Source organism: Nelumbo lutea, chromosome 3 (assembly GCF_056320005.1).
Source record: "Nelumbo lutea isolate HS-2025 chromosome 3, American lotus-T2T, whole genome shotgun sequence".
Taxonomy (NCBI): Eukaryota; Viridiplantae; Streptophyta; class Magnoliopsida; order Proteales; family Nelumbonaceae; genus Nelumbo; species Nelumbo lutea.
The window spans coordinates 19666960-19718955 of NC_142686.1; the positions used below are offsets into that span (position 1 = coordinate 19666960).

General features: G+C 39.6%; 1 protein-coding gene across 1 annotated transcript; it reads right to left on the reverse strand.

Moving 5' to 3' along the window:
- Positions 1–12609: 12609 nt before the first annotated feature.
- LOC148863397 (O-fucosyltransferase family protein) lies at positions 12610–50869 on the reverse strand. Its single transcript, XM_088980555.1, has 10 exons — positions 50428–50869; positions 49901–49985; positions 27086–27156; positions 26913–27001; positions 26534–26777; positions 16486–16598; positions 16311–16401; positions 16088–16216; positions 15084–15634; positions 12610–13480 (listed from the first exon to the last, which is right to left on the reverse strand). Exons 1-10 carry the CDS (start codon positions 50623–50625, stop codon positions 13015–13017), a joined length of 2037 nt encoding a protein of 678 aa, XP_088836681.1. The 5' UTR covers positions 50626–50869; the 3' UTR covers positions 12610–13014.
- Between the last annotated feature and the right edge of the window lie 1127 nt (positions 50870–51996).

Consider the following 51996-nt stretch of genomic DNA (forward strand, 5'->3'; position numbering starts at 1 on the left):
TTGATGGTGTCACCGGGAAAGAATACAACTTGATCTTTGCAAAGGATCCTAACTCGGAACGGGTTTACTTTGGGAACCTACAACTTGATCTCTACAAAGGATCCCAAGTCGGAACGGGTTTACTTTGGGAACCAATCGGAGTAGGTCGACCCCGACCCTGCTCACTCGTTTTAGGCAATTTACAAGCAGGTTTTTGGTGTTCCATGGGAACTGTAGTCATCATCGGTTAATAAAGGCGGCGTTGGGACGACATGAACGGATTCACACAGCAGGCAGAGAGCGTAGAGAAGGGGTTGTCAAAGACAATGATGAATGGGTTTAGGCCGGAAGTAATATCGGTATACAAGGAGTTGGTGTCGCAGTTTGCAGTGTGTGATAGGTGGTTCGCGTCGCTTCCCGGTTTAACGCAGCCAAACCGGTTATTCGTGCACTCTGCAACGTCGCACGGATATATCAGTCACGATACTATGAAGCTGATTCAAGGGTTCTCACAGAAGACCATATTCGATTCTTTGGATGATGCTGGTTTATCTTTCGGGATATATTATGCCAACCTTCCTTCCACGCTTCTCTACAGGTAAGCAAGCTTTCCACTGTGCCAAGGCCCAGGAAGGTCTTCTGTGGAGGAAGTATGGTTGCCCACCCATTACAGCATGCTTCCTCCTGTAACGAACCAGAAAACAGATTACCGCCGTGATTGGATGTTGTTCACCCATTAAAGAAGAGGGAAGGTTGGAGGGGGAATGCACCGCGTGAGGAAGAAGATGAACAGTGTTCGACGTATTATGGAATTGTCGAGATAAAACTATTTTAGTAAAAACATCATCTCTTTTAACGTTTTCAAAAATAGAGAAGTTTTTGTTAAGTAAAAGTGTAGGTGAGGTTTTTATGATTATCAGAAATTTTAGGGGGAGGTTTTTATATGTTATCCATCTAAGATACTGGATAGGTATGATATTGGGAAGGTTTTGATTCTTACTTGTATGATATTGATTAATTGGATGTAAGTTTTTTTCATATCATATCTTTCCGTCATCATAGTCAAATCCCGGTGCAAAAAAAACACTCTAAAGTTGATAAATGCAAAAGAGAAAGGCATTGACCAACTTTCTACCTCTTATTACTGATAAATAAACAAGGCCTAAATATATAAAAGATATTCCTAATGTGTATATGGATGGACGCCAATGCTTTCAGGGTGCCTACAATATTATTTTTGTAGGGAGTAGATCTCATATCCTTACAACTGGGTTCATGGAAAATATGTGGGTAAATTACATATTGCCACCTCTATTTTGAGGGTAGTGATGTTTAACCCTTGAACTTTCATTTGTAACAAATGGGTGTACTCTTTGATTTCATTACTTACGCTACTTTGTCCCTTTTGTTACCATTCGATTGATTAACTTCAAAAAAGATTCTCACGTCATTGTCAAGTGCATGTTTAAATATAAGAAATACAACAAAAAATGAAGAAAAGAGAAAAATAAAGCAAAGTAAAAAATAGTAATTTGCAGCAAATATAACAAGAGAAAAGAGGAAAGTGCATAAAACACAAAAAACAAAAACAAAAATACAACAAATATAAAATTGAGAAAATACAACAAAAATATAGAAAAATGCATACAAATAAAAGGGGAGAGTACAAATAAAGAATATAAAAATACAAAATATGGAACTTTGAATGGGCAATTTCAAAATTTTATCTTTAGCATCAAGCACATTAATGGTGCAAGGGCCAAAGTGCTCACATTTGAAAGTTCAGAGTGGGTCTTTGTTAGAAATAAAAGTTCAAGAGGCTAAGTATCAATAGCCCAAAGTACAAAGGCGATAATCTATAATTTACCCAAAAGATTATAGTTAGAAAAGACATTACCATGTGCAAAATAAACTCTATTTTAAGAATAATCTATTAGTATATATAAAAACAAAGATAACCACTCAAATGGCCTCTCATTTCTCCTTTACCCCAACGAGTATTCCTAGTCTCGCTTATAGCCTTCCTTGCTCTCTCAAAAAGCCACTTCAGCGGTCCCCTTTCCATGCGAAGCCATTTAATTGTCTTCTAGATTATAACCCCCACAAATTTCTCTCAATTATGTCTCTATTAAATTATAATAGATTTATTTCCTTTGTTTTATCTCAGTGCCTCTTTTTTTTGTGTGTTTATCTCAGCCTTCCTTCCCTCTATTGCTCTGTTCAAAGAAACCCAAAGGATCAAGTGAGCAGAGAAAACCAAAACAATAATGCAATGGGTCTTATGTCTGTTTTCTGTGCTTTGATCAGGATCTAAAGAGACTCTGTTATCATGGCCATTACTATTGTTCTTCGGTTCTACTTTGATGAGAAATGAAGCTATCGAAGAAAGAAATACCAAGGAGTTGTTCTTCTACCTCATCCACTTCTCCTTTCATGAGGAATTCGTCGCAAAGTTGTTCTTTTACCAGGAAGTGTGCAAGCTTGGTGAAGGAACAGAGGGTCAGGATGTTTTCTCCAGCCTCCCCTTTGGTCTCTCTCTCTCTCTCTCTGTATGCCTATTTGTGTTTGGGTTTAAAAGCTGTATCCTTATTGCTTTACCAATAATTCGCCCCAAACAGAGGAGCAGTCTTTGGTGGCAAAAGCTATATCAAGACAGCTGATGGGACATTTTTTTTCTCAGTTTGAGTTTTGTTTAACCCGATTTTCTCTTTCGGGTGAAGAGGACTTTTTTGAGTGAAGCTAGCTTTAGTAGCTTCTTCAAAGTGACTCAGTCAATTAAATGCATTCATGAAAAGATCTCCCAAATGGGCACTAAAACCATATAGAAGACGTAGACATTCAAAATGTGTGGCGTTTGACACATTCCCAATCAAAATATACCATGTATAGGTATTGCATTCCTCACAGTATTGGGTAATAAGGTTCGGATATTATAAATCTTGTCACGTGGCCACAAAATATTAGGTATGGGGTTCATTGTTGGTAATCTATGCATAACATGGGTTATGTAAATATTGATGTTTTTAAATATTAGAAAAATTATTAAATTATATGACCCAAAAATAATGCATGTGCTAGACCGGGTATGGCTTGGCCTAACTGAGAATATCATAAGACTCCTGCCATAATTTTCTTGACAATGCATCTGCATTACATGAGTAAAAGAACACCTTTGTGACAAATAACCTTAATTAACTTATTTGACCTACATATTGTAATAAACCTTATTTGACTTAACTATCTTTAATAAACCTAATCAATTAACAATTATTAATTTCTATTGAAACAGTAAAATACATTTTTAATATTAATTTATTGTTATTTTACAATATTTGAATTGTTTTAATGCTGTTATTCACTTATATTAATTAATTATTAATTTTTACAATGTCTAAATTATTTCTGCCATCATATTGAACATTGGCTTTTCCCTGTGGCACTGGTTTTTTATATTATCAAATTAAAAATATGGATTACTATCATGCATTGGCCAAAACTGAAATGCAAGATTGGGTCTTTGATAATGGTTAATAAAATTTAGGGGGTGTTTCTTTTTTAGATTTTGAGAGGGGGAAAAGAAATTCTTTTTTCATATTTGTGTGGGGATCAATGGGGGTAAATAACCTTTCCACCTGGGGAAGTTGTCAATACTTGGATGGGACAAAAATGCCCCTTTTAATAATAGACTTTTATGGCTAAAATGATCATTGTCTTATTTACAAAAACAAAAAAAGAACATGGATAAATACACTTGCCTAAGTAAAATTTACCAAAAAGTGAACAGGGCCTTAAGGTGTCGGCCCCTTCACTTGGATTAAACTTTGGAGCTAAAAAAAGTGTCTAATATAGTAAATTCCTTTTGATTTGCCACATGATCTCTCAACCTAGCATGGCAGAAAATAATGAGGTTATTAGAGAAAGCCCCCTACTTGACCCATTTATAAAACCTTTTTAACCGTGTCTGGGTTGGGATATAAGGCTATATTTGGTTTGAAGGAAAAGATAGGAAAAGGAAAGGAAACACAAAGAAACTTATATAAGATTTGTAAAGATATCCTTACTTTTCCCTTCATTTTCTTACTTTTTCCTTCAAACCAAACACAAATTAAATGGTAAAAGTGGACTAAAAAGCAATTAGTGAATCCATTACTTTTCGTATTTAACCATTCAGCTTCAAAAGTGAGCGCATTTCTTGCTAGTAAGTAGCAGATTTTATGAAGCTTTTCTCTGTCGCTTTGATGGAAAATGGAATGATCAGCGCTCAGCGGGATTGTCATTGCGTTATGCATAAGCGAATTCCATGCTACTGTTCCAATTTTGGTCCCACAATCCAAACAAACCTTCGAATTTTGATGTAAGAATTGTGAAAAACTTCAATAGAAAAAAGGAAAATCTATAATGCAGAAAAGATATAATATGGAAAGAGTTTTCACCCATCAAAACTCACTCATGAATTTATACATGCATTAAAGTTAAAAGGACATTGCGTGATGGTAATTGACATATGTAAAATCTATTTGTCTAATTATTCATCATCACCATCTAAGCTTTGTTCCTATTCTATAGGGAAGGGGGGGTTTCCAAGCATCCTGTTTGGCCAATTGATACAGTATTTTAAGATCCAGGGCGGAGAAGAGTTTTTGGCAAAAGTTTTTAATGTGTTATTGGTTTATCCAATTCATCCAAATTGATTTTTATTTAGATTTGGCACCCATATTGAGAATACATTTGCTTGACTTCGTTACCTTTTGTTACGTGAATTGGTGAACATTTATGGACTCAGGCTCTGCTAGAAGAGGTCATTTATTAAGAAGCTTTAATTAACTTCCCTGCTTGGCAATTTGAACAATGTGGAGGTTTGCTCTAATGTAGCTTTTCAGCTTTCATGAATTTTGAGGCATGCCGCATGCATGGAAAGCTGAAAAGCAGTGTTTTGATAAAATAAAACATGTTTCGACCAAAAAAATAAAAAACATGAAGTGCCAAAGGTAGATACGTCCTTCATCGCCCTTCAAGGTTATTAGTTTTCATGTTTTCCCTTTTAATACATTTCATATGACAGACATGTCCACTTCGCAACGACAAAAGTACCCCAAGTTCTTACCAGTGGTTGTTTGGCTCTTTCTAGTTGTTACTCCTTGATTAGCCCCTTTTGTTAAGCAGGTCAATATATAAGCTTAAGCCTCCCAAATGGGCCCCAAATTGATTTTTCATGGTTGTTTATCCAGGAAAATAGTTATGACTAAGTCCATATCGACCTTTAACTTATTTTTGTTTTTTTTTTTTTTAGATTTATTTGTTTTATTAGGCTGGCTATTGGTACCCCGAATTTGCACACAATTTCTAGGAAGCAAGGTCCACTGTTGTCCTTTGTTTGGAAGGGCTATCCCATCGCACCTTTTAGCTTTCACAAATATATATTTTTTCCAGGAAAAAGATAAGGCACTACTCCTTTATATATTAGGATAGCAAAAGCAAATGCACTCATCTAAGCCTAAACCACGGTGCTGATTTTAATTAACTACTGTTTGGCTCCTCGGATGATGCATATTATATATGCCAGTCTGTGAGCAGTGCTATTTTGGCCCTATTTATATATACACTGCTTCTGGTTAGCTTATCTGCTTGCCAAAAAATATTCTAAAAAATGCTTGTTCCGTCCATGAGCCTTGTGGAATCTTCCTAACCAAATCTAGGTCTATTGCCCATAATTCAACATTTGGTTTCCATAGGCCTTGCGGTCTTGTCATGCTCCCAATAAATTAGGTCGTGTTTTAGATGAATTGGAATCACCTGTCAATAAAACAAGTTCTAATACCCTATCAACTTAATCTGACACCATACATCTCTTTATAAAACTGGGGCTCACCATAAAAGTGGGACCTGTCATGTATGAGATGTGTGATGTCATTTGTTATTGGTAGGGTGTTGGAATGTATTTTATTAACAGGTGATTCAGACTCGTTTTGAATAAACTTAAGGTTTGTGATTTTAAAACCTAAAAAGCACAAGTACCAACTTTAGGCTTTTGTTTTGGGCCCAAGTGTTTTGGCTTTAAATTGTTATTTTTCAAAATTAACTTTTGCTGGGTACTCGATCAAAATGCTTTTTGGCTTTTTTTTTTTTTTTTTTACACACAGCTCTATAGACAGAGCTACATTGTCATGAGGGTGAGCAATTGAAACAGTTTGGCTTCTAAAATCCTTAAATGGTTATTCACAATTTATATTAAATTTATTTTTTTTTCAAAATTAATCCCATTCGAATAAAAAGTGTAGGATCAATTTAAATACATAAAGATTTCACCCACTAAAATAAAGATGCCAAACTTTATTAATAGCATAAAGCATGGGATGCCTCTTATAATTTTGGGAAAATTCTCTATTAGTAACCTATATTTTGGACCTAGTGCCATATTGGTCCCCAAACTTTAAAACATGACAATTCAGTACCCAAACTTTCAAAATGTGCCAATCTAGTACCTGTCGTTAACTAGCTATTAAGTGGCATTTGAAAAGACATAAATGTCCTTCAAGTGCCATCTAATCCTCCTTATCAACCATCCAAACATTGACAAAAAAAAAACAATCTCAAATCCTTGCCTCTTTTATTCAATAAAGTTGGGGTCACGTCTCAATGGGCATTCTGGTGAGTGGTGATTCCAGCTTTCTTAAATAAAAGAGGGCCAAGAGGCATGGATTTGAGACTATTCATTTTTTATCAACTTTTGGATGGTTGATAAAGAGAATTAGATGACACTCAAAGGGCATTTTCATCCTTTTCAAATGCCATTTAACGACTGATTAATGGATTGATAAAGAGAATTAGTTTGGCATTGATAAATTTACCTTCTTATCAAATAGACTTTTATCCGTAATGGAATCAAATATGAATTCCAGTAAAGCATTTTTTTTATCAAAAGCCCACTTGAATGCAAATTTACCTTTTTTTTTATTGATGTACTTTTACATCATATAATCAATGTAAATATGCATTGGTATGTCATTTGTCAATGCATAAATGTATTGTTGCCAAATATAGGCAAAAGTGAACCAGAGTGCAAATTTACCAACTAAATAGAGATTGTTTTAGACTCTATTTGTCAATGCAAATATGCATAAATGTAGTGTTGCCAAATACGGGCAAAAGTGAACCAGATTTACACTCTATTTGCATCTTTTCCAAATGCGGAGAAAATTTTCCAACTAAATAGAGATTGTTTTAGAAAGGATTTAACTGTGATCTCTACCCATTTTGGGGAGAAACAAAAGATGTAGATCATAAAGAGGAAGTTATAAAAGTTAGCATGGTTTTACAGGTATAAGGTTGGATAACTGTGGCTGAAATGAGAGTTGTTCTGAAAGCCCACAAAATAGCAAGACATCTTCAGATTAACGACATAATTATTGATGGCGATTTAGAGAGCAGCCACTGAAGCATTACAAGAGAAAAGAGTCCCACCACCTGGAGATGCAGTAACATGAAGGAAGAATGCAATCAAATTGTTCAAGAACCCACCAAGACAAGAGTTCCGCCACTGCAAGGTCTCTCGGCTCATGTTGAGGATTTCACAAATATTCCTTTGGAGTTAAGATACATTCTCCTTGATGACGGCTGCAGCTGTCCCTACGCTAGGATGTCCTAGCTGTTGTTTGTTTCCATTGTACCAAAAAAGAAAGGTGCAGAGAGTGTACCACTCTCATCCTTCTTGCAGGAAGTAGTTCTTCGTTAGTCAATGGGGCAATTGGTGAAAAGGAAACAAGGGATTAATCTTGAATAAAGAAACTCCAAACGCTCCTCAAATGAACTCCCGCTTTGGATTGGATCACCTTTGGGAAGAAAGTAAAGAGAACAGTAGTTAGTGTCCTTTTCTGCAATGAATTTACGAAAAGGGCTCCTCAAAGTGTGCAACCATGCATTTCAGACTTCGGCTTCCTTGGAGAACGGATAACGGCCGTTTCCCCAATTATTGATCATGGTCCATTGATGACCTGATTTTATTTAAAGCTTCCGGGAAGGTTTCTTGCTGCTATTAGCCTATTAGTTGAGAGAAAGTCTATCAAAGTTTGCATAAATAAAACCACTAAGTGCCCGTTTGGAAAAGCTTTTGAGAAGCGGCTTATAGCATTATATGATCTGAAAAATCAACTTTTCAATGAAACTATTTTGGGTTTTTTTTTTTTTTTTTTTTTTTTTTTGGTTTAGTCAATACAGCTCAATCAATGTTAAAGCTCTCCCAAATGAGGCCTCAGGTAAGATGGTTTAGCTGCTTTAATGTGTCCTGGATAAACTATCTAAAAGAGACCTCCCAAATGGGCCCATTTCAAACATAGTTCATAAGCTATCCATATGGGGCCCATTTCAAAATGCCAGAAGCCGCTGCAATTCAGACCTCCCAAATGGGCATTAAACCTACCCAGTCAGAGCTGATTGCAAGTGAATCCATGCATTGCATGGGGTTAAATATAAATTTATCAAGAGACTTGCAAAATTAACAATTGTTTAATAGTATTAGGTCATTATAATATATGAGAAGTAAAATAAATGACCATACATATACATAATTAATGTTTATATTAAAAATAAATAAAAAACTCAACAAAGCATTATTCCTCACAAATAAAAACATAAAAGACTAAGAAACTTGAACCACCCATCCAAGCTTGACCAAACCACAATGTTAATTCTCTGCAAACAAAAATTCTACACACTTTGCAAGCATGGCAATCTAGTCACACGTTGGAAACATTTCCTCATGAATATATATAGACGGGAGATGTCCTCAGTGTGCAGTTGGGTACTATGTGCAATTGTTTATAGAGTTTTTGTTTGCAGGAGATTCATGCTCAACTAAACTCATCTAATCCCATCTTAAGTTGCGTTGGTTTAGCTTATGTGGGATTTGGGTTGGCAAGCTTGTGCTTTAACCTTGGGGTCTAGTTCTGGGCCTTAGATCCATGTTTAGGGTTGGCACTGGATTGCCCTTATTCCGAAATTTAATAGTGATTTCTTATATTTTAATAAATTGGTTTAAAAATAAATAACTATATGTGTGAGAAATGAGGGAAGAAAGTGCACGTGGGCATATAGGTATGCTCACAGTCACAGAGACAGTAGAGGCGTTGAGTTCATGGCAATTTCAGAATTAAAATCTAAATTCATGTCCAAAATAATAAAGGTTTATGTATATAAGTTTTATTTTGTCAAAATGTTGGGTTGTTCTTATACTGAGAATAACAGTTGCCCCCTATTAGAAATTTGAATGGGGTTATACATGTAAAGACAGCAAGACACACAACTACTGTACGAGTTTAAGTCACACAAGCACATGCATGCACTATATGTAAATTATGTTAAGTTTTGTGCTGGGTTAGGTTTTCCGGGCTTACGGTGTTCTACACTCATCCCATACAAAGTGTGGGTTTCATGCAGGTTCAACCCAGACTGGGCTTGGATGAAAAACCCAAGTGCAGGTGGGATGAATCCTTAGGTGGTGTTTGGTATTAATGCCATTTCTCCAAAAAATGGTGATATATCAGTGTCATATTGGAAAAATTAGTGCTTCAGAAAATGATAGCATGTTTGAAATCATTTTTCCATTAAAAATGGTGTTCCAAATTATACCTTGTACTTCGAAAAGGCTAGTCTTCTTAATTTATAGTTCATTATTACCAATGAAGATATGATGTGGCAGTGACGTGGACTTTTTATAATGGGTACCAATGTTGAAAATAGATATGGAGCACTGGTACCAAACAAAAGGTGGTGTTGTTGCCCTAGGAAATGTCCTACCTGGTAGGAACGTTTTCAAACAAAAAAAAAAAAAAGACACCGTAGTGTTGTATATGCAGCATCGATGCCAAATATATAATTAGCCCACCTTAGAATTCTTAGCCCCACTGTACAGGTGGGATAAATGCTAACCATGGATTGATGCCAAATCCACAGGCAAGATGCAGTTTATAGGGGGGCTACTAATAAATTATGGGGGGCTGTAATTTCAAAATTCTGCAGTGGATTGCAGTATATTTCTCCGAAAATAACATACAAGTACTAAAGATATTCTCAATGCACAATGTATAAGGTTGTGAGAACAGTGTAAGCACTTAAACCGATCTCCGGACAGGTTGGGCAATATGGGTAAAGTAACAATAAGCATATGTAAATATGGTTTTTTTATTCCAAATCCTGTCCTGAAGAATATTTTGTTCCAGTAATTCATCAGAATTAATTTTCTGAAAGCATGTCAGAACTCAGATGCAGCCTATGTTAACCATTTTGCTTACAGTGTTCCTTGTCTTGATGGGGATTAAATAGTAACTTAATAGATAGAAAAACTAATAACCACTGGAAAAGGTGATAAGGATGTTAGGCTCCAAAAAGCACTTCTCTCTCTTGATCATAGGATGTAGCCCATGCAACGTAAAGAGTAATTCTAGCTCTGAACTTCTGATGATGCTTGGGCATGGAATTAGAGCCAAGAGCACTCTGGAATAACTGGTCCGCATGCGTAGGGGTGTCAATTGGACTGGATTTGGTCCAATCCGATCCAATTCAATGTGAATCGATTATAAATGGACTAGGTTCAATTCAATCCAATGAATTTTTTGAATCAATTTAGACTGGTTCAATTCAGTGTCTAGACCATCTAATCCAATGAATTTTTTGAATCAATTTGGACTGGTCCAATTCAATGTCTGGACCATCCAATCTGTTCAAATTCATTTTAATTTAGATTGGTTTCAACCCGAACTCAGTCCATTAACACATAGATTGGATATTGACTTATCTAACCCAATTTAATATAAATTTATTACCGGCGGACCAGGTCCAATCCAATTTAATAAATATTTTGGACATCCAATCCAATATGTCTTGTTGGTCCGTCCAATCTGTCCAAATTGATTTTGGATTGGATGGACTCCAATTCAAAACCGGTCCATTGACACCCTTACACGTGCATGATGAATAAGTGTTAACGGTGGTGAGGATGTGAATGTGATCGCCCCCTTTTCCAGTAAACCAATAAATGACACAGATTCTATCCACTCAGTTAAGCAGATTACTCATCCATATTAGACGTGTAAATCTGGTCCAAGACCATAAAGGGAATTCGATTAAGCTAAAACAATGGCTTATTGCTTTCTGTCGACACTAATTTTCAGACAAAAGCCCAAACTTGAACCATTACTTAGTATATACAAGAACGAAGAACAATGGGAAGGACAGAAATTTTAGTATCCTTAGCAGGAGGGAAAAAGACTAGCCTAATCGCACTTTATGGGCGGTAGAGAAATGTTTAGCCGCGGCTATCATGATCGCCTCCGGATCAGAAGGCGATGGCGTTTTCAGCCCCTTCGCATTATTGTCATAGCTTCTGTATCTGTAGAAAAATGAAGACAATGATCTTAACAATGGCGAGTACCACCTCGCCTTCTTATCTTTGCTCATCTTCCTTGTTTATTATCACCCTTGTAATGAAAAGATCAACACCAAATCTCTCAGCACACTTTGTCAACGTTTCGATTGCAAAGAATGAAATTGAATGATCAATCTTCAAAGTTTCTAGTGCTATCAGTTTAGTCGTTCAGCTCTTATTTATATTCACGAATTTTCTTGGGTATCAAGATACGGGGATCCTGGGTTTGATTTTTCAAAAGAGAAGATACACGCAGCAGTCTTCATTTTGACCATGATCACAGGAAACTTTTCTCTAACCCACCATTTCTATACAGACGCAGTGTTGAAGCAGTATTTTCCTGAAAATTATTAATCTGCCAAAATACCGTCAACATCTAAAATGTCACGCTAATTACGAGGCATCGATGAACCTTCCAATATTTTCATGTTCGAGCTTTACTGGTCTTTCGATCAAAGTGTTTTCTTGGTAAGTATTCTTTTGACCATCTTCATCCCTAAAATGCAATTATTAGATTTACCCAACAGTTTTGTTAATACAAATATCCATAAAAAAATCAATTTACCGTAAGACCCATAGTTAATCGAAAAAGAACTTTGAATTAATCACTTTCCTATTTTCCAATTGACCAACTCTGTCGCCGCCATCTACCAACAAATGAGCGTCCAGAAAGTGGAAACCCCATAAGCTACATCTCCCAAAGGTGGATTAATTTTAATTCGTAGCAAGTGGTGGTAGATTTAGTTAGTTAATCATAAATGATTAGATCGAGACTACTTAATTAATTCTTTTACTGTGGAGGTTTACAAGATTGAAAACAAGATTCACCCAACCTTATCTCTGATCTGGAGTGAAACCCAAAGTATCAATGATGATACCATGTCATCTTCAACAAACACAAAAAATAAATTGTACAAGTGTTGAGACTTTATTTATATATTACATGATGGCACCCCAACATGACTGTTTTTAATCCATGATGCAAGGAAACCTACCTAAATAAAAGCAACCGCTCATGAAATAAAAAAGTAACCCTCGCCTCTTGGTTATTGGTTATGATTTTATGTAGCAGTTAAAGCTTGGTCTATTCCAGAAAGAATCTTGACTATTCATCAGTTCTTTTAGATCTTGTCCATGTTTACTTAAAAAAAGAAAAAGAAAAAAAAATCATAGAAGTTACACCTTCTAGCTTCTACGTGGGAACTGGGAAGTAGAGGTTAAAATTTGTGTTTTCCATTAAAGGCATTTAAGCTTACAACAAAATTGATTATGGAAAATTCAACAAAACTTTCTTAGGCCACAGAAATTTTGACTAAGTTACAGAGCCCAATACTAATGAAGAGAGCTTTTATATCTATCTGACCTGACTTGGCAGAGCAGACTTGGGCAAATGCTATGCGCCGCAGCCCAGTCACTGAATGGTTGGCCTAAAGTTAGACCCAGCTTTCTCTAACCTGCTGTAATCAAAAACCCAGACGATCTCCAACCTTCCCAGGCTCTTGATCCAGGAAATGAAATCGATCCATATGTACATGGCTGCAAACAAAGCCTAACACTATAGGAACTTACTTTTTTTTTTTTTTTTTATGGACACTTTGAGAAACCCATTTAAGATATTATCTTTCTCCACCATCAAGTTCTTCTTGATCCTCCATTTGGGTTTCTTCTTTGTTATTTGTTTCTCCCCCACCAATTCCATGGTCACCATTGCCATGCCGAAAAAACATTCCCGACACAATATCTTCATCAAGGTCCTCCTCAGTTGCCTTGTCCTTTGGTGACAATGAAACCACTTTGTTGTCCATCCAAGAAGGGCAACGATATTCTATTCCCAGGGCAACCTGAAGTTGGTGAATTGAAAGATCTCCACCATGAGTTGATTCTTCTAAATTATCATGCCTCCAGCATGAACATTCTGGGACTGGATGTGAGAGAAAAGAGAGTGGTTTCAATTTTGTGGATGCCTCGGTTAGTCCGTCAAATAAGGTTTTGTTGAGATGCTTGCGTATTGATGTCAACCAGGTTTGGTTTGCCTGATATAGATGGTCCCGGTTTTCATCTAAAAGCTTGGCAACTTCTTTTCTGTGTTCACAAAAGCAGTGGAGCAAAATAGTTACCTGATATTAGCCAACAGTAATTGAATAAATGATTTGGGCATGTATTCTATCAAAGAACATAATAATTGGCTGACCAGAAGTTACATATAGATATTATTAGTTTATTACAGAATGATATATGCAATGCAGTGAAGTCCACAGTCCCAGCCTACTGTTAAAATGGAAACAGCAAGAGTATGGCTTAGAGGATCAACTGCCACAACTAAGCCAATTTTGAGAGTATATTTGGACCAAATTAAGAGCTTACCCAGTAGATCAAGAAATCTTAAATTCACTATGACCGCATGATCCTAACCTTGCGGTCAAATTAGTCATTCAAAAATGGTAAAAAACAAGGTCAATATATCCACAGAGAACCAAAAAAAGGACGGACCAAACCATCTAGTAGGATGGTCCCGCATCCGATATCATGTGACAAACTCCCAGAAAGAAAAAATTGGATGTCCCGATGGAGTAATGCATATCACAATGCAATAATGGATTTGCAGAAAAAGAAAGAGGAAGTAAAGGACTTTGACATGGACCTAAATTCCATTTTTTGGAAGGATAAATTTCACTTGTGTTTTTCTAGTTAAATTTTACATTACCTTTTAATTGTTTTATCCAAGGTTTAAAATTCGTAACGTATCAGGCCATATTGGCCAATACATATTGCTTCTGTGGGAGCCTGATACGTGGAATGCAGCAAAACCAAGAGTTCCGTTTCTTTTTGTCTGTATCAGCCTGATACAGGCCCATATTGGGTCGTTTTGGATCTGTATCGGCTGATACAAACCTGATGGAGGCTGATACTATGTATGTATCAGCTGATTCATTCCAATTTTTATTATGGTACTCCCGCTCTCTTAATAACTCCTATTAAATGCTGTATTCCTTAAACTAACTCCTTTATTCAATGCTACATTTAACAATATTCAAATTCAAAGTTGAATTTATCTATGCCATTAAGCTAGCAATAAAAGCTACATGTGGGAGGAATAAGGTATTCAGTCATCTCGTGTTGAGTGTGGCTATCTTCCAATACATCTTTTAAAATTGCTTTACCGATACATCTTGTGTTTCCAATACTATGAATCTTGGTTTTATCATAGTGGAGTGTGTCTATCCTTCCACAATGTATTCAATCATCTCGTGGTCATTTGTCCTATTGGTTCCCAAGGAATAGGGTTATGGATTATGATTCTTTAGTGATCTGCTCAGTTTGGAAGGAGAGGAATCACAGAATTTTTTATAGTGTTGAAAGGCCCTTCACACTTGTGTGCAATTTTTCTAATGCATTGGGAATTGATGTTGAATGAGTTAAACTTGTTTAAAAGGAAGGGTTTGTTTTCAATTAGTAAGCTGTTTTGGGTGTAGGGGGTGGCTCTTTGTAAAGCTTTTCAGGGCTAAGGCTAATGCATGGCCCTTTTTTTGTAAGTTTAACAAAAGCATACATTAATAGTTTTGTTGAATAATTCAAAAAAATAAATAATTGTTTTGTTGTATTTCTTTCATCAGTTCCTAATTTTGCCATCGACATTATTCAAAACTATCATCTGAAACTAGTGAAGATCTAGAAGAGCACTTACCTGTCAGGTCTGTATGTTTTAGATGCAGCTGACTGATAGAGCCTGTGACCTGTTACCAAGCTTGCAAAATTTGGACGTCCCCTGCCATCCCGATTAAATCCAGGGATGAAAACATCAGCTTCAATACAAATCAAATAATCAACTGCTTCCCATAGTAGTTTATGAGCATTGATTCTCAACTCCATAATTGTACTTTCAGGCTCATTATCACTCTCAGCTACCCAACCCCACCAGCCTTCAATGTTGTATGGATATTTAGGCCTGGCTGGAGGTGGTGGCAGTGGCCGAGGACGAGGACCTGAGGTTTTCCATGCTTCAAGTTTTGTTTCTTCTTCAATAGGTGGGGCAGGCTGAGAAGTGCTAACCAGGTTAACCTCATGCCCATAAATTCTATTTAATTCACTGATGGTACTTAGGGATGTTCTGTCAACAACATTTTCAAACATGGCATGAAGAGGAATCAATACCCTCTGGCCACCAAATACTTCTCCCCCAGAGACATATATAATTGTGTCTGATGAATACCCATATGCACGAAGAAGAATGCCAACCTGTGGGAAGCAAAAACTTATTATAGTTTACATGCCAACCTGTGAGTACCCATATGATACATGAAGCTCTCTGCAAAAAAGAAAAGAAAAATGATGCTAACTGAACCACTATAACATAAAACATGGCCCAGCAACCGTGGTTTGGATGGTTAAACCAGGAATCCACCATTTTGGTGGTGCGTAGCCCAGAAAACAAGTAATAAAAAGCATCTGACCACCTAAACTATGGACCCCATTGCCTTATCCTGACTATCACCTTCTGTTTCCAGGAGACAAAAGTCATAGCTTTAAGGGGTCATAGTTGACTGGTTGAATTTTTGGACAATGGCCTATTCAAGCAATGTGAACCAATATGTACAAACTTGATGAACCGACTGGACATGCATAGAGTTTAGGCTATAAGGCTCATCTTCAACACTCAAATTACGTTGTCAGGAGTCCAGAGCAGCTTACCTCTTCCGGCATCAGTGGACATAAGCCATCAAGACGTTGTTTGGCAGAATCAATGGAAAGGTTCCCCTTGACAATCCCACGTTTAATCATCCATGACCTTCTATGCTGAATGAGTTCAGTAAGGACGTCCTGTTGGAGATGAGACAATTTACACAAAACAGAAACTAATAAGCTTTGCAGATCTGGGAACTCCCATTATATCATGAAAGACCAGACTACGTACCTGGAAGAGCTCAGAACAACCATGATATGCTAGGGCATCTCTAGTAATCCCAGGATAAAAGGCTATATATGGTCGTCCAGAAAATCGTATCCTGAAAAATCATAGATATGAAATAAGGTACAAAGTTAATTGAATAAGAGGATAGTTAGTAAGAAGGTAATGTGTATCTTATAACCTATTTAGAATTTTAGTTGCAAGTTCTTGGACCTCATGTCGAAACCTAAGAGCATGAAAAGCAACTCTACATCTCAGCCTCTGGTGCTCTTCAAGATGGGGTGGAAGAATGGCCTGATCATATTCAATAAAAGAATTCATCACTTTTTTTTATCAATAACATCAACTTCATTAAATTAAGAGAAGAGAGGGAAAAGAATACAAAGGGAGATAAAATAACTTAGCTCCCCAAAAACAGAAAACATAGGGAATGCAAAGAAAATTAAAAACTAGCCCAAAAAGCAGCCTCCCTAGTCACTCCTTGCTTGGCCAACCCATCCGCAAATGAGTTGGCACTCCTCTTCACCCAGCTGTACTGAATCACAATATCCCTGCCCAGCCATAAGAACTGTTTTTTCTCATTGTTAAATTTCCACAAACCACTGTCCTTTGTCTTCAACCAATTAACCACCACCTTCGAGTCACCTTCCAGAATCAAACGGCTAATATTTAAATATTTTGCTCTTCGAATTCCTTCAAGCGCTGCAAGGATCTCAGCCCTAAGAGAGTCACCTTCTCCAATAGGGCCAGAGAATAAAGCAGTAACAATCCCTTCCTCATTCCTGAAGACTCCTCCAATCCCAGAGGGCCCTGGATTCCTTACACTGCTGCCATCAAAATTCAGCTTTATAAAGCCCGAGGGGGGAGGGGACCAAAACGGACAAAGAGTCGTCTTGCATCTAGCAGTGGAAGCAATTTCTTTCCAATTTCTTAGCAAGTCATCCATAGGACAATCTGAAAACAAATCCAAAGATTTTAGCCAGTGGACCGCTCTTAAAAGGATTCGATCTAACAAATCTTCCAATGTTTTTTCCTTGTCAGAAAATATGCGAGAGTTTCTTTCTTCCCACAAAGACCAGCAAACCGCTGCCCTAATACACCTCCACATAGTCTTCCCTCGCTTCTTAGGCCAACTGAAAAAAGAAGGAGAAAACAAACCTTGGACAGTCTCCGGAGGATACCAAGAACACCCAAAACGGGAGAAAACCCACTCCCAAACAGTTTTAGCAACCTTACAAGAGACCATGAGGTGGTAGCCAGATTCCCCATCAGCTTTATAAAGAGCACATCTATTAGGAAGTAGACAATAGTTGGGTCTCTTTCTTTGGAGTAAGTCTAAAGTGTTGATTCTTTCCAGGAAATTTTCCCAACAAAAAAACCCCACCCGAGGAGGAATAGGTCTGCTCCAAATTTCCTTAACTGGAAAGGACAACCCCAGGGGGGTAGGAGGCTGAGTTTAGGTTTCAAAGAAAAAAGCACAAGAAAAGGTACCAAAACTAGAAAGGGTCCAAAATCTGGTGTTTTCCTTAGCAGGGTTTAGGAAGACACCCTCAAGGGAGGCTAGCAGAGCTACCAAGCTATCCAAGTCTGTATCCCTAATTGCCCTACACAGACCAAGGTTCCAACCAAAGCCCGAAGTGGAAGCTGAAGGGACTAAGAAAGAAGAAATGGGTTCATTTTTCAAGTTTGAAAGAGCATACAAGGAAGGAAACTTGTCTTTCAGAGGAAAATCCCCGACCCAAAGATGTTCCCAAGAATTTTATTCGGTTACCAGAGTTTAGACCATACCTGATCCAAGGGGAGAAAACTGGAAGCAGATTGTGGATGGATTTCCAAGGAGAAGCAGCTGAAGCCCTTGCCAAGATTCCAGGATCCCAGCCATTGTCTTCTAGCCCATGAATGCTAGCCACAATCTTAGTCCACAATTTATCCCTTTCCAAAGAGAACCTCCACAAGCACTTCCCCAGAAGAGCCATGCTCCTTTTCTTGAAATTACCAATCCCAATACCTCCTAGTTTTTTACACCTAGAGACGACCTCCCAACTCACCCTATGATCTCTCTTCTCTCTAGGCTCCCAGAGAAAGTTCCTTATTAATTTTTCCAAAAGATTTGAAACCCTTGAGGGGATCTTAAACATTGACAGAAAGTAAACAGGAAGGTTAGCTAGGGTAGATCTAATGAGAGATACTCTTCCACCTAAAGAAAGATAACTCCTCTTTCAGGCCGCTAGCCTCTTCTCAAACCTCTCAACTACCGGAGCCCAAAAGCTAACACTCTTAGGATTATCTCCTAAAGGGAGGCCCAAATAAGTCAAGGGCCAATCCGTAATAGCACAACCTAGCTCATCTGCAGATTCCCTTAGGTCTCTTTCGTTCACATTCACTCCCGCCACACAACTCTTGTCAAAGTTTACCTTGAAGTTAGATATCTGCTCAAAAAGTTGTATTGTCAACTTTAGATTCCGGATCCAACTGAGGTTCCCTCCTTCACAGAAAAGGATAGTATCATCTGCAAACTATAGAAGAGTTAAAGGAACCTCCTCCCTTCCTACTCTCCACCCTATTATCAGATTCCTCGAGACTGTTCTATGGATCAATCGCCCAAACACATCAACAATAAGGGTGAAAAGAAAAGGGGAAAGAGGATCTCCTTGTCTTAGACCTCTCAACGCCGGAAAGAAGTCAACCACAGTCTCGTTCACCAGGATAGAATAATGGAAAGTCCTAACACAGCCTCAGATCCACTTGCACCACCTGTCACCAAAACCAAAACTCCTCAACACCTCCATCAAGAACGACCAATCAACCAAGTCGAAAGCCTTCTCCAAATCCAATTTGCAAACCACTCCCTTCTTCTTTGACTTTCTAAAGCTCTCCAAGCTCTCATTTGCAATGAGAATCTGATCGGTGATCTGTCTTCCCTCCACAAAAGCACTTTGGTTGGGTGCAATAATAGAGGGGAGCACCTTCTTTATCCTGAGAGACAGCACCTTTGCAATGATTTTGTACAAGCTAGTCACCAGACTAATAGGTCTAAAATCTTTTGGTTGAGAAGCATCTTTCTTCTTTGGGACTAAGGCAATGAAAGTTGAGTTCAAGCCCGGGTTTATTACACCCCTCCTGTGGAACTCCTCAAAAACCGATGAAAGATCATTCTCCAAAATATCCCAACAATCCTGGTAAAAGGCCATTGTGAACCCATCTGGACCCGAAGCTTTTGTCCTATCCATAGAGAAAACTGCTTCCTTTACCTCCTCCATATCGAACCTTTTTTCTAACCACTCTCTCTTCTTTGCACTTAGAGTCGGCCTATCCAAACCCTCCAACCACACTCTCTCATTCATAGGCCTTCTAAAAATAGATTTGAAGTGGTTTACTAGGGCCTCTGCAATTTCAACCGGGTGAGATAAAACTGCTCCATCAACTTCCAAATTAGAGATGTAATTCTTCTTTCTCCTTCCATTTGCCACTGAATGGAAAAACCTTGTGTTTCTGTCTCCCTCCTTTAGCCACTTACACCTAGATTTTTGCCTCCAAATGATTTCCTCCTTAATCAGGATGTCCTCCATCTACCTCCTTAAAACCCATCTCAACTTCCTTTCTTCCTCTCCAAAGGGGCCTCTCTCTTCCTTCAGGTCCAAGTCCTCGATTTGCTCCACCAGAACTTGCTTTCTCTCTTCTAATCTTCCAAACTCCAGCCTATTCCACTCCTTTAATTGAGATTTTAAGTATTGGAGTTTTTTGTGGAACCTCATTCCCTCCCAATCAACTACCAGATTAGCTTGCTCCCACCACTCTCTGATTTTCTCAGTGAAACCCGGATGAGTCAACCACATATTTTCAAACTTGAAAGGGGTAGGCCCTACTCCTCTTATTTCCTCCTTGACCAAAACTATTGGCCAGTGGTCTGAAGTAAGTCTAGGAAGAGCCCTAGAAGTAATATTGCCCCAATGTTCCTCCCAATCTGTTGAGAACAAAAATCTATCCAACTTAGAGCAAATTGGTCGTGATTGAAGGTTGGACCAAGTGAAGTTATTATTTAGGAAATGAAGTTCTTTGAGATTAAAAGAGTCCACAAATTGGTTGAACTTCCTCATACTTGTTGTCACTCTCTGTCTGGGGTTGTTGGTTTCCTCCATAAATCTCACTACATTAAAATCCCCTCCCACACACCAGGGTCCATCCTAGAGGCCTCTAGTGTCACTCAATTCTTCCCATAATTTCTCCCTCTGCCTATAGTCATTGGAGCCATACACATTTGTTGGTACCTGTTCATATCCATCGGCCACCTGTTTGAACTTTAGGAAGATAGGGTGATCTCCAATTAGCTCCTTCACACCTAAGAGAATCTCTTCTTTCCACAGGGTCATAATCCCTCCCGAGGAACCCCACGAAGGAGCAGCCACCCACTTAATACCTATAGAACTCCATACACTCCTTGCCCATTTGCAATCAAAGTCCATTCTTTTGGACTCCTGAAGCATAACCACATCCGGATTAAATTTCTTAATTACCTCTTTGATTGTTTCTCTCTTCCTAATGCTGCCCAACCCCCTCACATTCCAACTTAGGATTCTCATTGAGAACTATAAGCCTTAACTCTAACTCCTCCAAGATCTATTTAGACCCTTTTCTTCTAATCCCTTTCACTTCAAACTTCTTGTCCCCCTCAATATCTTTTTTTAACCTCCCCACTTCACTCAGCTTTCTAAACTTCATCCTGCTGTCCTCTTTACTTTGCATGTAGGCTTTTAGATCATTCGGGTTCTTCAGCTTGCACCCCAACTTTTTCACAAACTCTGCAATTGACTCTTCCCCATTAGTTTCCTCTTTTTCTAAAGAAGCACTCTCCTCACTCCTAAGCAGCTTCTTGTTCCTTCTCACATTACCTCCAACTACAGCCCTGTCTGTCCCCTCAGGCTCCCTCTCTGCAAATCCTTCCTTTCCACTTCACTCAAGAGGCTTTCTAAGATTTCCCAAATAATTGTCTCTCTGCAAGTTTCCTCACCCACTTCCCCCCCTTGTAGACTCACTGTGGCTTTCAGACCAAGGGCTTCCGACTCTTGGTTGGGAAGAGAATCTGGAACAAGAGATACAGAGCGCTCATCAGTATCCAAAACTGTATTGATAGAGTTGAGGGATTTACCTAAGGTAGAGAAGTGAGGAGAGAGAAAAGGCGAAGGAGAGGTAGTCACTTTCTTTTTTGAGAAATTAGAGCACATCGTCTCCCAGAGATGAGGGAGGAAAATCCCTGTCGCTGTATCAACACAATGACCCCTTTCTGTACCCAAGTATGTACCTCTCTGTGAGGTACCCTTGTTCCACTCTGAGAAAACTCGAGCTACCTCCTTTTCGGCCTCTTGCAAAGCACTAGAACTAGGGGGGGCTCAGCTAGAATTGGGTTAAGATCAAACACCCGCTCCTCCCCCTCCTCCTTTCCTTCCCCCACCGAATCCCCTAAGAACAAGCAGTCCAGGCTAAAAGTATCCCTGTTCTGACCTTTAGATAAAGCTTCATCTGTTGCACTGCCTAAACTCCCACAGGCTTCTAAACTTTCATCATAATCAAAATCTGAACCGCAGCTTAACCAAACTTGATCAGCCTCTTCCTTCTCTTTTGGTCTGCCTCTCGAATAGCGCGGGTTCGGGCGATCAGGAATGCTAAGAATTTGCGCGTCGTCGGCTGCCCGTCGGACCCAGCACAGAGGCCGGCGTCCTTCTACCTTGCTCACTGACTTCGCCCCTCCACAGTCGAGAGGGCGAGACTTAGATGATGATAGATAAAAGTTGCCATCTATCATCGCCCCAAGCCTGCCCCGCCCCACACGATGACTTAAGTTGTCACGTGGGCTTTTAAAACCGAGTGTAGGCTCAACCACTGACCCGACCGACCCGACCTTCCTTAAAGCCAGTTCAGAGAGAGACTTAGAGCACAAACGGCTCTTTCCCAACTTAGCTACATCAGCATAGGACGGGCCACCCTCTTTAAACAACCCCTCTTCAAAAAAAATTGAAAAAGAAGCCTTAAAAGGAAGGTTTCGAGACTTAGGGCACCCCTACGGCTGTTCCCCTTCCTCTGTATTTCGCCCACACACAACAGGCTTTCCCGCCAACCCCTGAAGGCCACGTGTACACCACCCTGTGAGCTCATCAGTTCCTTCAACCTCTAGTCGTCTTCCCCAAAGCAAGGCTTCATCTTCTGAAGCTAACTAGACCTTGTACCAAGCACCTTCTGAAAGAACTTCGAAGGTCTGCGGCAAGTTCTCCGGTTTGATCCCAGCAACCTTAAGTTCCACTGCTCTCAAGTTTCTTAAGTTAGCCTCCAACAGAACTCCACCCAACGCTCTAATAATTTTCCTCAATATATGATCATTCCAAAGGTTGAAGGGAAGACCGAGAAGTTTAATCAAAAGGCTGTCAATTCTGGGTTCAACTTCGTTGCAATCTGGAGCCCAATTCTAGACCAGAATCAAACTTCCTTCTACAAGGAAAGTACTGAAGAACAGTTTCTTATCTCCAATATCCAGTATAGCTTTCTTTTTAGCAAAAGGCAGCAACATTACATCTTCATCTAATCCCAACCTCTCTGCTAATACTTCTAAAACTTTCGTCCAATCTTCTATCACCCTTTCTGCCACTAGGACCACCCTCTTCTCCCAGCTCCCACTCCCTTCTTCCAAAGCCAATCGTCAGAGGACAGTCGAGCTGGACACCAAAACTTCAGGGTAAAGCTTAGAGCAGGGCACCTGATTACACAAGACAGAACAAACCTTCGAACCAGGGGCCTCTTCTACTCTACCTTCGACCTCCAAGAGAAAAGCCTGGAGATTAGAAGCGAAAGAAGCCCACCCTCTCCGCTTCAGGCCTTCTGGAATACACAACACTTGCTTTTTGTTATTACCAAAGAGTTCAGTAACCATTATGAACCACCCTTTTCCATTCCTTTTTAGCATAGATTCGAACCTCTTGTTCTCACAGGTCCACGAGTTTCTCCAACCTTCTTCCCATAAGGAATTTACAGTTCCATCTACAAAACCTTTCAACCACACACAGGCCTCCTCTGGTAGGAGAATCGACGCCATGCTCCCTTCTTTGATTTTCAAGAGGGCCTTCCCCTTTGTCCTTCCCTACTCAAACAGGAAAGATTTGGCTTCAATGAACAACTCCAATCTCCATTTCCCCGCCAGCTTGTACTTCCTCTCCTCTCCCATACCTTTCTCTCTCTCTCTCTCTCTCTCTCTCTCCCTACAGGGTTCGAAAGAGAGAACAAAAAGCAATTTTCTTTTCAAGAATGCACGAAGATCACCCTAACTGCATTAGTAACTATTCAGTCAAGAACTATAAATGCAGCTTCCCAGACGTGGGGAATAGGAACTTCAAGACTCCTTTTGAGCTCCAGCTAGCTTCTTGTGATTTCAAGTCAAGCACTCACCACCCAAGATATGGGTGTGCTGAGTGCAAGGCCATTTCATGACAAAGAGCCTTATGATAAGAATTCATCACTTCAAAATGATGTTAAAGATTTGCATTGAATGCCCAAATAAGATTATAACATATACCCGATACCAAGATGAAATAAAATATTAGAGATAATTATGTGAAGCAAACAAAAGACATTTCCTTAATATCAATTAAGACACGACTCATATAAAGACAATGTCCTTCAAGTTCAATTTTGCTGCAATGATCCTCAGGCTCCAATGGACCAACCAAATTCACCATTTATCCCATGTTTCCATGTGTCCATAATGTGAAGATTAAGAGTCTCAAATAAGTGTGGTCATGTTGTGATTGCTTTGCAGTCATGCTCAGGCTCCAATGGACAAACAAAACCGGTCATTTTTCCCATGTTTCCATGCATCCCTACTGTTAAGACTAAGAGTCTCTCAAATAAGTGTGGCCATGTTTTGATTGTTTGCAGCAGCCTAGGACAGCAGCATCACTGCACCAGAAGTCAACTTACATTTGATTGGTGTCAAATCTTCTTCTAACAAGTGCTGTTGGTGGTCTTCTTTGCATGTGACAAACCATCTTAGTCTACTTTCTCTCCCTTATCACCTATTGGAGCTACTCATAGGCTTCATTTCAGACCCTATCCTTTCTAATTTTTCCACTCATCCATCTTAGTATATGCATTTCTGCCACTCATTGTTCAGATATGTTGTTTCTCGACTGCCCAGCATTCTACTTCATACAAGATACAACATAGCTGGCCTTTTTATTGAGAAAGGTTAACTGAGTTTTATTAAAAGTTAACTGAGAAAAGTTAACAGTGTACAAGAACCTTAGAAGGCAGGAACATAACTATGGAGGCAAAGAAGTATCAGAAAACAAAGATACTCCATGGGCTCCAGATTTGGCTAAGCTGTCAGCAACAGTGTTAAGTTCCCTGAGAATCCAGACTAGCTTCACATAAGATTTCAGGCACCCCCTCCATTTTGCCCATCCCCCTTCTATTTCTATGGGCAACATCCTCCTCAATCTCTCCCTTGTTATGAATTATCAAACCAAGGTACCCGGAAAAGGTCACATTGCATTATCTCTTGATCTCCAATCCTAAATCTAAGTGTATCCTCATTTGCACTCCTATTATTATTAAAATTACATATCATATATTCTGTTATAGTTCTACTTATTTATAAAACCACTTGTTTCTAGGGTATTGGTCCATAAACTTAATTTTGCATTTAATCCTTCATTAGTTTCATCCATTAAAACAATGTAATCAGCAAACAACATCCACCATGGGACCTCCTCCAATCTGTTTAGTAAATTCATCTATGATCAGTAAAAATAAATAAGGGCCAAGAGAACCTTGGCGAAGACCCATCAAAACTATAAAATCCGATGCCTCTCCCACAAGTGTTCTAACATTAGTTATTACACCCTCATACATATCCATATTTAGGTTTATACCTGTTGGGGACTCCTCTCTTTTCCAAGACCCACCACGTAATCTCCCTGGGGACTCTATCATATAGTTTCTCTATATCAATGAACACCATATGGAGATCTCTCTTCGTCTTTCTAAACTTTTCTAGCATAAATCCAAATTAGTGGTTCTCTGATATATTTGTTTCATGCAATAACCTTTGCTCAATTACTCCATCTGAAATTGCAATTCTTGTAGTTAAGCCCAAGACCTTTCCCAATCTAATTGAGCTCTACTTTCAATTTTAAAGTCATCCCTAAACCTTAGTCTAGCTAATTAATTCCTTCCTAGAGTCACCCTTGGTCATAGCTGTCCTATATCAGTTTGGTATCAAAAGCATGCAATCCTACATCAATTTGATATCAGAACCATTAGTCCTATATCACCATCATTTAAGCTTTGTCCAATCTAATTGATCTCTATTTTCAATTCTAAAGTCATCCCTAAACCTTATTCTAGCTAATTAATTCCTTCCTAGAGTCACCCTTGGTCATGGCTGTCCGACATCAGTTTGGTATCAAAAGCATGATATTAAAACCATTAGTCCTATATCACCATCATTTAAGCCTTGTCCAAACTATATGGGGTTGGCCAGTACAAAAATACAAATCAAGATCCATGATCATAAGAGTTTGGCATAAGTTTTAATGCCAGCATCCAACCTCACACAACCCTCCTATTAGACAAGCTCACACTTTAGGAGTTCTATTAGTCCTACATCAGAGACTCAAAATCAAGATTAAATATTTGCACTTCCTTCAGCCCATTCATCGAAAAAACCTAATAAACTCAAACATACCAATTAAACATAAAATGCCTATCCTTTCTATTTTCTTTGCAATATGACATCTAGATAAGCCATCATTCCATATTCAAGAAGAGACAGCAATGATATCTTGATTTTCAATTTGTTTGACTTCTTTTAGGTGAGTCAAGCCTGAAATACAAATTTTTCAGCAATCACTTCATGGTGGCACCCAAGAACATAGAACAATAAAGGGGCTACTCCACGTGAACAGAAGGCTGTAAAGAATCAGAACAAACCATTAACTAACAATACTGTTACTCATAAAAAATCATTTGCTAAAATTGATCAAAAAGCCAAATCATTAGCCAATGAATACAATTCTCAGTAGAAAGCCAACATCAGTGTGACCTTCCAGCTGAACCTGACAGAACCAAATGAAGTCAAGTCACCTCCAGTTCATTACCAAAATGTTAACTGTAACTACAATTGAGACATGAAGCATGAATCTTTCAAAATAAGCTTTGACCACAAACAAATCAATAATCAATACCTGCAAGCAACCACCATCCGACACAACAAGTTCAATCACTAAATGCCGTTTTAGTACTGGGAGAATATTGTGGAGATAGAAATCTGGAGAAGCTGAGTGAGGAACCCTAAACACAGGTATCTCTTTTTTCCTTCTTGCTGTTTTGAGATTTTTAGGCAGGGTTTTCACAACTTTAACATCCTTCACTAATGCGGCTGTGAATTGGTCTTCATTGTAAAGGTAGGCAAAGCTCTTGAAATTAGAACTGCACAATGGGATTATAATTTATAAATGATTCAAGTGTACAATTATTATTAATAACTTTCAAACATAAACTTATAATAATAGCAGAAATTGTGATATCTATTCAGGAAAGGACACAGTAAAGGAAGACAAGAACCTGATTCCCTTGCTACTCGTGGTTGATTGAATCTCAGGAATAACTAAGGTAGCATTCAGAAGCCGAGCAACCACAACAACATCACAAATCTGAAGGACCATGAAGATCAAACACTTCTCAGCAAACATGAGATACCCAATAGTTAACAAGGAGTAACACAATGAGATTCTCACCGAATTCCTGATTTCATGGAAACCTCCTAGTATGCGCACAAAGATAAAGCCATTGGTTTGTAATCCTGGAGCTGGAATAAATAGTATAGTTAGGAGTTAAGTACTCAGATAAAAAGTTAAAAACGAAACATACTAACTGGCAGCATATAGTTTTTCTTTTGTTCTTTTTTTATTCAAATCTTTCATCTGTGCTTTGTATATAATTGGGACTTCGGACTGAACTCCAGACCTCAAGGTTGTTACATAAGCATCATCAACCTGCACTAAAATGAAACCCGCTTAAATGGGTGGATGGACATACACAAGCGACCCTTTGTGCATGTATAACCCAGTAGGCCAGTAGAGAAAAGTCACATCAGAGTTTATTGGTTAAGAAGGGCTGGTATAAGCTAAATATTTATGGTTTTTCTCATGGCAATCCAAGGCCAAGTGGTAGTGGGGATATTATTCATGGTGATGGGAATAAATTTGTCGCTGCTTTTGCCAGGTTTTATGGGTTCCATTGCAACTTGTATGCTGAAGTGTTGGCATTGATAGATGGCCTTGAGTTGGCCAGGTCTCTAGGCATTCAATGGTTGGAAGTTTATTCTGATTCTCAAGTTTTATGCAAAACCGCTAATGGGGATTTGGAGGTGCCTTGGTCTCTTTGGTATTGGAAGCATCATCTTTGGAGTATTCAGGGTATCCCGTCTTCCCCTTGTATAGAGAAGATGCTACATGTATCCCTTTTATTTGGATAGATAATTTTCTTTTTTATTTTATTGAGAATTTCTTTTGGTGTATATTTATATATGTCCTATAGTTTTTCAAGGTATCCTCCTCGTATAGGTTTTCAGAGGGGAAAGGTATTTACATCCCCCCACCCTTCATAGACCTTTTTTTTATGATTGATAAAATACATGGCAGCTTCCCCTCCACCAAGAGTAAACTTTGGGGTTTGAAAAAAGAAACAAAAAAAAAAAAAAGCTGATTGGTTATGAACATGGTTTAAAATATCAACAAGATTTGGAAAAATCTCCCCATTTTACTAGGGGTAATATAAAATATCCCAAGAATATTTCTTTTCCTAACATCTCTGATTCATTGTCAATATATTGGCAAGAATTCAAGTTTAATTGATAAACTATACATTTAGGATTTAAATTTTAGAATATCATTAAAACTTCCCAATATTTTGTTAAAATCATTGAAGTTTTTTTTTTATCTTTTCCTAAAAGAATGAAGGGGATTCAGTCACTGGATGATTGGCTTGCTATCTTGATATGGTTCACCTACTAAGTCACTATAATTGAAAAGAAAAAGAAAAACGATTATATTTTTCCTAACAATTCCATGAAGTTCCGTTAATAAATTTCATGCTTTAGAAATATTTCTTGATTTCTTTAGATTTTCCAAATATCTTAGAAAAAATAATGAAATATCCTGAAACTTCTGCCTTTCCATGGCAAGATGTCCATTGATATCAAAATTTTGAATCATGGTTATGAATAATTGAAGGGGATTTTAGAACAAGATAAGTCGCCCTTTAACCATTCACGACTTAGAAAGAAATTTTCTTCTTCTTCTTCTTCTTCCTCTCTCTTTCTTTTTTTTTTTTTTTTTTTTTGGGGGGGGGGGGGGGTTACACATATCAGGATCATATCATCCAAGCTACAAATGTGAGTCTATTGTTCCTTCCGTTTCAGAGAAAAGGTGAGTGAATAGTATGTATATACAGAGAGAGGTAGCCTGGTTGGCCCCTTAAGCATGTTCTTAAGCAACAGCAAAAATATATTGACATTGAACAAGCTCAATTCTAAGGTCAAGAAAAAGGCTAGTAGGGTACAGAAGAAACAGCCATTATCTGTCCATTTATTTTCTTCTTGTGACCACTAATTAGAATTTATTTCCCAACCCTAATTCACTCCATAATAGAGAGGCCTTACAACCCCAGCTCCTGCTAGAGAATCTTCCATACAGTTTGCTTCTCTATAAGGCTGCAAGCGGATTGGATCGGATATAGATAGATCCAAATTGGTTCATTTTTAGTAGAATTCAAATCAGATCTTGCCCATCAGATTTATGTCAGATTCTAATCAAATTCGGATTACAACCGGATTTCATAGTATACTTATCTTATACTATAAAGTTTTCGCCTTTAAACTTAAAATTGTGATACATGATATAAATGCATAATTTCACAGATATGTAGTTGCATATGCATATATGCATAGATATATACACATAAACATGAATGCATACATACATAAATATATACAAATTTATATACATATAGAAATATGAAGACATGTTGGGTTCAGGTTGGATCGGGTTGCCCATGTCCTCTCAACCCTAACAGAACCTAAAGTCAAGTTGTGCTCAAGTTTTTCAACCCTAACCCGAACTTCAACCCGACCTTTTCGGGTTAGGTTCAGGCTAATATGGCCCAAGTGGCAGCCCTACCGCTAACCCCCCGCCTGCAATGGCTGCACTCATTCTCTTGCAAACTTTCTTAAAATTTTTTGTAGGACCTGCTCTCACCAAGCCGAGTTTTAGTCTAGAGAAAACTTTCATAACATGGACAATATGCATCTTACTAGAAGAGCGAATCTTCTTTGGAACTGAACCAGCTTCCTTTGTTTCATTCCTTTCCTCAATCTTCCTCCTGCGACCCAGATCAACACCTAGCTTACCAACCACAACCTCCTTGAAGCAATCTGGAGAAACAGATAAAAGCTTGACTACAGAGACGAATCCTTCTCCAATGGCGTGTCCCTCATCAGTAGCAACAGTTTCTTCTCCACACTTACTTTTGATGATCTGAGTGCATTGTCTTGACCAACTTGATCACCACACACCACTATAGATCCATCGTAACACAAATGCCACGTTCCCGTAAATAGACCGGTCTTGTCATTGGTACAATTGTTAGAGTCGGTACAAGGGTAGTACAGTCCTTTTATGTTTAGTTATATATGTACTGCTCAGCTGATGTGGCTCTCACTTAAGTTAGGGCACAATGGTAATCCTTGTATATCTTAGAAGAGTAGAAATAAAAGAAGGGCCGACTAGAGGGATTTGATTTTTTCTCTCTAGTTCGGCTGCGACCTTTTCTCCTTCTTTTCCTTCTCTTTCTTCTTCTCCTTCTCTCTCTCTTTTCCTTCTCTTTCTTCTTCTCCTTCTCTCTCTCTTTTCCTTCTCTTTCTTCTGGTCTGAACATATACGGACATCTAATCTGAGTTTTATCATGGTATTAGAGCCACGATAATCAGTTCAGATCAATTGTCTCCTTTTCTCTCTGTTTTGCGCATTCCTCTCTAGGTTTTTGCAGAATTCTCATTGATATTTAGAGAGTTTTCCAGAAAGAAAGAAAAGGACTGGTCGTTTTCTCCTTTTGGGGGTTTCCATGCCTCCAATGAGTGCAGTCATTGTAGTTTTGTGTGGTTGGTAGAAAACCCTCTACTCGCAATTCGAAGAGGGCTGGTTTTGTGATGGTGACAATGCAGACTTGGTACCCTCTACTCGACAGGTACATGATCTTCGAACTAAGTTGTGGTATGTAGCAAGTATCTTTTATATGTTGCAGAACTGAAAATATTATTCGTGAGGTATGTTGTAAGGGTTTATAGTGCTGACAATAAATGGCAACAGTAGTGCTGTTGCTAAAAGTGGTGAACAATTGTGAATATTGTTGCTGAAACAGTGGTGAATAGTTGTGAGTGTTGCTACTAAAACCTGGTACTAGGAACCCTAGTGGTGTTCAGTCATTCGTGTGGAGTGTGGTGATTTATTAGGGCAGTAGAGTAACAATTTAGTGGACAACTTCCCACCGTTTTTTTTGTGCAGTTATGGGAGACAACAGTGAATACAAATCAAGTGTGATGGTGCCTTCTGATTATCTGAATGTGCAGATGGCCTCTATAAAACTGAATGGTGAGAATTATGTTCCTTGGGCTAAGTCTGTTGAAGTTTTCCTAAAAGCCAAAAAGAAAGTGAAACATGTGAGGGAAGATAAACCCCCAATTGATTCTCCGGGATATGATGAATAGGAGCAGGAGGATGCTCAAATTATGACTTGGGTATGGAACAGCATGGAGTCCAAAATTAGTGTGAACTTCATGTTTTTAGATATAGCCAAGGAAGTCTGGGATCATGCAAGGAAACTATATTTTGGACAAGATAACACTACTAGGGTTTACCAACTGTACCAAGAGTACTTCAATCTGCAACAAGGGAATCAGAGTCTTGAGGACTATTATGCCAGTATGAGAAATTTATGAAATGAGTTGAATGTTTATCATCCTCTTACACCTAATGTAAAAATTCAGCAACAATAGAGAGAGCAATTGGATGTGACTAGATTTTTAGTAGGGCTGAAATCTAAGTATGAACCCGTAAGGGCACAGATATTAGATGGATCTGATCTTCCCTCTCTTGAGGAAGTGTTTGCTCGTCTTTGGAGGATTTCAGTTGGACCCACAGAGACTTCCACTATGTCAGATAGGTTTACATTTATAGTTACGAGAGGGGGAGGTCGTGGTGGTAGAGGAGGTCAACATGTCGTGGTGGTAGAGGAGGTCAACATGTCGTGGTAGTGGTGGTGGACCCATGTATGGTCATGGTGGTGGTGGAATGTATAATCATGGTGGTGGTCGTGTTGGAGGACGAAACTCAGGGGGAGGTCGTGGTAGGGGACGTTGTAATACTCAGAGAAAGTGTACTCATTGTGGTATAGAGGGACATACTATCAACTTTTGCTACGATCTCCATGGCCCACCTTCAACCTGAGCGAATCATGCAACTGTAAATGGTGGTAGTTCAAGACAAGAATCTCAAGTCACTAATCAGATCCCCACTACATCTATGGATGCTTCCAGAAAGGAGATGATGAATGTTTCACAGGATGAGTAAGAGCAGTTCATTTAGGGTACATCTCAACAGAACACAACTACCCTTACACACACAGGTACGGCTTGTTTGGCATCCACATCTTCCCGTTGGATTATAGATTCTGGAGCTTCCGATTATATGACCGGAACTCCAGGTGTGTTTTCATCCATTTCTCCGTCCTCCACTTCCCAATCTATTACTCTTGCCAATGGCTCTACATTAGCCATATGTGGTATTGGTAATGTTGACATTAACTCATTATCCCTCTCCTCAGTTTTATATGTTCCCAAGTTTCCCTCTAACCTGATGTCTTTTAGTAAATTGACCCAGTCTCTTAATTGCTCAATAACCTTTTACCATTTCTCTTGTGTGTTTCTGGATTTCAAGATAGGGATGAAGATTGGTGGAGGGCATGAAGCTGGTGGACTGTATTATCTTGATGGAGGTGGTTCGGCAACAGCTCTTCAGTCATCTCTCTCCCCTCATTAGTGGCACTGCAAACTTGGTCATCCGTCTCTTAGAGCGCTTCAATTACTTGTTTCGTCGTTGCGTCGTCTTTCTAATTTAAATTGTGAGTCATGTCAGTTTGAAAAACATCATCGTTCTCCTTTAGTCCTAGAGTTGATGGTCGTACATTGAGTCCTTTTTCTTTAGTCCATTCAGGCATCTGGGGTCCAAACAGAGTAGTGTCTTATAATGGTTACAAGTACTTTGTAATTTTTGTTGATGATTATTCAAGGATGACATGGCTTTACCTTATGAAAGAAAAGAGTGAATTGCTTTCTATCTTCCAAAAATTTTATGCCGAAATTCGCAATCAATTTGATGTACATATTAAAATTCTTCGTTCTGATAATGGTCGCGAGTATTTTTCCACACACTTTCAAGAATATTTGGAACAACATGGCATTATCCATCAAACCTAATGTACCTACACCCCTCAACAAAATGGGGTGGCTAAAAGAAATAACCATCACCTTTTGGAAACTACTCGGTCCCTCTTACATCAGATGAATGTCCCCAAACCCTTTTGGAGTGATGCTGTACTTACATCTTGCTTTCTTATTAACTGCATGCCCATATCTATCCTTGAAGGTCAGTCCCCTTTCTCTGTTCTGTTTCCCACGTTGTCTCCTTTTCCCCTTACTCCCAGAGTTTTTGGATGTGTGTGTTTCGTTCATAATCTTGTGCCTGGAATGGACAAGTTAGATGCTAGATCCACTAAGTGTGCCTTTCTTGGCTATTCCAAGACTCAAAAAGGGTATCTGTTATAACCCTCGCCATCGGCGTTCTTTAATGTGTTCTGATATTACATTTTTTGAGTTTGTTCCTTTCTTCTCCAGGTCGGATACTTCTTCTCCTCTGTTGCCATCACCCCCTCTTTCAATTTCTGTTGAGGATCCCGTTCCTCTTGTTCCCATCATGGCCCAGTCTTTGCCTCCAACGCAGCTACTTGAGAGAGGACCACCTATCCGGCAAGTGTATACACATCATCAGGCATCGGCTCCTCCCCTAGCTTTGTCACTGTCGACAGATCTGGCAATTGATCCCACCCCAGCCCCAACCCCAAGTTATGACCTTGATCTTCCTATTGCTTTGCGGAAAGGTAAACGCAGTTGCACTCTCGATCCCATTTCCAATTATGTTTCTGTATCTCACCTTTCAGCTTCCCATTGACAGTTTGTTTCTATGTTATCCTCTGTCTCTATTCCCAAGGATGTCCAGGAAGCCCTCACTTCTCTAGGGTGGTGCTAAGCAAATGGAAGAACTCTCGACCCTGACTCGTACTCATACATGAGACCTCACCACTCTTCCTCCTGGTAAGCATGCGGTCGGCTGTAAGTGGGTGTACACGGTTAAATACTTACCTGATGGGAGTGTTGAACGGTTGAAAGCTCGGTTAGTTGCCAAAGGTTATTCACAATAGTATAGTATTGATTACACAGACACCTCTCCGGTTGCTAAAATTGGGTCAGTTCGTGTTCTGATTTCTCTTGCTGCTATGTTTGATTGGCCCTTGTTTCAGCTTGACATCAATAATGCTTTTTTACATGGTGATCTTCTTGAGGAGGTGTACATGGAGCAACCACCAGGTTTTGTTGCTCAGGGGGAGGGTGAGAAGGTATGTAGACTCAAGAAGACTATTTATGGACTTAAACAATCCCCCCGTGCATAGTTTGGGAGATTTAATGAAGTGGTGAAGAAGTTTGGAATGAAACAGTGTCAGATTGACCATTTCGTATTCAGTTATGAATTAAATGCTAAAAAGATTCTCTTGGTGGTATATGTAGATGACATTGTTATCAAAGGCAGTGACAGACTAGGAATTGACAGGTTGAAGACTTACTTGCATGATCACTTCCAAACAAAGGATCTTGGCAAATTAAAATACTTCCTAGGGATAGAGGTTGCAAGGTCCAAGAATGGTATAATCTGTGCCAAAGGAAATATGTTTTTGATTTGCTAGAAGAAACAAGGTTGTTGGGTGCTAGACCAACTGAAACACCTATGAAACTTGTTTCGAATGCTGCTATAGTAACTCGAATCAGGAAGAGAAGGAAGAAGAAGAGGAAGAAGAAGAGAAGAAGAAAAAAGAAAATAAAGGTCTGTCAAAATCCGATGGACTACCCATACAGTCGACCCCCTTAATCTTTATTAGATTCTAATAACCTTTACAAAGACTAAATTGCCCATACTTAAGTGTAGAGCAGAGTACTCTAATAAAACTGCCACATAAGCAAACTACTTAACACACATAAGATGACTAAACTACCCCTATTCGGCTCACTTTAACACTCCCCCTCAAGCTGGAGAATATATGTCATAGAATCCTAGCTTGTTACAATGGTAGTTCACTTTCCCTGAGCTTAGAGCTTTTGTAAACAAATCTGCCCACTAATCATTTGAACCCACATGTTTTGTATTTATCTCTCCAACAAGAACCTTCTCCCTCACAAAGTGGCAATCAACCTCTATGTGCTTTGTTCTCTCATGAAAGACAGGGTTGGATGAGATATAGAGTGCAGCTTGATTGTCACAGTACAATCTCATAGGTTTATCCATGTGAAACCCAATTTCTTTTAGGAGATTCCTCAACCACACTAATTCACATGTAGTGTGTGCCATTGCCCTATACTCGACTTCAGCACTGCTTCTGGCCACAATCGTCTGCTTTTTACTCTTCCATGTCAGAAGGTTTCCTCAAAGAAATGTGCAATAGCCTGTAGTAGATCTTCTGTCATTCACTGAGCCTGCCCAGTCTGCATCTGTATACCCAACTACTTCAAGTTTTCCTCTTGGTTTATACAATAGCCCACGGCCTGGAGCTCCTTTCAGATACCTTACAATTCTAAGAACTACATCCCAGTGAGGTATACGAGGGTTCTGCATGAATTGCCTCACCACACTGACTGCAAAGGAGATGTCGGGTCTCATAATAGTCAGATAGTTCAACTTTCCCACTAGTCGTCTATACCTTCCAGGATCTTCAAATACTTCTCCTGTATCACTACTCAACTTAACATTTGGTTCCATAGGGGTCTCAGCCGGTTTTGCACCTAACAGTCCTGTTTCTTCCAATAGATCAAGAACACTAGCAACTTCTATTCCCAATAAATACTTTAATGTTCCAAGGTCTTTTGTTTGAAAATGATTTTGCAGAAATACCTTTAGTTTGTCAATCCCCAATTTATCACTGCCAATAATGACAATATCATCCACATAGACCACTAATAATAAGATCTTCCCAGCTTCTGAGTCATAGCTGAACACTGAGTGATCAACCTGGCATTGCTTCATTCCAAAACTCTTCACTACTTCGCTGAACTTTTCGAACCAAGCACGTGGTGATTGCTTCAACCCATAAATTGCCTTCTTCAGTCTGCACACCTTACCATCCTCCCCCTGAGCAACAAACCCAGGTGGTTGCTCCATATATACCTCCTCCACCAGATCACCATGGAGGAAGGCATTTTTTATGTCAAGCAAAAACAGAGGCCAATCATACATAACTGCCAGGGAAATTAATACACGAACAGAACCGATCTTAACCACCAGAGAATCTATGTAGTCCACTCCATACAACTATGAGTAACCTTTAGCAACAAGTCTGGCCTTCAGACGCTCCACACTACCATCTAACAAGTATTTCACAGTATACACCCATTTACAGCCCACAGCATGCTCACTGTAGAGAAGATGGGCCGAATGGCCCATAGACTGTCATTTCATGTTATGTTATGTTTCTCTCTGTTGTGGGCCTTATTCTGGGCCCATACTCTGTAATATTCTGTTTTTTTGTATTTTCCTGCTCACTCAAGGGCCTCTCTGTAATTTGTCAAAGATTAACTTATTAATAAGATGTTTAGAGTGTTAGAGAGAAGTTATGTTCAAACTTCTTACTCTCTAACACTCATTGCCGCCAGCTCTCTCTTTTCTTCTTCTCCTGTTTGTTCATTTTCTGGTTTGCATCTAATCTCAAACAGTTCCATACATCAAGTGGGCTGTTTTTCAACTCTTACCAGGTGGGAGAGTAGTAAGTTCCCACGTTTGAGTATGTTAAGAGCATAAAGTTCCTCCTCCATTGCCCACCGCCATCCAGGTGAACTAAGAGCTTCTTGAACATTGTTAGGTAGGGAAATAGAGGACAAAAGTGAAACAAACTGGCGATGTGAAGTAGAAAGACAAGATAATGAAACAAAATTGGAAATGGGATGGAGGGTAGAACTGCACTTACCTTTCCATAAGGCAATGGGTAGGTCATGGTCTGAAGTTTCAGCAATAGGAGCCATGAGAGGATCCGCAGATGAGGTAGAAGCTAGAAGAGGGGCCGGTGTCGTTCGACGTGTATACATTTGTCGGATCGGTGATCGTTCGGTGGTGGTCTGCACTGGATGAGGTGATGAGTCTACTCCAACAACAGCATCTGGAACTAGATCACTGACAAGAAGAGGAATAGGAAGTATGGGTGGAGACGAAGGAGCTTCAGAACTTGAGAAGAAGGGTATAGACTCAAAAAAGGTGACATCAAGGCAGACATAACACTTTCGGGTAATGAGATTATAATATTTGTACCATTTTTGAGCCTGAGAGTAGCCAAGGAAGACACATTTAATTGAACATGCATCTAGCTTGTCTATTCCAGGACTTAGATTGTAGACAAAGCACACACAACCAAAGACACGATGAGTTAATGGAAAAGGAGATAAAGTGGGAAACAAGATAGAGAATGGGAACTGACCATGAAGAATGAAGGAGAGCATCCGATTAATGAGAAAACATGCACTGAGTACAGCGTCACTCCAAAACCGTTTAGGAACATTCATGTGGTGAAGAATAGACCGAGCAGTTTCAAGAAGCTTACGGTTCTTTCGTTCAGCTACCTCATTTTGTTGAGGGGTGAATGCACATGAGGTCTGATGAATAATGCCATGCTGTTCTAAATACTGCTGAAATGAAGTAAGTATTCACGCCCATTATCTGAACGGAGAACTTTGATTGGAACACCAAATTGTGTGCGTATTTCAGCATGGTATTTTTGAAAAATGGAAAATAATTCACTTCTTTCTTTCATTAAGTAAATCCATGTCATTCTTGAACAATCATCAATAAAGGAGACAAAATACTTGTACCCATTATAAGACTCTATTTTGATTGGACCCCAAACATCTGAATGAACCAAAGAAAAAGGACTCAACATACGACTCTCAACTCTTGGACTGAAAGACACACGACGATGTTTCCCAAACTGACATGACTCACATTGCAAAACTGACAAATGACTCAATGACGGAACCAATATCTTGAGAGCCTTGAGAGATGGATGTCCCAGTCGGCAATGCCATTGTAGAGTAAGTGAAGTCTGAAAAGCAATTGAAGATCCGTCACCGTCAAGATAATACAATCCACCAGCTTCATGTCCCCCACCAATCTTCTTCCCCGTCTTGAAATCCTGAAAAACACAAGTTGAAGGAAAGAATGTAACAGAACAGTTAAGAGCTTTGGTTATTTTACTAACAGACATAAGATTGAATGGAAACTTAGGTACATATAAAATAGATGATAAGGGCACAAAAGCCATGTCAACATTACCAACACCACAGATGGGAGATGAGGACCCATTGGCAAGTGTAACGGTTTGTGATGTGAAGGTTTCAGAAAGAGAAGAGAACACACCTGGAGTCCCAGTCATATGATCTGAGGCTCCAGAGTCAATAATCCAGGGAGAGGTTTTAGATGATATGCAAGCATCACCTGAGTGGGCAAGTGTGGCAGTGGTATGCTATGAAGTAGTTTGAAGGAACCATTCATACTCATCACGCGGTACACTCACCATCTCCCTCCCAGAAGTAGATGTAGATAGGAGAGGAGTACGGTCTGCCTATCTACTGTCACTGATGTCAACCTCACCTGTTACAGCATGATTAGCCCATTTGGAGGGAGGGCCATGTAGGTCATAACAGAAATTCACTGTGTGCCCTTCCCTACCACAATGAGTACACTTCCTTGCAGAGTTATTCTTCCCTTTGCCACAGCCTCCCCCTGAGTCACGACCACACCGACCAATCATGGAACTACCACGGCCACCACGGGAGGCATGTCATTCCCCCCTTGTACTGTGTCCACCTCCTCTATCTGTCACAAGTGTTGATCTATCAGACTGTGTGGGATTCTCTGTCTGTCACCAAGAATATTGTAACATCTAGTTGTTCCCTTTGCTGTTGCTAAACTTTAATATCTGGAGTGAGGGGATGATAGACATTGAGTTCATTCCTTATATTCTTCATGTTGGCATAGTACTCTTCTAGTGTTTTGTTTCCTTGTTGCAAATCAAAGTACTCCTGATAAAGTTGATATACTCTTGTTGTATTATCTTGTCCAGAATACAACTTCTTAGCATGCTCCCATATATCCTTAGTCGTATCGAGAAACATGAAGTTGGCACTAATTTTTGGTTCCATACTGTTCCATAGCCAAGTCATGATTTGAGCATCTTCTTGTTCCCAATCATCAAACCCTAGGGAGTCAGCCGATGGTTTCTCATCTTTTATGTGTTTCACCTTCCTCTTTGCCTTGAGGAAAACTTCCACAGATTTAGCCCATGGAACATAGTTCTCCCCATTCAGTTTAACTGAGGTCATCTGTACACCTAGGTAGTCAGGGGAAACCACCACACTAGGTTTCTGATCATTACACCCATCTCCTATTACTGCCATGATACCTTTCACAGTTGCCTCTAACCTGAATTCTCAACAACAAGCTGACTGTTGTTATCCAAAAATTGATGTTCCAGCACTTATAGCAACCCCTAAACACAACAGTGGATACACATGCCTTGTTCTTATTCACACTACTGCTGATTTCACAACACCACGAACCACATAAGAATCAATTTAACACTCACTAATCACATGTAAGCCCTCTTACAACCACTCAATAAGGATTGTGCAACACAAGCACCACAACATAGTCAAACCTGTTACACCCAGTTCAGACTAGTTTAACACTTTTAAGAGGGCACTACACAACCACAAAATTTCGGCTAGGTCACAACATTACACCTTACACCACCCGGCCACTTACAGCAGCCCTAACACCACTCAACAACTTACAGCAGCCCCTACTCCATTCAGCTACTGTACACACAGCCCATTCTAGGGCAACAATGAACCTAGTTCTCTAGGTTCTAATCAGTACTAACAGCTTCTTGAAGGGTTTCTACCCATAAATACCAACAACACAAGAAGAAGAGATAACCGACCTTCCTTTGAGAGTCTCAACCAACCATTCACTGCTGAAGTCATTTTTCTTGATGAAGAAGAATATGCGTAGCAGAGAGAGACAAGCTGTGAGGTTTCAGACCTAGGGCGAACCAGTTCTCTCCATTGACTGACCAGAAACGCAGGAAGAAGAGTCACGAACACTGCTGAGGTGCTTTACCAACTGAAGTAGGTCAGGAACATGGCTCTGATACCATGTTCCGAATGCTGCTACAGTAACTCGAACCAGGAAGAGAAGGAAGAAGAAGAGAAGAAAAACAAAGAAAATAGGGGTCTGTCAAAAACTGATGGACTACCCATACAGTCGACCCCCTTAATCTTTATTAGATTCTAATTGAATGGATGAGAGATCCATCCCATGGACGCCCAAAGATTGCGGAATAAGGGGCGAATTTCAAAAATTTTTCTCTCCCTTCAACTGGGAATCACATTCCCTATTTAGAAAACCATATTTTCAAGGATCATTCTTGAACCTTAAACTGAACCAGATCTGAACCAAAAGGAATAGGAGAGAATTATACCTGATACGGAGAAGTAATATCTCCCAACGAAGGTGTTCACGCCCAAGGAAGGATCCAAAGACTGCTCCCACTGAAGATGGCGCAGTGCAGGATGGAGCAGAATCAGCAGTGTTCTTCCCCAAAAACTCTGTCCTTCGCAAGAATCAGTAGAATGGTATGCGAGCACAGATTCCTTTCAATCATTTCTCAAAGAACTGATGTCAAGATCCAATCTTGACTTCTCCCACAACTGGAGATCGAACTGGCAAACAGGGCGGCAAGAACAGGGAGGCGGCAAGAGAGTATTCGCAGGGTGCAAAATTCTCTCTTCTTGATTTCAGCACTAAAGAGGATCTGATGTATATCTCCTAAAGGCTGCCGCCCCCTCCTTCCTTGTATGGCGTGGGACCCAAGCATTGATCCACACATCAGCCACATGGGTTCGGCCCAACCTTTGTTACAAGGCCTGGTCGAATACACTGTTAAAGACAGTGCACCCCCTGAAACCCATCGAATGGGCTCTATGGGTCCAACACTTACCCTAAGTGGTCCCTGGGCCAAGCCACCTTGTAACACCCAAGGACTATGGGCAGATGCAAGATTAGCCCATCAGGTATTATCCTCAATGGTCTTACACTTAACCTCTCAGCCCTTAATGATCATACACTGCCCGACAAGAGAGGATCTCTCCCTCGGCTGCAAGGAACAGCGTTGCACTCTCCACTTATATGGATCCCGGGAATTAAAACCCTTTTGCAAGCATTTTAGAAACCATAATATATATACTTTTATATCTCATATAAAATATACTTTGCAAAACAAATCTCAACGGTTGAAATCGGCTGCCGGCAGTCTTGGTTTCCAACAGTGAGAGTGCATCCCCGATCATTACCTTTGTCCGACAAAGGGGCTGATCCTATCACTATGATCACCCACTCAGATGAATTCTCGGATTGTCCCAACATACCTAGGTTTTGACCCCCGCTAAGGATCTCACTGATTGGTACATCAAAGACAGCCCGATCCGACACCTAGTGCAGTATCATAATCGAGTCTAGGGGTCGGGTGTAACTTTCCAGTTTTGCCCATCAATCTCCAAGGTCCAGGGCAATACTGGAAAATCTGGTCCAGTTCAAAGATTCAATTAATCCCACGTTGTATGTGCCTAGGGTCTCACCCCGGTAGCTGAGACAAGCCACCCCAACCGACTTGGTGACACTACAATGTCAGCCTTGTCAGGATAGGTCTCCCCAGACCGACCCACTGGCTGTGAACATTCTAAACTAAGACGAGTCTCAATAAGTGTCCAGTTTAAGGGTATTACACAGAAACATACCAAGGGAACATGAATCAAATATGCACTTTTATTCATTTACAATAAACTCATAAAGTACATCAATTTTGATTGAAGCTAAGGGCATACAAAACTGTCTAACACTAATAACCTTTACAAAGATTAAATTGCCCATACTTAAGTGTGGGTAGTGATACAGGTGAGGAGTTTGAGGATCCGGGAAGGTACAGAAGGCTGGTGGGTAAGCTTAATTACCTAACCATCACTCGACCTGATATCTCATTTGCGGTCAGCGTAGTGAGTCAATTTATGCAGAATCCTAGAATCCCACACTGGGAGGCAATCCTAAGGATTGTGAAGTATTTGAAGGGTGCTCCAGGTCGTGGTTTGTTGTAGAGTGGAGAAAGTCTTGAGATAGAGAGATACACGGATGTCGATTGGGCCGGGTCCATATCTAACAAAAGGTCCACTACAGGGTATTGCACTTTTCTTAGTGGGAACTTAGTGACATGGAAGAGTAAGAAGTAGACAGTGGTAGCAAGAAGCAGTGCAGAGGCTGAATATAGGGCTATGGCTCACACGACATGCGAACTGGTGTGGTTGAAGCATCTACTAGAGGAGATGGGATACTTGATTGACACTCCTATGAAGCTATGCTGTGATAATCAAGTTGCAGTTCATATCTCCTCTAATCCAATGTTTCATGAAAGGACAAAGCACATAGAAGTGGATTGCCACTTTGTACGTGAGAAGGTGCTTAGTGGAGTGATAAGTACAGCATATGTGAACACAGGAAATCCATGGGCAGATCTGTTTACCAAAGGTTTGAATCGGAGAAGAGTGGACTACATATGTAACAAGCTGGGACTATATGACATATACTCACCAGCTTGAGGGGAAGTGTTAGAGTCGGCTGTACAAGGGTAGTACAGTTTTTCTATGTTTAGTTATATATGCATTGCTCAGCTGATGTGGTTCTCACTTAAGTGAGGGCACAATGGTAATCCTGGTATATCTTAGAAGAGTATAAATAAAAGAAGGACCGACTAGAGGGATTTGATTTTTTTCTCTCTAGTTCGGTTGTGACCTTTTCTCCTTCTTTTCCTTCCCTTTCTTCTTCTCCTTCTCTCTTTCTTTTCCTTCTCTTTCTTCTGATTTGAACATATACGAACATCTAATCTGAGTTTTATCAACAATCGATACTGCTAGTCTACTATCAGTGAACTTCTCCCCTTCGTCCTCTACAGATTGATTTTTATCTTCTCTTTCGTCTCTCAAAATCTGTTCTCAACCTTTTTATTAATTTTCAAGACTCCTTTTTCTAAAAGACATTCCTTGTCTCTTAACAGCCAGTAATTTGGATAGCCTATTCCGATCTCCCCTCTTATTAAAACTAGACCTCCTGTGTCAATCCCCTCCCGGTTCACCATCCAAATTCTTGACCCTAGATGACTCTTCCACTCCCTTATTCATGGTTTTTTCCTTCTCTCTCCCTGGCCCCACATCATTAACCTTTTGACCCTCTACATGTCCTATCAACCCCATTTGAACTTTATCCCCAAAGCTTTCCAAAGCCAACAAACCAACATTAGAATTCGAAACATCCTTAGATTGGGACCCCTCAACTCTTAAAAATATCCTTAGGGGGACTAATACCCAAAATTCCAGAACTACCCTCGCCCACAACCTCTGAATTCTCCAAGTCAAATAGATTGCTGGACTTCCACTTTGTAATATCAGTCTGCAGGACTTTGCTATTATTCTTCCCCCACAAAACCATATTCTCCACCCATATCTTCAGATACAAGCCCTCAATCACAAGTCTCAAATCATATGTCTCTCCCGCTAATCTCAAAGGCAATGAGGAAGGCACTAGATGGATTTCATCCATTTCAACCAGGATATGCATGAAAACTAGATTCCTCCAGGAGCTTGTTCTTGGATCGGAAAATCTGAACCCGCCACATGCTTTACCCACAACTTCAAAAGTTTGGAAAGACCATGCATGGAGAGGAATGCCAAAAACATTAATCCACACCAAGCTTGTTAGTCCAACATCTCTGATAGCACCATCCAACGAATTCCATCTTCTAATCCTCAGATCAGGAGACCAGAACTTTTATGTTCTCGAAGCAAAATATTCTTTGCCTCCTCATTTTCGAAAATGAACCAAAAAAAATCCAGCACTCAGTTTCCTCACTTGGAAAAAACCATTTGGTTTCCACTCAGAAACTGCCCATTTCTTCACATTTTCCTCATTTGGGTCTGAAATAATGAATTGTCCCACCAAACTCAGCCTCCCATACACACTCTTGTTCGTACTCACATGCACCTCCATGTTCTTTTAAATAGATTGGATTGGCAAAACATGATTCATGTAGCTGACTCCATATAGTTGGGATAAGGCATTGATGATGATGATGATTGGATCAACTTGACTATGTCAGATTGGATCAACTTGCCCAAGGCCTCAACCCTACCCAAGGTCAAGTCAAGTTCATGTTTAACTTAAAACTAAACTTTTGGGTTGGGCTTGAGCTAACCCATCCCAATTTGCACCCCTACTCATCTAGATATATGCAATCAACCAACCTTCTTAAATCCTTATGTCACCTTATTTCAGGCTACCTTCAGCAGTACACTACTACCACAAAGAAATTAAAATGTTTTCCTGTAAATTTTTCTCCAAACGGAGTCCTATAACTCCTTCTCCCTTAGTTTTAGATGGAAAGCGAAATATACGTTAATCCCACAACCATCCTAAAATCTTCTCCACATATCTGCCATCAACTCTTGTGCCTAAATATACCTCCTATTTAGTTCTCTAACCCCCCCCCCCGCCCCTTCCTTTTCCATCTGAATTCCCTCATCAAAATATTTCGCAATTTCAAACAATTACTTAAATTAAGAATTTTAACTAGTTTTACCTTCCCCTTGTACTTGAAAGATTTGGTGAGTTGGATGGATGATTTAGAAGGAATGCATACCCAAAGATTCAACAAACCAAAAAAACCATCAAAATCAACCCTAGCATTACTAGAAACTCCAATAAAAGGGGAATCAAAGTGAACTACAAAAGAATCTCACCCTTTCACTAACTCTAATGGACCAACCCCCAAAAACATGATGAAGCCAACAAGACAACTGAAATAATTTCTGTTCAGTTATTGTTATAAAAACTTTATTAGGAAAAGGGCAAGTTGTTTCTGGCTTGATACAAAGAAAGAAGTTTAGGAAGATTTTTTTTTCCAATAAGGGAGGTGGTCCACCATTAAGGTTTTGTCCCAAGCCATTGATCATTAGCTATTCCCTTGGAAGTAGACCTGTTTGCAAGTCGGGCTTTGCCTCTTTATTAACAAAAATGTCCAGGCCTAAGCTATAAAGAGTGGAGACTAGAGGGGGAGAGAGAGAGAGAGAGAGAGAGAGAAAGAGAGAATCTGATGGGATGAGGCACTGTCAGCCACTGGGAAGGGAAGGGTCGAAGGGATTAGGGATAGGGAACCAATTGGTTGGGAATGGTGGGAAGTTGGGAACCATCAAAGGGACTTAGGCATGAAGGGGCCTAAATAGTAAATTGGTATTTTGTAATAATTTAATAAACTAATACACATTATATATATATATATATATATATATATATATATATATATATATTTATTTATTATATATTATTAGAGTTCAACTACGATGCATTCACTAATATTGGCTGCACATTAAATCCAAATCTCAACAAATCATGTTAAAGTTTACTTACTTTTTATTGGTTCAAAGAGTACTTTCACATGTAATGACGCAGCGTGGAAGCAATGAAAACCGGAGCTGGTTATGCAAGCACCTGGCGTTCGCTAGCACCTAGCGAAAACATCGATTTCTCTAGGAGAGAGAAAAAGGTAGCAAAAATAGGAAGAGGAGAATTTGAAGAAATTCTAAAAATCTGAAGTATGGAATTGATTAATAATTCTAGGAAATAGCAGTATTTATAATACATTGAGAAATTATAAAAGAACTAGGAAAAGAAATTAGATTTGATCTAAACATCTCAAACTTGTAGATAGGATCGAACTCTTCTTGACTTGGTCTCCCCCGTCCGATCTCCCTTGATCTTATCCATGCATGAATCTTGGATTATCTAGAATTCTTGAATTCTTGAATTCTTGATGAGTCTTGGATTCTTTGGATTCTTGATGAGTCTTGGATTCTTTGAATTCTTGAATTCTTGGTGAGTCTTGAATTCTTTGGATTCTTGATGGATCTTGAATTCTTGAATTTTGATAATTCTTGAATTCTTGAATTATCTTGGACTCTTGGCCTTATCCTAGGAGCTGCCGCCCCTAGGAGTGAGATGGGCCTTGGGATGGGCCTCCATCATTCTCCCCCACTTGGAGAGAACTTGACCCCGAGTCGTGACGAGGATAGACAAGTGTTATCTCTGGTAGGTACCGATGAAGGTCAGCAACGTTGAAGGTCTTGGATATGCCCATATGATCTGGTAGGTCCACTATATAGGCATTATCATTAATCTTCTTCACGATCTTGTATGGACCATACTTCCGAGGCTTCAACTTGTTGTAGGTACCTACGGGAATTCTTTCCTTCCTTAAGAAGACCATAACCTCATCACCTACATCAAACACTTGAGGTCGACGGTGTTTGTCTGCGGCCATCTTGTACTTGGCATTGGAATGTTCTAGCTTCTGCTTCACGGCGTCTTGGACAGACCGGATTTGTTCTGCCATCTGTTCTGCTGAGATACTGGCGCTGGGTACCTTTGGTAGTTTCACTAAATCCAGTGCATAGTTAGGGACCTTCATGTACACGATGGAGAATGGGGATCTGCCTGTAGAACTATGCACTGCATTGTTATAGGCGAACTCGGACTGGGCTATGGCGAAATCCCACTATTTCGGTCGTTCCCGGCATACGCTGCGAATTAAATTCCCTAAGGTTCGATTTACCACTTCTATTTGTCCATCTGTTTGCGGATGGGCTGTACTGCTGAAATTAAGTGATGAATCAAACAACCTCCACAGGGTCATCCAAAAGTGACTAAGGGACCGTGTGTCACGATCTGAAGTGATGGTTTTGGGTACCCCATGTAAGCGAACAATCTCCCTGAAAAATAATTTGGCTGTTGCGAATGCATCTGCAGTTTTCTTGCATGGGAGGAAGTGAGCCATTTTTAATAACCTATCAACCACCACGAAGACGGAGTCCATGTTCCACTGGGTCTTTGGCAAGCCGAGAACAAAATCCATGGACAAGTCTTCCCATATAGCAGTAGGAACGGGTAGGGGCATGTAGAGACCTGTGTTCTGGGTTTGTCCCTTAGCTGTCTGACAAACATAGCACCCGCTTACGATGGTAGAGACGTCCCTTCTCAATTTCGGCCAGTAATATCGCCCCTTAACAGCTTCTATTGTTTTGTCCCTTCCCAAGTGTCCTGCTAATCCACCCCCATGCAAATCCCTGATGATCTTTTCGCGGAGGGATGTGCAAGGGATACACAACTGTTCCCCTTTCATAAGGAACCCGTCGTAAATAAAGAAGTCTTCTGCTGACTGCTTATTCACACATTTCTCCCATACCTGTTGGAAGTCTTCATCTTGGGCATATAAGTCTCTTAGGCACTCAAAACCCACAATCTCAACGCTGAGGGTCTTGATGAGGGCTACACGTCTACTAAGTGCATCAGCCACTTTATTTTGTTGTCCTGTCTTATACACAATTTTATATGGGAACTTGTCTAGGAAAGCAGACCATCTGGCATGTAAATCACGCCTTAATTGCTTTTGCCCACTAAGATATTTTAGGGCCTGGTGGTCAGTATAGAGAACAAATTCTTTTGCAATTAAATAGTGTTCCCATGTTTTCAAGGCTCTTATCACAGCATAAAATTCCTTGTCATAGGTAGACCACTTTCTCCTGGCTTCACATAATTTTCACTAAAGAAAGCAATGGGCCTTTCCTCTTAGGACAATACAGCCCCTATGCCAACTCCACTGGCGTCACATTCAACTTCAAATAATTTATTGAAGTCTGGTAAGGCAAGAACAGGAGCAGTACATAACATTTCATTTAATGAGAGCAAAACTTTGCTCTTGTTCTTCCCCCCATTGGAATTTCCCCTTTTTCAAGCATTCAGTAATGGGAGCCATGATACTACTAAAATTCTTAATAAAACGCCTATAGAAGGTTGACAACCTATGAAATCGCCTGACATCTGTGACAGTGGATGGGGTCGGCCACTCCCTAATGGCTTTCACATTTTCCTCATCTACTTTCACACCATCATTGCTTATAATAAATCCCAGGAATAATAAATTACCATTCATAAAGATGCATTTCTTCAAATTAGCATATAATTTATTTTCCCTCAATGTTTTCAGGACCTCCCTAATATGTCCAACATGCTCAGTGATAGATTTGCTGTATATCAAAATATCATCAAAATAGACTACCACAAATTTACCAATGAAGGGGCACAATACCTGGTTCATCAGCCTCATGAAAGTGCTGGGTGCGTTGGTTAGTCCAAAGGGCATGACCAACCACTCGAACAAGCCATCTCTAGTCTTGAAGGTTGTCTTCCATTCATCTCCGGGACGGATCCTGATTTGATGATATCCACTCCTGAGATCTATTTTTGAGAAAACTACAGCTCCGCTTAGTTGATCCAACATGTCGTCCAGCCGAGGAATGGGAAATTTGTACCCAATGGTGATCTTGTTAATGGCCCTGCTGTCGACACACATTCTCCAACTGTCATCCTTCTTAGGTGTTAATAAGGCAGGTACTGCACAATGACTCATGCTGATTTGAATGTGTCCCTTTTTCAATAATTCTTCTACCTTTTTACGTAAAATTTCATTCTCCTTGGGACTCATCCTGTAATGTGGGAGGTTAGATAGACTAGCACCTGGAACAAAATCAATATGGTGTTGTATATCTCTCATGGGAGGGAGTTTATTTGGTAACTCCTCTAGAACTATATCATTAAAGTCATCCAGTAGTCCCTGTATTTCAACTGGAATTGTATTTTCATCATTAACATCTTCTCCTTTTACTACTAACAAATGTATCTCATGAGTATCCTTACATTCTTTAACAAATTCAACATGATGATGGGTGATGGTAAGGAAATTTTTCTCATGTGCCTTTGGAGTATTTGTAACATTTTTTTCTGCAATGGGTAACAAAGTATAGCGTGTACCTTCTTTTTCAAGTTGGTAGGTATTCTTCCTACCCATGTGCCTTGCATCTGTATCAAATTGCCAAGGCCTCCCTAATAAAATATGGCAAGCATCCATATCTACAATATCACAATATGCTTCATCATGGTACTTACCAATTGAAAAAGGTATTGGCAGCGTTCTTCCACTCGTACGCCGCCTCCTTCCTTCATTCAACAGCCAATGACCATTGTTGAAAATCAAAAACCATCTTATTAGCAAGCTTTCCTTGTATTCCTGGACCTACTGATTTACAGCAAATCCCTCCAACAGAGTTCATCCATATTGTCTAAGCCTTGGACGTATTCTGCAGAAAGTTTGAAATTGTGTAGACAGAGCTTTTATGCGGTTAGGTGCCATCAAAGGTGATAGATTTTGATGGATTACCTTCCAATGGAAGCCCACATATTTTGCGGAGAAATTCAATTTTTCTCATCTCAACAAATAACCCTGCCAATCATTTCCTCTAAATCCACAATTGCAGCAATACAGCTTTAATTCATATTGATTTTGAAACCTGAGAAATATTCAAAACATTCAACTATTTCCTTCAAATTGTTAACATAATTTCCCTCATCCTCACAAATTATGATGGTGTCAACTGCAAATTGAAGATGAAACATAGAAATTATCTCCCTTCTCACCTTACACTTTGTAATTGACCCCAACCAATGCCTTACACAATACTCAATAATTCACTGAAGAGACCCAATTGATGTTATAGAGGATGATCTTGCTTCTAATCCTAATCCTCTCTTAGATAGGAAGAGGTACTTTGTGATTCCATTTATAATGATAGAGAAATAGGAATAAAAGACAATTTTATTCTATTATAGCGTACTGCGTACAAGATGCTTTTTCATGATTCTCCAAGCATATTTTGTTCCATTGTAGCTGAACTACAGAATTTTGCACTTTGATATCTATTATATTATAAACAAAGAGTGAGAAGTGTCTGCGCAGCTAAAAGTTCACCTAATTGATACCATAAAGCTAATAATATCTATAAAGCTTCAAAACCTCAAATGTCCAAACTTCAATCTTTCAACCCCAACACAAATGCACCATAAATAATATGTCGTCGTTTTCCTAAACACCAGAAGAAGACTTTGCAATAATAGAACTGAAGTACTAGAGAGAATAACCTTCATAGTTTCTTCTTGGATTTGCATGTGGAAGTAGAGACTCAAGATGCCTTACAGGACCCCATAACCTTCTATACATTGGGCCCTGCATAAGAGAAAGAGGGAAATAGTGAAAACCCAGAAGAATAGGTAAAAATAAAAAGGACAAAAGGAAGACTAGCAAAGATCTCACAGGAAAAAACAGGTCAATTGGAAGTGGAAGACGATATAAAAGGTGGTGGTTACATTCAATGACCACCCAAATGTAACTGATTCAGAAAACCCACCAACAGAAAACAATGGAATATACAGAATAAATATAAATCAAGCTTGTTCAGATGAGCATACGAGGATATATAAATTTTCTTCGTTGACTGTAGAATAACAATAAAAACAAAAAGAAAAAAGAAACAACATCTAGAAGCAGTCACAAGTAAGTACGCACTGAAAGCCTCACAACCCCATCACAAACGATCAAACTGAATAACTAGAAAATGACAAGCAAAAACAGAAAAGACGAAATCTTGGTGGGTCTTTCTGCACATTACACTTCTAGCAAGATCCGCGTTATCGAATATGGGTCTCCACTGGAAGATAGTAATGGAAGGCTCGTAAACAGAAATGCTCCTCCCGGTGTATCTAGCGAGTAGAAAATGAGTAAATAGAGAGAAGGCAGAGAGAACAAGCCCAACCAGACCAACCCATTTCATCCTAGACTTCAAAACCATCTTCTTTTCGCCTTTCATGGCGACCCGACATCTAATGACATCAAAGCGCAAAGAGAAACAGCAGAAGATTCACTGTAATGCGAGAAAATTTCGCCATCTCTACCCAGCAATCTAGAGTAGAGCTTCAAAACATGAAAGATGAGGACTGGCCGACTGGGGACGGAGTAAAGAAAAGTCAAAGAGAAGACGACACGTGTGAGAACATGTCTTGCAAAGGCCTCACTCTGCGGAAGTCGAGTTGGAAAGGCAGCAGCACTGCAGCAGACAGCCAGACATCTTGCACATTCTTAAATACGAGTAGACATTTCCTTTGATAGAAAAAGGTTTTCTGAACGGGAACTTGTTTCCTGGACTATCTCTTGTTTTCAGCCAGAGACTAGCCACATGGGAGTGTAGCAGCAGTCCACCTAAGCTGTTAACTGGCCAAGATTGTTTTCTTCGCTGCACGACCCGTCTAGCAAATCGATCTCACTTTCCGAAAGGAAGGGTCACTATAGTTGGATTTTTGAAAGGGAAAGGAACAGTAGGCTTTAGCAAATAGCAACTACCATATATGCTGCGACTTTATCTCATGGTGGCTTCCATTTTCATGAAAGAGTGAAGAAGAGAGAGAGGTCTGTTTGTTATAAGCTTGAAATGTTAATTCGTAGGAGTTGGGACTGGATGTAAAGCAAATGGCTTTAATAGAAAAAAATGTGGATTCAATGCTATTATTGAGAGAAACATAAGGAAAAAGACTTTTCTACTTTCCAATGACAGAAGGTACATCTCTAGAATGGTTTATGTAGAGATAAAAATATTGAGGATTAGTTCAAGCCATTCATCTCAAGGTGGACCAGGCTCTCTGAACCGTTCACATGTACAGTGTCATAGAATGGGCCCAAGTGTTCAATCCACTAGCTTCTGGTCCTTCTCTCATAATGAACAGCTGAGATTCTAAATCTTTCTTTTGTTCTTTATTGCTATGTATTTATGGTGTTTTGGACCTCAAATTTGCCAGATTGATAGAAAGAGGAGAAGTAACAAAGGCTGAACAGCCTGAACTGGAGAGTGGAAATTGCTCTGGGAAACTTTTGAGAAGTCTGGATGAAGCAGATAAAAACAGTTCAAAACACACATTGGTGGTTGAGGGCCTTGAGGCTGGCAGATAAGTGTACTAGACTGGATACACAGTCTTTCGCATTACCCTGCCAAATGCCTATTAAATGCGCTTCTGTAAATTTCTAACCACCAAAACCCCTTTTTAACAGACAGCATTTCAGTAGAAACGGTAACTCATAACTCAAAAAGGATAAATATCAAAGTAGGTAGTTGAAAAATAAAAAAATTACCCTCAGAAGAGTTCTAGGAATAATAGCTTTGTAATTGCATCTTAATGTGCAAAGAGGC

What these genes read in the sequence shown, in the direction of transcription:
- LOC148863397 (XM_088980555.1), bottom strand. Translation starts at nt 50,625, where the DNA reads ATGAAAGGCGAAAAGAAGATGGTTTTGAAGTCTAGGATGAAATGGGTT. An exon ending in TCCATGAAATCAGGAATTCG is followed by an intron (nt 27,002 to 27,085) that starts GTGAGAATCTCA and finishes ATGGTCCTTCAG; the next exon opens with ATTTGTGATGTTGTTGTGGT. An exon ending in AAAACATACAGACCTGACAG is followed by an intron (nt 13,481 to 15,083) that starts GTAAGTGCTCTT and finishes TTGTGAACACAG; the next exon opens with AAAAGAAGTTGCCAAGCTTT.